The following is a 72,089-nucleotide window of genomic DNA, read 5'->3' as shown; positions in this document are numbered from 1 at the left end:
AAAAAAAAGGTAAAGAAGGAGTAAATGGGCTGAGGAAGCCCAACGAATGAAGTAGTAAGCCCATGGGAATAATAAGAGGTAAAGAGGAAGTGAATGGGCTGAGAAAGCCAGGAAAATGAATTAGTAAACTTATTGGGTTGGCTTAAAGGCCAATAAGCCCGAAAAGTAATAAGAGGTAAAGATGTAGTAATTGGGCCAAGGAAGCCCAAAGAATTTAGCAAAAAGCCCATAGGAGTAAAAGAGGTAAAGAAAAAGTAAATGGGTCGAGGAATCTCAAGAAATGAAGTAGTGAAATGGGTTGGCATAGCAGGAATGTTGGGCAACAAAGCCCAAAAGAGGTAAAGATGTGGAAAGTGGGCCAAGGAAGCCCTGAGCAAAAGATTGATGAAGAAGTGGGTTGGCACGGCAAGAGTATCAACCCACAAGCCTATGGGGTAACAAGAAATAAAAAGAGAGTTAAAGTTATAGCAGGCACGATGAAGTGATATGGTAGGATCAATAGCCAAAAGGCCTACGATCATAGAAAAGGAAATGATGAGCTTGGCAGGAAGATGAAGGCTTTTGTCCAAGCAACACCAAGTCCAAGAAGGGGTAAAAGGCAGAGAATACATGCCCAAAAGCCCACATATCCTTCACGCCACAAAATATAAACACCGACTAGCACGTACGGCAAAATCAAACAAACACGGAGGTAGTATAAATGGTGTGAAGACAAAAAAGAAACAAATTCAGATAGAGTGGAGCATGCACAAAGGGCCAGGGTACCACCTACTTGTACCTAGCCAATACATAGGAGGTGGGCCACGAGTCAAGGCTTTCAAAGGGTGTGGTTGGGCGGTAGGGAGAAAAAGGGGTCTACTCTAGAGTTCTCACTTAAGCTTCTTTGGGAGAGATATCCTGTTGGGATGATATCTCACCCAAAAGAGATAAGTATGGGCTGGGACCACTTGATGCATGTCATAAAGGTAGGTAATGAGGAGGCTTAATCCTTATCCGGATGAGTGAAGTGAAAAACGGAGAGAGGTAAGAAACAAGACAAGCAATTTTGTCTAGGAATGGAGAGTGGTGCAACCAACACATTCTGAGCAGAGGTAGTGGTTGGGCAGCCGACAAGCTAATGGGCAGTCTTGGAAGAACACCCATAAGGAGCCAAAAGTAGTTAAAGGGCAAAAAATGGTAAATCCCACAATGGTAGATGGTATAAAAAGGGGTAGCTATGAATAGTGAAGGAGGACGAAAGAACAAAGAGAAGGAAGGAGAGGTAGAACGAAAGAAAAGAAAGAATAGAGAAAAAGAAAGAACGTACAAAAAAACTAATGGGATAGAAGTGGGAGGAATAGAAGCATGCATCAATAGACCACTTTTTCTCTCCCTCTTAACAAACCCACTCTCTAAGGGATTGAGAATCGAAACTTAAACCATTTAGATCATTTTTCCAAAGTCCGTAACTATTATGGCAGAAGCCTTCCTTTAGGTTACTCATGTTGGTAGTATTTTGATTGAAAATACAAGTGGTAGTATTTTCAATCAAAATTATGTTTGATGGTGATCTTTTATAAAATAAAATTCAATTTTTCCATTTTCATTGTGAAATTATTAAAAAAATTTTATTTTAAATACAAATTATCAAATTTTATACTAAAGTAAGTAAAAAATCTTTCAATTCAACTAATGAAATTCTCAAAAACATAAATGATCCAAAACTTGGAGGAATAACTTAGGCTCTAAACATATTTGAAACTATCTTGCTTTAATCCATTATGTGGCAACTAAAGACACATTTCATGTGTAGTTTTAGTGACAAGATTTTTTTAATGAGTCAATGACTTGTTAATCGCCACATAACGGGTTGAAAAAGTTAGATTTGAACATGTTTGATACCAAACTTTATCACATATTTAACAGATATAAGAACACATTTTACAATAAAAATTAGAATTGCAAAAAATAAAGTTATATCTCTATAATTGTTAAACCAATTTTTTTTTTTTTTAAAACATCATTGGACTTATTTTTGTAGACTAAATTTTGAAAACATTAAAATAATTATATATATATATATATATATATAAATTCAATTTTTTGGGGGGGGGGGGGGGGAGGGGCCATGGTACATACCTCCGCCCCTGGCAATTATTGCATACAAGGATATGTGGCAACAAAAAGAAAGGGATACGTGTTCAAGGGTCATGTGCAATGCATATGATTACAATATACATGACTAGTTAGACCTTAGACACTTATCCTTTTCTTTTTGCGTACATATACCCTTGTATGCAGCAATTGTTGCATACAAGTATGCAGCAAAAGCTTTTCGAATTCTTTTACATGTGGGAAAGTTATCATCAATTCTTTGTACTCAAAAGTCAAAACTATACTTAATTCCTAAAAAAAGGGTCAAATTTAGTGACTGAGGTAAAAATGATCTTATACTCTTGCAACATGGATAACCACGTGTGTGTGATGCTTGTTGGCAAAATTGAAGTTTTGAATTTTTGTTTGGAAGGATCAACTTATTGATATAATAGTTAAAAGAAATCCAAAACACACGCACTCAAGTGCACATATGAGCACACACATGCATGTACGCACACACATAAGGATGAACCAAAATTTTAGCTTTGGGGCCAAAGTTTGAACCCAATTTGTTTTTGAAATTTAAGAATAAAGAATACACTTAGATTAAAAATTAATATATGGAAATGCTTGTTCTAATAGTTACAATGGCAGTTTTGAAAGAGTAAACACAAAGTATAACTATTCTATGAGTTGGTAGGCAATTGAACTTCTATTACTTATCAACCAATTGGTACAATTTTTTTTAAAAGATAAGTAAAAACATATACATGCATTGGATCTACTACCATCCCATCAAATTTTGAGAAAAAACTAACTTGAAGTATATTGATAGAAAAAAGAAAGAAAAAAGAAGTAAGCAAATATGCACATTAAATAAAATAAAAAAGAAAAAGAAAAAAAAGGGAGCTATCTCAGAATATAAATAAAAGACTACAATTGCTTAAAGGTCCTTAGTCTCTTATTTCTTAATTTTCCTTTAATTTATCTTGATTAGGAAAAGCTTTTTTTTTTTTTTTTTTGGTTCACAAGAGGATTTTTTTTTAATATTTTTTTTATTTAGGGATTTTACTAGAGGATTTTGGTTGCTAAAAACACGAAAAAATATCTTATGTTAAAATTCTATCTGCACTAAAAAAAAATGTTGAAATTCTATCCTATCTTTTTGGAGGAGGGCCACACATTATGAATCAATCAACCACTTTTATTTTAACCTCTTTGGGCCAATTGAATTCTTGGAGATAGGTAAATATTTTTTGACATCACTTCGGCGCCACTCTCCTGATCTATCAATACCCTCTTCACTATGAAGCCATTTATCTTGGCCGTCACCACCAAAGCATCATCGTGTGGTTGAGTAGTGCCTTCAAGATCATTGTCATCAAAAGCAATGGGTTCCCGAGTATACTTCAACTTCTTCTGGGAGTGTTGCTCGCCTGTGCTACTCCCTCCCAATGATATGATTAGTACAACCCTCATTGAATCTTGGGTGCCTCTCGATGCTGCATGGATGACTTCTATCACTCCCAATGGGGGCGGGAGAGGGTTCCCTCGCGGTCGTGCACCCTGCTCAGCCTCTTGGTTCTTGGGATCTGTAATAAATTCCTTCAAGTACTCTGCTTTTGCCAACTGTTCAAGATGATTTTTTAATACCCTACACTACTCGGTAGTATGCCCCCTATCCCTATGGTAAGTACAATACAAGTTTTGGTTTCTCTTGGATGGGTCTTCTCCCATATTGTTCGGCCATCGAAAAAATGGTTCATTCTTGATTCGATCTACAATCTTGTGTATCGGTTCCTTTAAGGCCACGTTCACCTCTCCCATCTGTGGCCCTGGCTCTTGAATTCTCAAATCCTTTTGGGGCCTAGCTTGGAAGCCGATATGCCGAGGATGATTTATGATCGGGGCCTTTCTCTTATTTCTGTAATCGATTATCTTCCAACCGTTTATATTCCTCGATACGCCTCATTAACTGCCTTATATCCTCGGGAGGCCTCCTCGTCAATGATTCCCGTAGTCCGGAATCCTTGAGCAACCCCATTCGAAAAGTACTCGCCGCGATCTTTTCATTACCTCCGCCAATTTCGTTTTATAATTCCTAGTATCGACTAGCGTAGTTGCGAAGGGTTTCCCCAACCCCCATTTTCATTGAGAGTAGTGCGTCCACAGGCTGTGGAACCCGGCTGCAGGTCACAAACCGTACACTGAACTCTTGAATCAATTCGAAAAAATTGTGAATCGAGCTTTTCCTTAACCTATTAAACCATCTCAAAGCAGTGGGGCCAAGGTTCGAGGGAAACACTTTACACATCAGGGCGTCGTTATGAGTGTGCAACGACATCATTTGAATGTAATGACTTACGTGTTCTACTGGGTCTATCTTTCTATCGTAAGAATTAAACAGCGGCCGTGTAAATCTGCTCGGCATTTGTGCCTCCTCAATGTCCCTCGAGAATGATGATCGGCCAGCTCGGCGTAGTGCACGGCTCATAGCGTCCATGGTCGCGTTTCGAGGTCTCCTCTCCTTTGGGGAAATCGAGTCCCGGTTTGCATATTCCCGTGAGCGGTCCCGGTGCCGATGAGATCCGGATTGATGGGACCCTATTCCATGGTGATCCCCGACACTAGCCGACCTTTCCCTTCGCTCCTCGTGATCCCTTTTCTAACGCCTACCTCTTGCTTGCAACTCCAAATCCCTGACCAACCTTCGGAGGCGCTCTAGTTCCTCGTTCCTTTGCTCAAGCTCTTCATCCCTTCTATCAAAACAGTTATGCCCCAAAGTGCTGGCATTGTCCGGTATGTTTGAAATGACCCCTCTCTGAGGCCGGACTGCCCTTCCTCTTCACGCTCTCTATCTTCGCGCCTCTTCTGCCGCCTTTCTCGCCACGTAGATCCCCGCGAAGACCTCTCCGAGCCACTTTCGGCATAACTCCCTGGTTGACCTAAGACATTTTCCTGTGCACGTTTTGATGGAACCACAGCTATGTAAGAGATCCCCACAGACGGCGCCAAATGTGTGTACCCAAAATGTATGGCTGTTGGGCCTAACTTTTATTTGGGCTCATAATCTATTTGTTTTGTGGGCTTTTGAGTTTCCTACTGCGGGTGGTTCTATACTTGGTAGACCAAAATATGCTCTTATCTCCCCAAGTATTCCTCACAGAGTTACTCCTTTACTATCTCTGAATGTTTCCTCTCTTTCTTAGTATTTTTCTCCAGAATTGCCAACCCCTTTCTTCTCATCCTTGTTTCTTATTTATAGCGTGAGATTAGTGGGAATACCATGATTATCTCTGTTTATAAGTGGAAATGATGGTCCAATTCCATCGTGTTTAAGTGGGTGTTTAGGTGGGCGAGGAGGTAGTGGCATTAGGACTGATTCCCACCTCCAAGAGCCTACTTCGCAGAGACATCACTTGTGGCAACATTGGGAAGCTGAGACGCTGCTTTGCCGAGCAATCTTACTCCCGACCAAGGCTTATTGGGCTCATACCAGGTCTTGAGAAGTGCTTGGATCAAGGTCATGATTCTGATGATGAGAGGGCCAGGTGTTACATCCCAAGGGTAGGGCCTAAGCCCAAAGGGCCTGGGTCCCTGTCTCGTATAGTGTTTCGGGGCTAGAGTCCGAGGCCTAATGACCCCGGGGCATCCTCGTACAGCTTTCTTCTATTAATTTTTGGCATGCTCGTTTCCGTCATATAAATAGTAGATATGTGGGAATCATGAGTAGTTTAGGATTAATTCTAAGATTGTCAAAAGATTTTGAAAAATGTGAAACTTGTAGTCAAGCTAAGATTACAAAAAGGCCTCATAAAAGTGTTGTAAGAAATACCGAATTGCTTGAGTTAATTCACTCCAATTTATGTGAATTTGAGGGAATTTTAACTTGTGGGGGAAATAAATATATTATCACTTTTATTGATGATTTCTCAAAATATACAACTATTTATTTTTTGAAAAATAAAAGTGATGCTTTTGAAAAATTTCAAGATTTTTTAAAAGAAGTTGAAAATCAATTCGGTAGAAAAATAAAAAGAATAAGAAGTGATAGAAGCTGTGAGTATGAATCAAGTGCATTCAACTCATTTGTTCAGTTTTTGGGAATTATCCTTGAAACTACTGCACCATATTCACCTATTTCTAATGGTGTGGCTGAAAGAAAAAATAGAACTTTAATTGAGTTAACAAATGCCATGTTAATTGAATTTGGTGCACCTTTACATTTTTGGGGTGAAACTATTTTAACTGCATGTCATGTTTTGAATAAGGTGCCACATAAAAAGTCACACACCACATCTTTTGAGATGTGGAAAGGACATAAGCCAAATTTGGGATATTTGAGATTATGAGGTTGTCTTGCTTATTACTGACCCTAAAATACCTAAATTAGGTATAAGAGCTACTACCTGTACTTTTCTTGATTATGCGATTAATAGTACAGCCTATAGATTTTTTAATCTTGAAAACAAAATAATTTTTTAATCTGGTGATGCAAATTTTAATGAAGAAAATTTTCCTTTTAAATTGAAAAATAGTGGGGGTGAAGAAAATATTTTGTCACAACCTAGTTCTTCAACTTCACATTTACAAAATCAAGAAAATTTTGAAATGGAACCTAGAAGGAGTAAAAGAGCTAGAGTTGAAAAGGATTTTGGTCCTGATTATTATGTTTTTAACATTAAGGAAAATCCCCAAAATTTTAAAAAGGTTTTAACATAACCTGATGCTATATTTTGGAAAGAGTCTGTAAATGATGAGATGGAATCTCTAATTTCTAATAGAACTTGGAAATTAGTAGATCTTCCACCAGGTTGTAAGAGTAAGACCATAGGTTGTAAATGGGTCCTTAGAAAAAAGTTGAAACCGGATGGATTAATAGATAAGTTTAAAGCTAGACTTCTTGTAAAAGGCTTTAAGCAAAAAGCTGATCTTGATTTCTTTGATATTGTTTCTTCGGTAACAAGAATTACATCTATTAGATTGTTAATTGCTATTGTTGCAACTTTTGATTTGAAAATTCATCAAATGGATGTAACAACTACTTTTCTAAATGGGGACCTAGAGGAAAAGATTTATATGGATCAACCCAAAGGCTTTGTAGAGCCTGGACAAGAAAGCAAGGTATGTAAGCTAACTAAATCCCTATATAGCTTAAAACAAACACCTAAGCAGTGGCATGAAAAGTTTGATTCCTGCATGATTGAGAATGGTTATAAATCAAATGAATGTGATAAATGTATTTATTCTAAATCATGGAATAATTTACATGTTATTATTAGCCTCTATGTGGATGATATGTTGATTTTTGGCTCAAATATGCATGTTATAAATGAGACGAAAAATCTGCTTAAAAGCCATTTTGATATGAAAGATCTTGGTGAGACTAATTTTATTTTAGGAATGAAAATTACAAAAACATGTGATGGAATATTTCTTGATCAATCACATTATGTTGAGAAAATATTGAGGAGATATAATTTTCATGATCACAAAAGTGTTGTAGTGACCCAAAAGGGGGGTCTTGCATTCCATGGAATCCCACATTGCCTAGGGAAGCACATGAGAATGTGTTTATAAGAAATGACCTCTCTTTAATGTTTAGAGGTCTTTTCCCCCACTACTGTGTGCTTTGAGGGAGAACAAAACCGTGAAAGGTATGAGACCCCAAAGTGGACAATATCTACACAGGTAGGGTGGGGTCGTTACAGATGGTATCATAGTCATGCCCTAACCGGAAGTGTGGGCCCTACATGCAAGGATGCATGTGCCCGTAAGGGGGGTGCATTGTAGTGACCCAAAAGGGGGGTCTTGCATTCCATGGAATCTCACGTCGCCTAGGGAAGCACATGAGAATGTGTTTATAAGGAATAACCTCCCTTTAATGTGTAGAGGTTTTTTCCCCCACTACTGTGTGCTTTGAGGGAGAACAAAACCGTGAGGGGTATGAGATCCCAAAGCGGACAATATCTACACAGGTGGGGTGGGGTCGTTACAAGTGTAGTTACTTCTTTTGATTCTAGTGTTCATTTGTTTCCTGTGAATAATGATGATGAGATTTTTAATCAAAAGGATTATGCTAGCATCATTGGTAGTTTGCGTTATGTTACTGATTGTACTGGACCTGACATTACATATGCAGTAGAAGTGCTAAGCAGATTCACTAGCAAGCCTAGTAAAGATCATTGGCTAGCTATTAAGTGAGTCATGAGATATTTAATTGGTACCAAAAGTTATGGCTAATTTTATAAAAAATATCTTGCTGTGATTGAAGCTTTTAGTGATGCCGATTGGAATACTTTGTCAAGTGATTCTCTCTCTACCATTGGTTATATTTTTACCTTAGGTAGTGGTGCTATTTGTTGGAAATCTAAAAAGCAAACAATAATTGCTAATTCAACAATGGAAACTGAATTAATAGCATTAGCTTTAGCTAGTGAAGAGACAAATTGGCTTAAAGATTTGTTATATGAAATTCCACTTTGGGAAAAGCCAATTCCACCTATATTAATTCATTGTGATAGTATTGTCGCAATTGGTAGAGTTAAAAATCGTTATTACAATGATAAATCCAGACCTATAAGAAGAAAGCACAATATTGTGCGTTCTTATTTGAGTAGTGGCATCATAACTGTGAATTGTATTAAATCTAATGATAATCTTACAGATCCATTTACCAAGGCCTTGGCAAAAGATAGGGTCTGGAATACATTGAGGGGGATGGGACTAAAGTCCCTAGAATCATGAGCCATGTATAAGGATACCCAACCCAAGTACCAAAGATCCTGAGAATTGGGTTCAATGGGAAAAACGAATCATATGATGATCGTAAGAAATGCACTATTTATTTTGTAAATAATTTTTTTATTGTTCATACCTATGATGTAAATGCATTTATCTTGTAATGTGGAGAGGTTGAGTTAAAAACTCTTAATGAAATTTGTAGCTTGTATAAGTGGGGTGTCAGAATTACAAAAGCACCGTTGACAAAATTTCACCTATGTGAGTGTGGGGGTCAGGCTGCTCTCTATGAGATTTGGACTTAATCTCAAATGCACTCATGAAACTAGGATCAGCACAAGGCCATAAAGTGCTAGCTATAAAAGCTCATGTCAACACTTGGGTTGTTATGTGTAATGTGGAGAGGTTGAGTTAAAAACTCTTAATGAAATTTGTAGCTTGTATAAGTGGGGTGTCAGAATTACAAGAGCACCGTTGACAAAATTTCACCTATGTGAGTGTGGGGGTCAGGCTGCTCCCTATGAGATTTGGACTTAATCTCAAATGCACTCATGAAACTGGGATCAGCACACGGCCATAAAGTGCTAGCTATAAAAGCTCATGTCAACACTTGGGTTGTTATGTGTAAGCAATGATGCTTAATTTTCCTAAAGCAGTCATAATTCAAGTCGAAGACCACTACGACTTTGGAGTTGAGATCGTTGTTTTACTAAGTGAAGGTTCAATGCAGAGCACACCTTCATGATGCATAGTGACCCATCTTTGCTTGGTAATCTCTCTTTAACTATAAAATTTAATATTAAAATGAGTGGGGGATTGTTGGAGCATTTTAATATTAAATAATTAAAATGAATAAATGTTACAATATAAATGTAAAGATGTGAGAGTGAGTATGGAAAATGAGGAGTTAGTGAAAATATTTAATCCCACATTGAAAAGGTGAGAGACTATTTTGTTCTTTTTAATTGTAGTGATTAATGGACTAACATGAATTGTCTCAGATATTGGGGTAGATACATGCGCAATGGGGAGGTGAAGGGTGGAGATATAAAAAATGGAAATACACTAAAAAAATAGAGATGTTCTTGGCGAGGAAGAGTGTTCTTTTTGGTGGAGTTTTGGGCTTGAACACTTTGTGCAGAGGTTGTTCTAACCATATGACACTTATTGGGCTATTGTATCCTGGGGGAGACAAGTCGGAGAAGGTTTGCACCGGTTACAAAGTTTAGCCAACCAAGGGCTTAAATCTCCTTAAGGAGAGTGAGTGTCGCGCCTCAATCCAAATAGTGTTGTGTAATTTTTCTCTTTAAATTAATAAAATTCAAAAGTATTATACAGTTTCTTTTTATGTTATTTCCATTATCATTGTGTTTGCACTAACACAAGCATTGCATACACAAGAACTTAAAAATGGGCATATCAAAAAAAAAAAAAACCTTAAAAATGGGCATTTTCAGCTGCTTCCAAAAAGTAGGTGCTACATGCTTTTTGGAGGAATCTCTCTACAATTATTCTGCATTTTTATTAGGAGCAAGTAATTGTATCATGATGTAAAATGTCACTCTAATAAGAAAATGAAAAGTTTGATTAGTAGTCAAACTTTTTGTGAGGGCACGACAACGCACCATATAAGATATATTAAGATGCTTGGTTTGTAGATGGGGACCTGCATTTTCCTCCTGCCCATAGAATCGTAGAAGATGGTTTAAGCACATAGATTTCATTCTCTATTATTATGTATGTACCTGAATTAAGTGGGCAGGCATCTGAGGATTTTACGGCTCAGACTCTAACATGTACCCTCTACCAAAATTGAATGCCTTTTCATTAATTGCATGCCTGACAGTTTCAGGAATCCAATTCGAGGTGCTATTGCCATTGATGGTTCATGGTTCGAATCAGACACGGCAGACGGCACCTTCAGTTTCTTAGTGAAAGAAACCAAATAAACAAAATGTTTTGACCCCATGAATAGGCAAAATTTGTCCATTACCGCTATTTTAAAAAAAAAATTAGCAAGGAAATATGTATGGATCTACCAATCACTTGAAACTCGAGTTTCAAAAACTCAATTTTGTCAAACTCAAGTAACCAAAAAAGTGGTAAACCCCTAAGTATTTTCGAAACAGTAGTAGATTACAACATAGTTTGCGAAAATGTGTTATTTGGCTATTTTCGCCCCCATGAATAAGCACTCCAACTAAACACATGCATGGAACTTGATTATTGGAACAACTTTCTTTTTCTCCGGAAATAGTCTATTTCTTAGGTGAATGTATATTTCTAGAGAACATCATTATCATATTCGCATGAGATTTTTGACCATCATTATTGTAAATTTGATTTTTATCGACTAACTGTATACATCCTCTTTGACCACCATTATTGTAAATTTGGGAATTCCAACTTGAACATTTTTGTTAGAATAGCTGGAAGTACTAGTTTTAAGCTAAGGGTCATTGGCAATAACTTGTACACTAAAACATATTAAACTTTGTTTTTTCCTAGAATATGAATTAGGTCTATGTTCATAGCTTTAGGGACAATCCATATTTTAACCTCTATTAGCTTAATTTGGGGTGTATTATGAGAGAAGTTGTCTTCATGAAAGGAGTCAAGCTTATCTAAGCAACAGAAACAGAGGCAGCTCAAACAAGAATTTGATTGATTGTCCACAAATCCAATTTGGGTCCTGCAGAAACTCAGTGGTACCCCATTTGCATTTTATCATTACAAAGCGATTGTTACAGAGATAAACATGTTTCCCTGTCTCAACCACTGCCAATAATGGAAAAAATCAATATTTTAACTTAATAATTGAAGCCTAGGGCACAATGTTCAATTTGTCCTTTCTAGTGGAGTGAGTTTTTCCTTTTTTAAAACTTAAAATAATTGAAGCTCAAGCAACAATGTTCAATTTGTCCTTTCTAGTTGATTAACCCCCACCACGCCGCCCCCCCCCCCCCCCAAAAAAAAAAATGTGGAGTGGGAGGTTGACCCTTAACTAGTGCAGTTTAATATTGCAAAACCCAGATATGTTATTGATTTTATTGGACACATTCATCTCCAAAAAAAGAAAAAGATTTTATTGGTCACAATAAAATAAGCGAGCCAAGTTGAAAAATATCTTTGGCATCAAGAAAACCAGGGTGTTCAATTTTGTACTTTTCAACCTAATAATTCTACTTTCCTCCAATAGCACTTCAAAGTCATTGGACATGCAGACTAAAATTGGCTATTTAAATTTATAAAAAAATATGAAGTTATACCTTTTCTAATTCATTTATGCAACTTCAAGTCATTAAAAGAATCGATCATTCATTAAGAAAAATTAAAGTAAAATTAACAAGGAAAAAAAAAAAAAAAAAAAAAAAAACCTCAGCTTCGAGTACCCAAGTTCAAAATTTTTTGAAGGACATGCAAAAATTCAACATAAAGGGTTCTTCTTCTTCTTCTTTTTAATTAAAAAAAATGAAAAGAAAAGAAAAGTAGAGAGAGAATACATGGTGGGTGTTCTAGGAATGTTTTTCATTTCTGGGATACGAAAAGTAGAAGGTTTTTTCTTCCATAAAAGTTAATAAAGTTAAGATTTTTCCCTTGAAAATTGTTGTCCTTCTAGCTAGAAAAAAGAACAGTAAAACATACTAATATCAATCACTTGGAATAACTAGAAAAACCAAGAAGAGAAGCCCCCGCTTGAAACATATCCCCTGTACAAGACAAGTTGAAACTTTATTATTCCAACCATAGGATAGGCCTCCCTTAATTACTTCTTTTCTTTTCCAATTAGTACAATGAGAAAGTTGATGCATCGCTCACTTGTGAAGTGCTTGCTGATTTTGAATACTTCTTATTAGAAGAAGATGGTGATGGTGATGATGATGATAAATCACCTGACCTTCTTCTTAGCATCTGCCTCATCCCATCGGCTACTCGAACTGCAGGGTTTGATTTGAATTTACGACAAAATGACATGTGAGCCTTCACAGCTTCTTCCATATCAAATGACTTTTTGCCTCGGCTAACTTCATCACTTACTGCTTCTGAGCACAACCCACATAGCCATTTGTTATCAAACTTGGCCTTGACTTCATTTATATAGTCTTGTGTACAATCTTCTTTGAGTCCACAACACTCACACTTGACTGATTCAATCTCCATTTTTCTTTGTTTTTAGAGTTGGGAAAGATAGGAAGTGTTTTAGTTTATTGTGTGTGAATGGATTTGAGAAAAGTGATTGGTAAAGAAGTTCTAATTATGGCTGCTTTTCTTGTTGGATTTGATTGTAATGATGGTATAGAAAGTGGGGTTTCTTTTTTTTCACTTTCTTTTTGGTTGTGGCTCCTCACTTGGCATGATGGTTTTGTTGCTTCAAGAACTAGGAAGTATTCGGGGGTGGTTTGAGAGCTTTTATGGTTGGGAATTTGGGTGAGAGAGAGAGAAGATTGAATCTGCCATAATTTCCTCCATGTTCTAAGGGACATGGGGCAGTGGAAATTGAGACAAGGGTGGTTTGATGGGCCCTTCAAAGCCTTTAAAACTTAATTCATTCCACCTCTCTCTCTCTCTCTCTCTCTCTCTCCCAACCAAAATAATTACAATTGCAATAAGAGAACAAAAATTTTTAACTAGGGAGTCAGTGAATTGGGTTATTTTGTCTTGTTTGTTTTTGTACTGCATGTTGTTTCTTTTCTTTATGGTAGTTTTTTTTTTTTTTTTACCCTTCTTTTAGTTGATTGGCAGTTACTTTCGGTTAACACAGTTGAATTGACTTGTTTTTTGGCTTCACTTCACTTGGCTATATAAACTGGCTCAAACTTTGGCTGAGCTTGGGTTAAGGCTTTTTTTTTTTTTTTTTGAAACTGGTTAAGGCTTTTTTGTTACATTATATCTTGGTTACATGAATCTGTTGACCAATTGACTTCCATAGTATGCATCAAGCTTATATAATTAAAGGATCACCATCACAGTCATGCTTTGTTGACCAAGTGGCCTTGAGTGGTTCAACAGGCAATGATTTTTTTCTTTTTCTTTTTTTGTTCCTAATAAGCGAAAGAAATAAATAGATGAAACTGATAAGTATAAATCTTAAGCACAACTACAAAATAATATTCTAATCTTTGATTAATATGTTTTAAGAATTTATAAGTTTACATTTTTATTGGCTCTTCAATAATGTAAGATTTGCACACAGGAGTCGGAGGTTTCTTTTTATGCTAAGCGGCTAAAAGAAATCAATGGATTAAGCATATAATATAAATGTAAGCCCTAGGCTCATCTCTTAACTCCGAAGAAAGAATTCACTGGACAATGAATGATCAAAACAGATTTAGATTACCACCGCACCTTTAGGCGGTTGGTACCTCCCTATTAAGTGTTTAGGGGGTTTTAAGGACAATGTCATAGGTTCGAGCTACCGAGGCAACAATGTTAGTAAATAGCATTTCTAATCACGTATTCAATAGTTATAGAAGTGAGATTCATCTTATGCATGTATTAATCTAAGAAGTGTGAAACCATGTATTCAATAGTTAATTAAGGAGGCGATATTCACAAATAAATTTTTTTTTAAAAATATTTCGGATATCTGCAATAATTCTAGATGAATTAGTCTTGCATATAATTTTATGCATATGCCTCCAATATTGACTTGTAGATTATAATAAGGGAAATTCTTGAAGTCTAAGTCAAAGGAGATGGACTTGTTGTATCTGACAACCTTGCTAATGAACTTGTAAATGACTCCACAAAGCCGATGGTCCATCTCAAGGCTGACGAGTGCGCCTCAAGATCATCTATGCATGGACGAGACAACCAGAAGGCGTAGACGGAATGATAAGTTGACAGGATGAAGCTGACGGGGGTAAAAGGAATTCTTGACAGGTCCAGCATGTCTTTTGCTTAGGCTTCACGTGTGAATTTATGTTGCGCCCCACGATAAACCCTAATCAAGAAGACTCCTATAAGGAAAGGATTCCGTAAGATATGCAAATTAAAAAAGATCTCTCCCACAAGGAAAGATCTTCTAGGCCAAGGAACGGATGTCAACCCTACGCTACTATAAAAACCCCAAAACCCTCACAAACTACAGTACGCATAATTCCCCCAACTCTGGCACTCTAAAGTTGTGAAAAGTTCTCTAACTTAACCTTCGGAGGGTCTTTGGCCGGTACCACACCAGTATTCTCCTAGGGTTTTATTTGTTTTTGTTTTACAGGTATTGTCTCGGGCACGTGAGTATTGTGTGACTTATTGACGATTCTCGGCATCATCAGATTATATATATATATATATATATATATTTCTTAAGAAAGAGCCTCAATATTTGATCCCCTCACTCTATATTAGGACTTTTGTGCAAGAGTTGTATTGTTTGTCTAGCCAAAGGTAAAAGAATCTCAAAAAAAAAAAAAAAAAAAACTATCCAAAAAAATTTAACTAGCAAAACCTCAAAATTTCATATTTATTGTTAGGTCCAATAGGTTTATTATTCGTAAACCATGACAAATTGTAAGTTTTGTTGGGTCTTAAAAAAAAAAACCCAAGATTAGCTAAAGAAAAGTGCAATTTTTGGAATATCGAAACATTTTTCAGTCAATCAAAAATTGCACACCCTAATTCTAAAAAGTCCTAACAAGTCGTTTGTTTCAACCCTAATTTGTGCCCTACTAAGAACTCATTAATGATAACCAAAATAAATTAGGCTTGAAACAAATTAAATTTCAAACCTTTTTTTTCTCCATTTCACCATCATACTAGACCTCAAGAAGTAGATCTAAAGATGGCATTCTTGAAGATTGGTTATCAAGGCTAAAAATTAATAAAGCCAAAGGTTATTGTCATTACATTTGCAGTTTTTAACTCCTGCAATTGTCAAGGATATGGAGAAAAAAAATATATTAATAAACTCCCGTAATATAGAGATGTGAGAACCCACGTTTTCTACGTTCATTTGAAAATCTAGTTCGTTTGACTTCCTAATATAGGATCGTATGAAAATAATAGATACAGCTTGTGATCTTAGAAAGTTGAGTATGGGACAAACATGAAAATTGACAACTTGACCACTAAATTTGATTATTACATAGTACTCTTGCAATAATGCAAACAAACTTTTTGGCACATCAAACATATTTTTTCAACAGAGAAGGTGTGTTCATGTGATTCTAGTCTACGGAGTTGTTTACCAGAGCAAATGAGAAAAAGACATGGACATAAAATAAAGTTCGATATATGATGGGTGTTGCTTTGTCCAATCCTGTCCTCCCAAGCTTGTCTTTACATGCAAAGTTTATGAGCTCGATCTAATTAAGTGCATATTTGGAATTGTTAATAGAAACTATAATATATTAACTGTAAAGATTTTGTAATAAAAGGTTTATCTAAAAACCTCTTTAACATATTTAGAGCTTGTGATAAATTATAATGGAGTAGAATTTTAGGATAAAAGAAATTTAATTGAAAACTCTTTAGAGTTGGGAGCATTTTGCAACTCGTTTGGTGACAGAAACTGAGCATTTCATCTTCTTTAATATTTAGAGCATTTTATAATGTTCCTTCATAGTAACCTGCAGATTCATTATCAAAAACAAAACAAAACAAAAACCCATTTTATCTTCTTTAATTTCCATAATTCATTTTTTGTTATTTTTGCTAATTTAATTTCTTCATGACGTTATATTGACAGTGTGAGCATCATTGAAAGGGAAGCAATCATTTTCATTTTCCGTATTTGATTTTGTGGTTGGTTAAATTAAACCTGCTTTCCCCTCATGTATTACTACAAGGTCCTTTCCCTTTTTTTGATAATCAATTTAAGGACTTTTCTTTCACCTGCACAGTAGTATTTTTGTCATGTTGACTCAAGTATTGGAAACACTATGATGGATTACAATCGGTCAGTTTCATTGGCATAAATTGACAATTCGAACAGTGTTTACAAGAAGAACAATCGATCTTGTTGGAAAAAGAAAATGTTTTACAATTATTTTGATGTGATTGATATATCATAATAAACGTGGTATTAAAGATAGATTTATAAAAATATATGTGTGCATATCAATAATGATGTGATTGATATATCATAATAAACGTGGTATTAAAGATAGATTTATACAAATATATGTGTGCATATCAATAAACACTTATATTTTTCCCCTTAACTAATGAAAAAAAAATTATGGAAAAAATTATATCCTAACATTACTTACTAGAAATTGAAGGTAATTAAGATAGGATTTTTGTCATTGAAGACTGCCTAGTAAATAATATGAGACTAACGCGTACCCTTAGTGCAGTGGTCACTTCACAAGTATAAATTTTTGTAGAGTGTTGGGAGCAAGGGTCAGGATTCAAGTCTCCAGGAGGGAGGTTCACACACATATACACTTAGATTAGGCTAAAGTAGAAATTTTATCTAATATAAAATAATAATAATAATACGAGAAAATTGCATTGACCTATGAGGTTTTCCGTTGTTACGCTTAAACTTTATCTAGTGTAAAACTATTTACACTAATCTTTAAGGGCATTGGTTTAGGACCTACTTTTAGAAACCTCTTATGGGTAAATGATAAAATAACTAATTTTTTTTTTTTACGATTTTTTTTTATACTTTTCATAAAAGTGATGTCAAAATTTTTTTAATATAATTTATTAACAATTGCCTTAGATCACTCATTAACACGACTTTTTTAATAATTTGTATCATTGTATGAGAAATGTTAACTAATACCCTTAGGTTTAGGAATTATTTTTAGAAACATTTTATGGGAAAATGATAAAGCAATTAATTTTATTGACAGTTTTTTATATTTCTTATGAAAGTAGTATTAGAACTTTCATAATATAGTTTACTAGTCGGAAACCCGTGCAACGCACGGGAACTTACTTATTTATAATAGACTAAAATAATTTTATAAAATTTTAAATTGATTATGAAACTATACTATTGGGTGAATTGCTCCTATCTTTTTGAGTTACAATTTGATGAATAAGCCAAATTTAGATATTGAAAAAAAATAACTAAAAAGTTCTGATGTTAAAACGTTCGAAAGGGGAAAAAAAATCAGAAAATTTACTGACACTGCCTAAAAATTATTGAAACAAAACAAAATATATATGACTACCAAATAGAGAAATATAAGAGAAAGATAGGTTACCTTCAAGAGAATAATCCATAGTTATAATAGTTGAAATTTGCTAAACTGTTTCAAATATTGCAAAAAATTGTACCCAAAAATTTAGATGGTCAAACTTTCAAAAGACAATAAAATTAAAAATCAAAACATTCAGAACCTACAAATTATAAAAACAAAACAAAAAAAAAAAGTCATTATTGCGAGACAATTTTAGTAAGGATAGAAAGCTTTTCTAAGTTTTTTTTATCAAATTCTTCCTAATTGATGAAAAATTTGGTTCAAACATTGTCGAACACTTTGAAGGTGCAAATAATATAGGCTTCCAACATAATCTTTAATTAATAAACAAAGAAACATGACACTATAAGAGAAAACATAAGATAACATATAGTGCATATACTTTACTCCACAGCTGTGAGAAAATATCCACACAAAAGGAATTGAAAACTTGTATATACGTCTCCATAAGGTAAAGCTTAAGGTTATAAAATCTAAAATAATATAAAATATAGCAACTTTGAACCACACAAAAAGTTAGCAAACTTACTACAATACTTGTCTATATATATATTATATATTGTAAAGTACTACTCCATACAAAACAAAAGCAAAAAAAAACTAATTCACAAAAAAGAGAAAAAGCAATAGCAAGCGTACCAAAGAAATTGAAACTTAGGGTTTTCTCTCTTAGTGGAGACGGACAGAGGAGATTGCTTTAGGGTTTTCAAAGATTTTGTCTCTTATATATATATATATATATATATATATATATAAAAGAGACTCCTGTTAGGACTCTCTCACTATTTACTTTTAAAAATTAAAATTTTTTTAACTTAAAATGATGATGTGGAAAATTGTGAGAGTTTCAAAAGTTTCGGTTTTATATATATATATATATATATATATATATATAGAATATATATAGATTAACAATAGCATTAAAAGATACATATTAACATGACCTAATTTAAAATAAAACACGTGTTTTATTTCAAAATAGAAGGTAAATGTAATAACGATAAATAAAGTAGGTGCAATTTTCCAAATAATATATATATCATTATATATATATATTATATTACGCATTGTAGGCAAGCTGATGACTATCAAGTCGAGGTTACTTTTGGGCTGAAAATTCAATTTCGGCAGTTTGTCGCTTTGTACATTACCATTAAAACTTCCTTAAACCAAAGTCCTAATCAAAAACTGTATTATAGAACACTAATTACACGACCAACTACTGGACTTTTTGCTCTATAAAAGTAAAACTCACAAAGAAACGAAATCTATAAGTCTCAATTTTTTGTCCAACGCGAAGAAATTAAAGCATGTCTGAAAATTATGTTTAAACCCCTAATCGGCTGATGAATTTTCAACTTTAATGAATTGATTCATAACTAATCCATATAGTTAATTAGTCAAGATTCAAATCACAATGTTTATATTCATAAACACACATTCAAAAGAATAGTGCACATCAACCACAAACACACTCATAGAGACCGTATATGTTCATAGAATGAAAACCCTAAACCGTAAAAACACTCTATGGACAACCCTGAACAACAAATTCACTACAGAAAGTTGTTGTGGCATGTACGATATTCACAAGACTTTCCATTCATGCAGTCAAACTATGTATCCAAACTGTCCAAGCTCCTGTTAGCAACTACATACTCTTGTGTTGTGCCTTCTATTTTTTTTTAGAAGATTGTGTCTCTAAGTTATCTGTTGTGTAAGACAATACGTGGCTTGCAAGCCAATCTCTTGACTACTAGACTCCTTAAAGATTTGATGTAGTCTCTGTGATTTCAGCAACAACGTCCAACACACATATGGTGATTTTGAAAGTGCTGTCATCTTCCTCTCTAGTGATTAGGGTTAATTTTTGGCTTATAGAGGTGTAAGATTTAAGGTTGAGAATGTCACCCAAAAAAAAAAAAAAAACTGTCGTGTGAAAGCAGGTTGGTGCTTTCCACAATAAGGTTCACTCAAGTGAGCCTCTGATGAAAGTTTCTGTCCAAATCCCAGCTTTGCTCAACTAATCAAGACTCTTGTTCAAGCAAGGTCTTCATACTTGCACTTTGAACATAATCATCAAACTTCAACGCTTATGACACCCATATACGTAATTCAAGATACATTGTCCAAAATTACAAATAAATTTATTATGAAATTAGCCAGTACTTAAAATCCTAACCCCATCATAGCATTAAAGAGTAATACTTACAAAATCTTCTCAAGGGTGCATGTAGAAATATTCTTGTGTGATGGCTATGGAATCAATTTACCAATCTGAGCATTATTAAGCGAGTTCAATTATTTTAATTTATTATAAGTATACATAATTGGAAGAAGTCCGTAACATACTTTTTTAAATAACAAACTAACCCGAACATAATTACCTTCTCAAGAGTCAACTTTTAGTCATAGTTTGACCTAATCTATTTTTACTGATTATCTATAATTTATTTATACTTCCACTAAAAAATGTCATTTAACTTAAATAATTAGTAATTTATCATGGTATCAAAGTAGATGGTCTTGAGTTTAATATTTATCTCTACTTTATCTCTTATTAATTTAAATAGTTAAAAATCTCATGTGTTGGGTTGGATCCTACTTATTAAGGGAGGATTTGAGCCTACACATAAATGAGAGGGTTAGAATAATAATGGTTAAAGGAATAAATTTATAATTTTCTAATTAACAGTTTAAACTTTTGGATAATTGGTAATTTATCAAAAAAATGTTAATGTCATTATTTAATAATTAATTAAAATACAAAATAAGGTATTAAATAACTTTGAAATGTATTTCCACAAATTTTATGAGGTTAATAGAAAATAACAAAGTACAAGCAAGCAAAATTAAATATTGCATTCTTTATCTTTCAAGTAGAAACCATTTTAATAATATTGCATAAATTGTCCACTACTTTTCTAAGCTAAAAAAACCCCATTTTGCACCACCCAATAATACCGGACGGTTGGGTCCAAATTTTAAAACCATTACATATTTACACTCAAGAAGTGTGTTAATAAAACAAACACACATGCAAGAGTGCGCTCAAACACACACCTCATCACAAATTCACAATTTAATCATGAATGATATTGATATGCAGCTCAATCAATCAATCACAATTTAATCATGAATATATTGATATGCAACTCAAGAAATATTGGAGGAGGGACATTTGCCACGCAACTATGATGGTAAGTTATTTGGTCTTCCACTCGGTTAAACTCACTTTCTTTTCTTTCTTTCTTTTTTCTTTTTTTTTTATTATTTTTTTATACAAGATAGAATTTCTGTTTTAGCCTAATCTAAGTATATATGTGTGTGAAACTCCTTCCTGGAGACTTGAACTCCGGCTCTTATCTCTCACACCCCACAAGGACTTATACTTATAGAATGACCAACGCACTAAGAATGCATGGCGGTTGGTTAAACTCACTTAAAATGCCATGTTTATGAAGGAAATTTATTTCACAATAACAGCAACACCTTTTGCTATTTAAAAAAAAAAATTCTACTGTGATAATAAACTTATGAGTTATGAGAGAGAGAGAGAGAGAGAGAGAGAGAGAGAGAGAGAGAGAGAAGGCTATATGATATTGTATGTGCTGCCCACATGTCTTCATGAAATATGAATGTGAAATAAATGTTATCCACGTCCATGTTACTATAATTAATATTGTTGGCATGTAATAATAATATAATATTAGTGCAGATATATGTAAAATCAGTACCTAATTTTAATATAATTTATATCTATTTTTGAATTTTTGTCAGCTCTCTGAAATCACAGATTAAATATCATACAACAAAGATATTTAGAAAGAACTATGAAAGAGGGAAAATATTGTAAATTGAATTGAAGGATGACTGACATGGGTTTACTTTAAACGCAACAAGAGGTACAAACAAAACTACCAATTGCATCCAACTAAGGAGTAAGTGTACATTTGGATTGAAATGAAAAATTAAAATTATTTCACTATTCAATTTATTTTTATTATTATTCATAAGTCTTACTGTACTATTTCAACTAACTTTTACTTTATCTATAGTACTTTCAATAATAATTTTTCAATTTCAGCAAAATAAACAGTATCCAAACACAAGTGTGCATTTGGATTGAAATGAAAAATTAAAATTATTTCACTATTCAGCTTATTTTTGCTACTATTCATGAGTCTCACTGCATTTTTTAGTACTATTCATGGGCTCTATTGTACTATTTCAACTAATTTTATACCTTTATCTATAGTACTTTCAGTAATAATTTTTCAGTTACAGCAAAATAAGCGATATCCAAACAGACCCTAAATGACTTTTTACAAACATATCTTCGCAAAGGTATAGCTCTCTGCATGGGCATATTCTGTTTACATAAATTTATAAAAAAAATATATAAAAATAAAATAAAAAAAAACCTCATTGGTGTATTAAGCCAACAATAGAAAGCAATTAATATTAAGCAAACATCATAGATTTCAATTCCATTGTCTATTGATTTTTTTTTTTTTTAAATCCCTACCATGAAAATGTTTTAGCCATTAAATGTGCTGTTATTTACTGTATTATGCTCCAATTTTACATTCCAAAAACGTCACAATTATCATTCCTTCTCCCTCTTTTCTCACATTCTGCCCTTATACAAGCCATAGGCTAATTTCATTTAGGGTTTTGATTGTTTTACCGATCTAACAAAATTTAAATTCTTTTACATTATCTGTAAAGTGTGGACATCTTTGAAATATGTAGATGCTTAACTTTGAAAAATGTGGATATTGTGTAAACTAGTTTGAATAAGGGAGTACAAAATAATAAGGACAATATTTTCTTTTTTGACTTATAAGGACAATATTTTCTTAATTCTAAACTAGTTTGGAGCAATTCCCTCCAACTCACTACATAACGATTTATAAAGTCATCTGTGTGTATTATTTTAAAATGTTACACGACTAAATAGATCATATGACAAACAATACATATGTATAGGTTTATAAATTGTCACATGTTGAGTTTTAGGAAATTTCCTTTAAATTGGTTTGAAGGTAAACTTTTTCCAAACATATCTATTGCCTCCCTCACCCTTCAAAACCAATCACACCACTTTGGTGAATTATGGTACAGGTCTATTCACAAGCTTGCTTCAATAATTTTCCTAGGCAATATTTATGGTTGATTAGACTCGACTTAAATTATTGACCAAATTCTTCTCAATTTGATACATAATAATAACATTTTGACTATGCTTTACATGATCATTAGCATCTTGATAATACAATTAGGGCCTATAAAAAACTATTTAATCAATCGTACTTATCGCATTAACAGGTACATTAAATTCAGACAAGTTTTCATGTTAATTTGGGCTAATCTGATTTAAGTCACAAAGATCATGCTCTCTTTGAACTTAAAACAAACACATTATGAGTGGGCCATATTATAGAAAAGATACAAACCCTATCTTCTGTTAGCTTAAGGCATGAACAATTACCTACACTTTGTCTTCTCCCATGTGATGAATTAGAGGAATTTAGTAGTCAAGCTTATACATGCATTGTCCTCCATAGATAATGGACTGTGCTAAAGTATGATATATAGTCCAGAGACAAGTCATGGCCAAGCATGTGGGGTTCCTCAGCTTGAAGAGCTTGATCACCACGTAAAAAAGTCCTGTCGTTGTCATGGTTTCCCGACATGTGAATGCTTGCCTGGTAGATGTTCAGCAATTCCAGTGGCCACAATGGTGCTCCCTATTGCTGTCTGAAAGGTGACAAGCTGGTCCAAACACTAATATCCTATAATTATTGTGTTAAATACTCTTGCTACCATTTAATTTTTATGGATTAGACCTACTTTTCCTAGCCTAGCTATTATAGCATCAGCATGCATGTATGACTTCATTCTAACTATTTAGGTTTATTTTTCTTTTGCTAAGATTCTTGTACCGACAAATATGCTCTCTTTTATTAGGAGAACTGAGGTTGAATTAATCCTCATTTTTTATTGTTATAACTGTCGAAATATTTTTCAAAAAAATGTTTTTTGTTTCCCTTTTCAAGTGATTTTTATAGATACTATAAATTTACTACTTAAACTTTACAAATTTTTGTATCAATTTTTAAATACAAAAAATAATTAAAAAATTTATTTATTTTACTATTCATGTATTACAAACCACACTCATTGTCATTGTTAGTACAATATAAACTAAGAATTTTCCTTAATATTTTCTATTTTTGGACATTAATTTTTCATTTAGTAAAAAAGTCAATTTTCTCTTGGCTGCTATATAGTGCAAGTTACAAATGCCAAGATTTAAAATTAGGCTTCCATCTGGTGCTCCCATGCACAAAATGGTATATTGGATAAATTGTCATTTTAATTAAGACATATGTCATGCACAATGTCAAAGCTACTATAGCATTGAGTGTGCTAAAACACCAAAAGTTCTATTTTAGCACACCAAGTATCAAAAATGACCTCCATCTGGTGTGCTATTTGCCAAAATTTTTAGCATTTACTACAATGATTTGCTACTAGTAGCTAGTAGCAAATCATTGTAGCAATGCTACTCTCTCTCTCTCTCCAACGATGATGATGGCTTTGAGGACGATGACAACTTTATTGGTGATAGTGGTGGTTGGATTTTGGTAACAGTGGTGGTTGGGATGTGTTCATGATAGTGGTTATTGGGTTGGTTTTTTTCTTTAATACACGTTAATTGAGTTATTTTAATATTTTGTATGGTAAAAGTAGAATAGAAGATTAGGGTCTAGTATTAAATGAGGTGTTAAAATAACAAAAATAGGTTCTTGGTATGCTCAAATAGCAATTTTTTACTCACCAAATGCTTAAACACTAAGAAAAAAAGATTATAGAATTCAATAAGACCGATGAGTCCAATCCCATAAAAAGCTTATCACAGTTTCAAGTCTGGCTTCTCAGCTCACTGAGTTGGCTTAGGAATTCATAATATGCATGTATTGGATGTAAACTGAGGAGCAACCAAATTCACCTTGTTTTAACCTTTGACTAGTTCTATCACAAAAAAATAAAAAATAATAATAATTGTCTAGTAAATCGATTTACTAGACAATTATTTTTTTTTTTTATATATAATATTGTATATTATTATTCTAATAACAATAGTAATAATTAGTTTCAACCTCTGCAGCATTTTTTCCTGCAATATTGCTTTAACCTAAATATCCAGAGTTCAGAGGGTCAACGACTTCTCACATGGTATTTTGTTCGGTTCCTCCATTATAAAATATGAAGTATGTTCAAGTATAGTGGAGTTTGTTCAAAATTGAATGGTCTTCACATGGCATCCCACATGCACTCTCTTTGCGCATGCACTTTTCTTATCCAAACTTGGATTCTTCTCTCCCACTCAACCAATCTCATCTCCCAATCAATCATTTGACACTTGTATATATAGCACCTCAACTTTTAATAGCCGAATTCATATATATATATTTTCTTCTCTTCTCGTGTACTCTTATAAGATACAAAGTATATTTCAATAATAGTCTGTGCCATTTGGTAGATTACAACTTTATATCACTCTCACTTCTAACCAATCATTATAATTATCTACTATGTGTGTTTTGAACTTTTGATGACAGAAATCATAAAAGAAATCTTATAAATTTCAAATTCTATCGTATCAATTCAAAAAAATAAGAACAATACAAATTGATGAAACCAAGAAGGCAATTAAATTGGATTTTATTTTTACCAGCACATATGGCAAAGGATTAACTGCAAAAACGAACCTTTGAAGAAGCTAGCATACCCTATAAAGTTAAATGCCTCACCTAGAATCAGTAGTAGTTCCAATCACAAATGAATTAATTTATAAATTTGAAAGCTATGTGTATATATATATATATATATATATATATAATTATATATGGGTTTTAACCCCAAAAAAAAAAAATTATATATGGTGAATTTATCGGTTTCTGCGAAGTATTGCTAGATTTTGTTATGTGGGGTGGGTCGTCAATTATTATATTTAGCTACTTTTGAACTTTTTTTTATTAAATTAGCTTCAATCATATATATGAGACTCGACAACATAGTTAGCCCCAACTCCTTCCCACATCACATGAAAGCTTTTAGGATGTCGCCCATGGTATCTACACTATAAATAAATAAATAAATAAATAAAATGACATACGACGTGTGAATCTGCATATAAATACATAAATAATTAAATATATGAAAAGATTGCTCATGGAACCTGGCTTGGGCCCACTTAATTTTGCTCACAACTATAGTATTCCATGTAGTAAAATGTTATCTACAATAAACTTTTGAAATGTGAGCAATTAAGTTTGAAACTGATTAAAAAGAAACATTCTATCTAATTTTCTGATTTGTTATCTACATAAAATAATACAATGATGACCAAGATTTTTTTTTTTTTTTTTTTTTTGTTTTGTAATTAAAAAAGGATTTTGTTACAAATGTCTTAAGGGCATTTGTTTAGGAAATATTATTACAACTTATAAGTATTTAGTATTGAACTACAAAACTACTCATTGATTGAGACATAGCTTTATCTACATATTTTTATTTCTATGGACCTTAATAATTTTGTATCCTATTCACGTTTGCAATATTAACGGTGCAAGTTTTTTTTTTTTTTTTTAACATAATTTTAACTTATAGCGTCCGCTCCTGATAATAGTTTGTTGAGGTCTAAAAAGGGTCATAGTGAAATAAGCCCAAAAAAAGAAGAACAAGTCAAGCCCAAAAGGAAAAATTCAGGCTAAGCCCAAAGTAATAGATACGGAAGACCCATGAGGGAATGAAAGAAAGGCCCAGAGGATCCTGAAGCCCAGAAAAGAAAGAAGCATCCAAAAAAAAAAAAGACCACGGCAAAGTATAAAGAAGCAAGGATCCTCAGGAACCATCAATAAGCACGGATCCCTTCAGACACAAAGAAAAAGGAAGACTGGGACAGATCGATAGAAAGAAGACAAAAGAAGAAAACAAGAAATAAAAGCAAAAAACGCAAACGACCTCTCATGGCACAGACAGAAAAGGCCTCGGGGAACCAGGACAGAGAAGAAGAACGATAACAAACGACTTTCAAAAATGGCAGAACAGGATTCCGCCCAAATAGGAAAGAAAAGGGAAAAGAGGAAGACGCCAGAAATGGGGATGCCGAGAAGGGCATACCTCAGCACGTCCCGAAGAGGAAGGCCAACCAGAAGCTTTCAAAAGAATCAGAACCGAGAGAAGGAAAGAATGAGAGAAAACAGAAAAGGGACTTACCGAAACGATGGGGACAGGACATGCTCTGTTTGCAAAAGAACAAAACAGGGGAACCAACGGTTCCCCGGGAAGCCCAGAAAACTCCATTATAAAAGGAGGGGATGGGTTGTGAAGAAGGCAGCAAGAAAAAAAAGAAACAAACACAAGAAAGAAGAGATTTTCTAGGAAAAACTATCAGAAAAATCTGTGCAGAAAGAAAAATAAAAAGGGAAAAACAAATATTGCTTCCCGATATCCTGTAAAGGCCACTATTGCACATACTCGGATTCAACGAGAATCAAACTTTACAAGTTTTGAAGACTGAAATAGCCATTCAAGGCTGCAATTTTTGAGCTTGATTGAACCTTATATCACGTCCTAGTGAGCTTTCTGTAATCAAACAGATAATGTATTAATGAAACACTGCTTCATAATTCCCAGGATCCCCACAGCATTTTTTTTTTATATCGTCTTGCTAATCCTGTTTCTTTTCCTTCTGAACATACGTTGTTAATTTTTGGCACTCTTCGATATCCTTATTTGTCATCTTTCTTTATATTGTCAGGAGTATTCTCTGCATTCACTTGATTCTTAAACAGCTCGTTAGCTGCAATGAGTCAAGGCCCGGTCCACCAAATCCTTCCTTTTCATTCAGGCCCGGGATCCTTGGGCCTGAGTGTCACGAAAAAGGCACTCTCACATAGTTCTTTATCAGCAGACTAAGACACTAATTGGTTTTTAGTGTAGGTAGAGATTGGAACCCCAGATCTCTTGTTCAACCATCAGAGATTCTAATAGTTGAACTAACTGAAACCCACATTAACGGTGCAAGTTGAGCATATCAGAATAGCCAGATTTTAAATTCATTATCAATTTATATATAATTTTTAAAATCCTATATTTATATAATAAAAATAAACCATATAAAATGCAAGATGCATGACCTGATATTTGTCTTTCCTTTTATAGTGATAGGATTTTTGTCTTAATATTACAGTATTGCATAAGGATAAGGTTATGATTGCACCATTAATTGGAGCACGAATTATTCAGAAAAAATAAATAAGTCAAAAGAGCATGAATTCTTCCTTAGACCAGGATAACCAATAAATCTACCAATATGCTTCATTTCACAACTTAGAGAAGAGAGGACACCTTTTGGCCACCGTTGTTTATATGAACTAATAATTTTTTATTGATATCTCAAAATTATACAAATCAACAAATTGTAAAATTAAGTCTGAAAATGGGTGTATCTTGGTAGTATTGTTGGTGGAAAAAAATTGCCACGTAGGCAAATCTAAAGAGAAATGCTAAGAATGTTAATTTTGACATAATTTTTTGTCACAACTCGCCCCATGGCGAGTTGTGATTGGTAAGAGTGTATTAGTAGGCCATGTGGAAATACGTCTTTACCAATTACAACTCATCATGTGGCAAATTTTGACACAAAATTACGTCAAAATTGGTGTAACTAGGATTCCTCAGACCTAAAACAATCAACCGCATGTGTGGTGAGGTGGCCTAGCGGCTAAATGTTGGAAGTGGGATTGTCTTTATGGAAAAATAGTTTTTTTCTTTTTTTCATTCTCGAAAGAAATTATAAAAGAGAAGACGTGAGTCACATGACACAACACAACATTGGACGATATAGCTTTGTAGGACCCACCCACGTGGACTGCACAATCAGCTTGTCCAATGACTATCAGTCTTCCTTGCTTTCTCATGTGTTGGCTAGGCTGCTAGCCGGCTAGGCCTTTTTTTCTTTTTAAAGATAGATTAAGACATATATTAATTGAATGATAACAAATTATCTGAACAAGGTTGAATCCTAATCCTAAAATCGGATTACCAACAATGATCTGAACAAGGAAGTAAAATAATAGTTGAATCCTAATCCTAAATCTTCCTCTTGTCTAGCAATAGCATTGTAGTTAAAAAGTTTAGGTAAGATATTTACCAAAATGATCTAACCACCACTTTTAGTTTATTGTAATCTTTGTGTCATTAAACGGATTGAAATGGGGTCATTATTTCACCTAAAGCAATTAATTTGCTTTTAAAAAATATATATATATATATACTTTTTTTTAATATTATTTAATTTAATAGTTGAAATTGAAACTTACTTTTTTTTCAACTTTTAATCTCAAACATTAGTTATAATTGCATCGGTGCAACCCAATCTCAATCCTCATTAAACAACACTATTCCCTTCCAATTCTTCCATTCTAGAAAGCAATGATCACCATTTGCGTCGAATTCTATCCAATGCCCCTATCATGATATTTTGCTCTATTCTCACAATGTGGAATCATATGAAAAGTCATTCACTCAGACTTTTGAGTCTTCCATCCTATATCAGGATGGATCCCAATTTCCAAGTTGCGAAAATCATGCTAAAGACCAAAACTTGACAATAACTTTTGACTGAGCAAGGTTTCGGATAAGAGTTGATTTATTTGGAAAAGGGAACTTTTTTTTTGAGAAACTGGAAAAGGGAACTAATCATCAAAAATATATTAAGTGGATGGAGGGAGTTTGTATTATTAACAACCAAAGATCGAGGAGAGGAACTTTAAACTAAAGATGGCAAAAAATCTCCTTTTTACGTGGATTTTATCCATTCCAAATAAGGGATGGGATGAGATGGGTCTTACCTGTCCATTTTCAAGTGTATAAATATATACTGACAAAGTTTGGGTACACGCATGTCAAATTTCGTGCTAATCGGATAATATTTATTATTTAATTTATAAACTTATTTTTTATGCATAATTTTAGATTACAAAAACTTGAAATTTAAACATTTAATTGATAATATAACTATTAATATTTGATCTTCTGAAAATTTTGCAAACATTGAGAATATAAAAGAGAAAATGTTATCCTGGATTTTCACAATTCACATCTAATAAAAAGATAATCTAATAAAAAGATAATTAGATAAATGAGAAGTTTGAATTTAAAGAAAAACCTTGTCTTTTTTTTTTTTTTTTTTTTAAATAATGTGTGTGTGTGAACTACCTAAAACCATCTCCATCTAAATCCTCATTAACAAGACTTAAAAGATTAAAGATGGGCACATAACCAAGCAGGTTACAGGGACAGACCAATTGGGTCAGGTTTTGTTCCACTATGTTATACTCCCAATGTATATAGTATATACATTCCCATATTCAATTTTTCTAGCATCAAAACAATGTCTTCATACTAACTTGTAGAGCCTCACAATTACCACGGAGATTAAATCCCCCAACACTGGGAAACAGCAAACAGGCCTGAGAAGCATTGTTCATAGGACATTAGCATTTAACAATTAACAATATGGCACATGCCTCGAGTGTGGGTGAGGATTTTAGCATGGGGTCAGCGTGTGGAGTTCATGGCTGAAATGAAAAAGAAAGCCACCAACTTTTGGTGTTAACACCTTGTCCCGATGTTGGAGGCCAAAACTCGAAAATGTTCGTCTACGTACACTGTTGTTTTAATGAATTGTGACACTCACATCTGACCACCCCAGAAAAAATTTAATTAAATTGAGCCATTGGGGTTGAGCCATTGACATCTGCTTTAAACAAACAGGAGAAGATTGGACCAGTAGGACCAAGACATTAAGGATGAGTCTGGCTTTAGCTTTAAGTTTTTAGCAATTATATACAGCTTTTTAAAACCTCAATTTTTACATCTTTTCTTATTTTTTTCAAAAATTTTCAAGATACAAGTATATTTTAACACACTTTCAGCCAAAAACTCGATAAGTTGTTCTCAAATGAACCCATTTAAACTCCTTACTAAAGCCTTAAGTTTTTAGCAATTATGTACAGCTTTTTAAAACCTCAATTTTTACATCTATTCTTATTTTTTAAAAAAAATTTCAAGATACAAGTATATTTTAATACACTTTCAGCCAAAAACTCGATAAGTTGTTCTCAAACGAACCCATTTAAACTCCTTACTGATGCAACATACTCTCTCTCTCTCTCTCTCTCTCTCTCTCTCTGTGTGAAAAAGGTGGTCCTAACATAGACAGTAATCACAGGACTAGAAACAATCCTAGATCACAAAATAAGAAACCTTGATTGCATTCGACAATATAATAAACTCCCTACAAGATTAGTCCTCACCTCAACTCAGATTAGTGAAACAGAGGTATGAAAACAAGAAAAATTAATCGATCAGTGATAGTCGAACTACATATAGCAAGCAAGTTAGCTAAACCAATTAGCGAGTATGATGACGCAGAAGAGCACCTAACCTCGATATGCGAGCTCAGCTAGCACACAAGACGTGCCCAAGTAAGCTACACAAGAACATCAAGCAAAAGATACGCTCATATTTGCTAAAATAATTCCCTAGAACTCTTTTTGAGTTTACAAAAAAAAATAGAGGCACCCCCTTTAACTACATTATCGAAGAGCTCGTGCAGGCACCAGACAAATGCCCCCTGATCAACTCTAACTTGTTTTACAGGTATTCGCAATCCAGATCAATTGTGCAATTACTGTACGTCAACATCTCTCAAGGTCTGCACCAAAAAAAGAAAAAAAAAACATTTCTCAAGGTCATGGCAACAGCAGCTATCAACTTGAGAATATCATTTCAAACACAAAATAAACCGCAGAAATATCATTTCAAAATCAAAAAAGGGGACATACAATCATCGTAATATTTACAAACTCTCTCTCATTTATAAGCTATAGAAGAGCAAAAGGCTAAACATTTTGCTAAGGGCTTGAAAATTATTATTGGAGGGTGATGCACCTAGCCTAGGATAAGGAGGATGCAAACATCCAAAAATCAATTACATTTCATTTCAATATCTTCACTTTCCTTGTTAGTGTCAGGAATATCCCTTGGAAGGAGGCCAAGGAGAGGCAAAGGCAACAATGAGCTGAGATTGCAGAGGATTATCAATGTGGCTAAGTTGTCAAAACTGTCTTTGGTAATCCCAAAGAGCTGGGTCAGACCAGCACCTATTAGCCCCCCAACAACGCTTCCTCCATTTGATATAGACATTAGTGTTGCAAAAAGTGTGGCTTCCATTCCCTCTGGACATAATCTTGCTGCTAACACAAGAACAGGCATGAAAGAAGCCTGCAATAAATTTACAATTAGTTTCATACTAGAATCAGCAGGATCAATCTGCAGAACAACGGATAAAACAGATCTTTTTTTTTTGCTAATAATTTGAAGGGAAAAAAGAAAGGAAAAAAAAGGGCGTGGAAAAGATCCATTAGAAGTAATAAAACGGTTGAGCAGAAAACAATGGTACTAAGAAAGAACATATATCATCTCATGCATGTGGCTACATTAGATTCATCATATCAACGTAGAACCCATGTTACAGTCCATTCCTTAAAGGAACCGTGTATGCCTTTGGATAGAACTTTCTAACTTCCCTGGGATTCTATTTATTTAAGGTAAAATGTACTGACAACTTTGAACTTTTATGATTTTATCTAGTTATACCAACCCCCCTGAACTAATTTTTTTAGCCAATATAAGTCTTCAAATATCAAGAAGTAGTAACTAGCTCCTACCAAGCTACCATTGGTTCCCAAGGCCTAATGAGATCCATAATGTCCTAAGTTCAAAACTACTAATTAGCATCTTAAGACCACCCCCCAAAGAATTTCTTGTTAAAATTATCTGGTGTGTGTGGGACGGGACACTACACACACCTGGTGGAATAGTACAGTACTCGAAAATTGCAGGAAACCCACATTAGCCAAAAAAAATAAACCAGACAAAACTAGCTCATTTACAGCAACACTCCATCCAAATTGATAATAATGATTTACCATGTGCTAGTCTGATAAGGCATGTGAGAAAATATAAAGAAAAAAATGGAGGGGAAAAAAGAGTTGTCAACAAGAAAAAGGAAGTGATCAAGAGCGTATTCAAAGCCACTCTCTCTCAAAACCTAGTTGCCCCATTAGAGGATCGAAAATGGATTCAAACCCTAGCAAGATCCATGTGAACTGTGAGATTCCAGATCTGGGTACAACTGCTTCATACCCGTTACCCATGAATTTAATGTTCTTGAAAGACAGTGCAGAGAAACTTGGCATCAATGCCAGGAACAACAATAAAAGGCCTCAGAGCTTGTCATTGCTCAGATCAATAGCTATAAGCTTGTTTGGGTGCCCAGAGAAAGTGGGACTTGTATGGACGAGAACTAGTTGAATGAGAGACTTGTATGGATGAGAACTAGTTGATTGAGAGCATGAGTTGCTGCAGAGATGGAAGGTCGAAAAGAAGGGCTGGTATGGAGCCATTAAGTCAGTTGTGACTCAAATTGATTGCTTGCAAACAAACCCATAATTCGGAAACTCTCAGGGATTGTTGTTCCTTCTAAGCTGTTATTGCAATTTGAGCCAAGGAAGGCAGGAAAGTCAACAAGATTCTAGTGCAACTAAATAAAATTTCAAGAGTTGTTAGTGCATTTTACTCTTTATTTAATTATCAATCTTTCTAATTAGGTCCAAAACTATCTCCAACAAGATTTAAACCAAACAACCCAAATATGCATTGAACATTTTGTCAAGGAAACTAAAAGACCTTCCTAGTAAGCAGTGACCGGAGCCAGGCAAGTCTCCAACCACTATGCTATGGAAACTACTGCCTTCCAAATTAAGGACAGTCACATGCATACTTTAGTACAGTCACAGCAAGAGTTAACACAAAAAATGGTTTTCACCAAATGTGCAGAGAAGTAAAACGGCACAAATAGAAACATGTACATCACCTGACCAAGAACTGTTAAAATCAAAGAATCCCCAATAGCAAACCACTCATCACTTATACCAAACTTCCGATTCAATCCAGTTACAAGAAAAACCTGACCAAAAACCAACAATAGAAAAACAACAATTAAAAAAAGGACAAAAAAAATCATTGGGCATACTCAAACAAAAATGTAAATCATCTCAAATAACCTTAGAAGTAAACCTGAGTCATCCCAAGAGCTGAACCAAAAATGGTTGTTACAAGAAAAATCTTATGCAGTGGAACATTCTTTAGGAATCCATTATAAAGTCCAACACCAAGCAGTGATGCCACTGAAGTAACAAGCTTCACACGGCCTAAAAATTCCGGGGTGAAACCAAGCTTATTTGTGCTGTGACAAATTTAAAATGTCAATAAATGAATAAGATTATTGCAGATCAACGTAAATGCTAAAGCTGAAAGGTTACAAATAGTAATGAAAGACATTCACAAATTGGACATACGTAAAGTAGAACATGGCAGAGTCTGACTGCGGTGTTGCCTGCCACAGAAATATAAACAAAGTAGGAAGAAGTACACTGGGCTGCCTGACAGCATCCCACAACTGAATTATGCTCTGCTTCGAACCTTCAATAAAGCTAAGACTGGCCAAAGGAAGATTTGTTCCTCTTGTTGGACCACGCACAGGCTGTTCTCTTACAAGAACAGCAACTGCAGAAGTAATCAGTGGTAGCAAAGCCGTGATTCCAAAAACAAACCTGAGAAATTAAAATTGTAACCAAATGATTGCTTTGGATCATTATCAGTCATAGGAAATTATCTCCATACACAAACCACCTTAGTTACCTTACACCATAAGCATCCACTAGGGAGCCACTAAAATAGGCACTCACAATTCCACCAAAAGCTGAGGATCCCCAACATAAAGACTGGAGTGATCCTGACATGCTTTGTGACTCACCACGAGCCCTTTCTACAACCATGGAATCTACAACCTACAATTTACTTCAGTTTTTGACATAATTTGTAAAGTATGCCACAAAAATGAATAGCTGAGACACCCAAAATCAAGCAAACAAAATTTCCTTCCTTATCTTTGGCATTAGATGGGAGTCAAACATCCAATAGAGATGGACCTCCTAAGGGATTAGAATACTTTTGTCACATGTAGTATTTAGAAATCAATGCAAGCCTTCACATACAAGGTAAAAGTCCTGGGCTTGCTGCTTTCCTGTGACCTATTCTGTTATGGTAAGATCTTCAGCAAAATGCTCCCAAGACTATCGCAATAGGGATAGGGTTTTGGAAATTATGGATTGGTAGGATTGTGGTAATAATTTATCCAGAAATACAGGAATTTGCGTCTTGTTGGTTGTTAGAGTGGTCATAGCTTGTAGGCAGTTACTTTCCAACTTCATAAGTTATTACAGATGATCTCAGGCCAGGCCTTGCCTTTGTTCTCTGAGGATTTGGGATAGCATATCATTAATAGCAAGTGCAGGTGCTAGGTTCACACGTAGAGGGAAATGTTTTAAGGTACTGTAGATGCAAAGACATCTCCTTCTAAGAAATTTCTATATGTAAAGCCTTGGCTCCCAACAATGAAAAACTGAAAAATATGTGAACCCTACATTATGGTAGCAAATATTTGTAAAACTTGATATGCAATTCATATGAATATATAGCTTGCATAACACTCAATCATTCATTAACAATAACTAACGACGCAGCGTTTTATAAGGGATACTTACAACATCGGAGAAGGCAACAGAAAGTGATCCTAGAAGTATGCAGAAAGCAGCATCATACTTGCTGTCAACAAAGCTGGCCATCAAACTCCATGAGAGTGCACCAAGAAGTCCTGATAAAATCAGGTATGACCTTCTTCGGTAACCGAAAAGTGGAACAGAATCGCTGCAGTAACCAATCAATTCTTCAAATGAAATACAGACAAAAATACATACACTTCCTAGATAACCGGAAAGAAAATTGGGGAGAGATATAAGATAGACTTGGTCGCACCTAATAAACCCATATAGAGGTTTGATAAGCCATGGTAATGCAGAAAAACCAGATATGACAGCTGTCTAGTCAACCACATATACTTTGTCAGTGCTCTTGATAAAAAATAAAAATAAATTAACTAATTAGCTTAAAGAAAAGATAAAGTTTCCTCGCATACATTTCTAACCTTTAAAAGAATGCTATATAAGCAGAAAGTTTTTTTTTTTATAAGTATAAGCAGAAAGCCTCTGAGAACATTGGTCATAATATTACATCATTGGAAAGGGTCATGAGTTACTCTTTGCAGTCACAACATTAAAGGAAGGAACAATGCATAAGTTAGATATCTAATCTAAAATTCCCAAGATGATCAACAGAACTAATCACAATCACATACCTCTGCAGGATCTAGATGCAAATCATCCTTTAAGTAAAAATTGACAGCAAGCCTTGCAAGGCCTAATACACCTTGCACAAAATATACCATAGCAACTGCAACATTATCTGGGGACAAATCCACCCCAAAGCATTTTATAGCACTCATTCGATATTTGTTCTTGCGGGTAGTTTTACTAGAAGGGGATGTCTCTCCTTCCACATCTGTTGCTAACATATCCCCTTTTCCTGCACCTGCATAAAGCATGCATATAAAGAATTAGACAAACACAGGATAGGGGCCATGAACCAGGACACATCACCCAAATATATTTTTTTTAAGAAATAGAAAGTAAGAATGAAGGAGCAAGAAATAAGGGCAGAGGAGGAAGCATTGAAGCCAAAACTATATCCTCAGATAACACCTTGGCGTGTTTCTTGATATGGGGAAAAAGACTAAAATGCCACTCCTTGTCAAGATTAGTTTCTGAAAGCTAGAAAATAATCAAAAAGGTTCAACGAAGGAGCCCCTCAACCTCAATCAACTCAAGTATTTAATTCAACAAATATGCCACCCAGTCTCCAAGTTAAGTTCCAATAAGCTTAAAGATGCCCAAAAGTATTCAATCAAAGAATTCCCCAGCACAATTAGTACTCCAAATTAACACACTTGTCACACCTATTTTCGGGTTAAATTTCTCAAAGCTTGAAAATTTATAATGGTACATGAGCATCAGCTATCTTAGCTAGTAAATTTTTCTGCCCTCCAAAAATAGAAGTGTTAATAATGTCTATAGGGTTCAAAAGATGGGAGAGAATTGCCTCCCACTGTTTAGCCGGGATACCCAACCAACCTCAAACGTAAGAAAAAGATCAAATCAACAAAGTAATATGTGTTGAATAAAAGAGTCACTGGCCCCAGTCAACCTCATTTAAGTTACAAAGCTAAAATTATAGTTTCTAAAAATTACTTTTTCTTTTTAATATACACTTGTTTCCCATTGGTCTTCAACCCAATACCTCACCTATACCTGCAAAAATGCTACTGGAGTTAGAGCTCACTGGATAAGACTTTTAACTTGCTTGGAGACCTCCTAATTCCCCATTGTTTTTCAGCAACTCTGTGGTAGAGTGGTCAGTTGTTAACTGTCCGTCATAGGTTTGAATCCTACTTGGGGAGATTTGATTCATTTTGAATTCTTTTATTTGGGAGGGTTCTATATATCTCCTTATTTCCTATCAAAAAATATATCTCCTTATTTAGGAATTTAGTAGAAAGGAATGAATTGGCAAGGAGGGAATGCCAATTCAATTCCATTTCATTCATTTACATGCATTTTGTCTAACAAATCCATTATCACTATTACTTAAGGAATTAATAAGAAATTACATTGTTATCCTCATTTCCTTCAGCCTATTTAGGAGGGAAATGGGCAGAAAGAAATGGAATGGAAAGAATCTTTTAAGAATATTCCTTCAATTCCCTTGTTTGGGAGTTTAAGTAGGAGGGAACCGGAAGAACATTCCTTTGTTTAGAATTTTAAATAAGAGGGAATGGATAGTTAGGAAGAAACGCTCATTCCTTCCTTTTCCTAAATAGCCCATTTTTTCGTTCTCCCAAGATTGAAAGAAATTGGAGAGAATGAAATGGAGTTTAATGAAATTTTCTAAAATGTCCATAATTCCTGTTTATATTTCACAATTTTTTTGTAATACCCCTCTCTTACTATTTGCCTCACTCTACCTAACGATACATCTTATTTTTTTCCCTACCCCTTATTTTTGTAATCAGATCTTGTTGTCTTACACAAAATGAGCTATAATTTTCAGCCATCATCATGATCAATTTGCCTTTTGTATAGTCCCAAATTTTTGGAGTTGGCCATAGATCCTTAACCATTTTTCTTAGCTAACGTGGGTGTTTGGAGCTCATAGAGCACCTAACTAATCCCTTCGGTATGTCATGTGCATTGTCCCTTGTCCCACACACAATAGGTAATTATAGGAAGGAATCTTTTGGGGGGTAACCCCAAGATGCTGAATAGAAGTTTTGAACCTAAAAACTCATAAATCTCATGAGGCATTGGGAACCACTAGACCAGCCCTTTGGGGTTAGAATTCTTTTTTGCCACTCTATTTTATTCTATTTGAAGTAGTACTCTTTCTGACTTCCTTAACTGACAAGTCATTTTTACTACTTGTACTAGTACATTAATAGTTCTCCTCTGAATATGACCAAACAATCTCGAGTAACTATCCCTCTTTTTTCCTACTAATCATATAAAAGTAATAAAAATATTGTAACAAATGACAACATCTTACATTGTTTTATTATTATTAAAGGAGGGATATAATAGGTATGTTGTTATAAAATTATTCATTTTCATTCTCTCTAATGGTAATCCCAAAGAAGGTTACTTACACTCCATTTCTTCTAAAACATCCAAACAAAACAATTTAGTTCCATACCTTTTCCACCAAGAGCCTGTCGCTCAACTGACACCTCCTGGTGTTCCCAATGGACATATCATTCAAATCCCATTCCCCCAACTATCGAATTATTAAAAAAAAAGGTTCCATTTCTTTTCCTTCCTTAATAATGCACGCATTCCATTCCTTTATGAACTTTCAAACAAAGCCTAAAACAAAAACAAATATAATTACTAATCAACATACTCAAAGTTATATATTTGTCTTTTCCTTTCCTTCAAACACACTAGAACACACACACACACACACACACACACACATACACTCACTCCATCCTATTCCTTCATGAACTTCCAAGCAGTGTTAGAGTCACTGTAACATCAATTTCGTTATCAATTCAAAATCTTCATGCATTCACAACCTAAACCAATCAGCTCCAACTGCATCATCATCATCGTCATCAAAATTAAACGTAAAAAATAAATAAATAAATAAAATTCCTCTTTTCTATGCCTACACTCCCAACCACAATTTCCAAGAACCCAAATTTTTCTCAGCAACCAAACACAACCCAAATCGGGAAAAACAAAAAAAAAAAAAAAAACGTACCGGTTCTGGAATCCAAAAGTGGACCCTGGTCTTCATTGTCCCACCGGTGAGACGGCGCCGGCGGCATCGGAATGGCAACCGACATGTCCTTATCCGGCAGCTTCCGTCTCCTCCGTCGAGTCCGAGAGAGCAGAGGTGGTGAGACTGAGGAGAAAGAAATGAAGGACAAAATTGGGTTTTGGAATTGAAAGGGTACGATTGAGATTATTGAAGAAGAAGAAGAAGAAAAAGTCGACGGTTTTGCCATTTCTTTTATAAAGGATGAGCAAAAATACTAAAATAGTAACTGAATTTAATTTTTTTATTTTTTTATTCGGCCAAAAATTAAAATATTTATAATTTATATGTTTGGTAATGTGCTTTTAGTTTGTTTAATTTGGTTTTTACTTTTTAGATTTGATTTCTTTTCATTCAAAATAAAAAAGTTTATCTATAAATCTTTCTCTCCTCTCATTTTCGTTTGTGAGGATAAAGTTACACAAATTACCATTTTAAGCTAATTTTCAATGGAAATCCTTTTATGATTTTTTTTTTTTTTTGCGTTTTTTTTATATTTGGCAATATAAAAAAATTCAAAAGAAATTTATTTGGCGATATAAAAAAATCATATTTTGGAAACATATTACTTATTTTTTTTAAAATTGTTTTTGCCTAAAATATTTTGGAAAACAATTTTATCATATGACATGCTAAATAAAAGAAGTTAAATAAAAGAAGTTAAGAGCCAATATAAATACTATTGAAACCAATTCTATCTTATTTTGAGGCCATTATTAAATATTTTTTTAAAAAATGAGATAATTTTCCAAAAAGTATCTCATTTTCTAGATAACATTATAACCAAAACAACCGTAACTTAATTTTATTTTAATATTGGTTTAGAAACAATTTGATCAAATTTTTTATTGTCACGCACCTCATTTGAGTAATATTTATTCAAAACTCAAAAATTAATATTTACATTTTTTTGGCAAAAGGGAATATAATTAAACAAAACTATAAATTACAAAGTCTTGCAGTACGAAATACCTAAAGTATCCGAAAATGACAGGTACAAAATAGAGGAAGGAAGATATGAGTACAAAATAAAGCTATCACTACTAGGAGACCCTTCCTTTGCCAAAAGGTCCGCGCATTGGTTCCTTTCGTGGAAGATGTAGTGGATGTGGGTAAGAACGAAGCCATTATTAAACTATTTTTTTTTAAAGAAAAATATTATTATATATATGTGTGTATAAATTTTAGCAATTTTGTTTTATAAAATTAAATTTTGCTCCCTTAAACAATATTATAGATTTTTTTAAGAGCAATCCTATACTCAAAAACTTTTTTACAACATTTTTATAAACTGTTTTAGTAGCAAATTTTTATTGGTTTGAATATGGACCTATCACTTACATCATTTTTTTACTTACTGATAACCGCTTATTACATCAACAATTTATAATAATAAAAAAAATTGTAATTCTAGTATTTTCCTCATTTTAGTGACCATAAAAAAATTTATAAATCTAAAATTTAAAACAAAATATACAATCCAAAAAAAAAAAAAGGAATTAGATGTTGAAATTGTCACATACAGTGCTAACAGTAAAGCCACCTCCCTTAAGTTAAAGTTATGGCTCCGTCCCTAGATATTGTTTCCTCAAGAAACTGAAGAAGGGACCTGCAATCATATATCAAAACACTACAAGGGTGAGATGAATTAGTTAAGACATCGTGCTTTGTAAGGATTGTGACCATAACTTTTGTATCTTGTTCAACGATGAGTTTCCTGATATTTAGATTCTTTGCTAAATCCAAACCATCACAAAAGCTCTAAAGTTCAGCAATCATGGCAAGTCTTTTAAAATTAAAGAGTTAAAGATATGAGTGTCTCATCTTTTGATCTACCAAAAAATTGTAAAGGTTTCAATAGCTTATGTGGAGAAAAATGAAATTCATGCAAATTTTTGAGATGAAAATAATAATTTAACCTAAGATGTGTTAACTTAAGCATCCCATAACATTCAAACTACTACTCGTCATGCACAAAATGTATAATATATTTCCTAATAAAATTAAAAAATAATTGTAACATATCTAGTTATAATCAAAATTGGTTGGGAGAGTCAAATTCGAGCTTAATTAGGAATGACGATACTATGACAAAAGGAAATACACACTCATTAACATTTAGAACTATGGGTTAAGAAACCAAAAGAAAAAGGGAAAGGAAAACAGTAGAGTTTTTACGAACTTTTCCTATCAAACAAAAACGTTGCTATTGTCTAACCAAATCAATTGCGTATCAAACTTTGTTAGTGATCAAAGTATACAACCGTGGCACAATGTGAGAGGTGAGTCGAAGAACATAGAAATGTGGAATGGCATCGTCCCTTCAAAAATCAAACAGTGAAAACCTCGAACCATTTGGGCCGTAAACTCACTGGTACAAAGTTCTGATGAGCCCAAAGTGCCACGTCCATTACGTACCGACACCGCCATGTGTGGACAAATGAGCCCATGTCAACCGATGACCTTTCGAGAACACAGGATGCCTATTGACTATTGTAACAAAAAACAAACTTGATGGGCTGTAAACAGTACTAGACACTGCCATAATAAGCGAGACGTGGATCCTAAATATCCACTGCTCTACTTGCTTCTCCTCAAAAACTCTCTATATATATATCACTCCGAGACCAAACATAAATGCCACAACCACTTCATTATCTACTACCTAGTACCTTCTTGATCACTCATAGCCTATTAGTGAGTTCCATATACAAAAGCTCTTTGGTAATAATGGCAGCCTCATCTGCAATGCAATCCATCTTGGCAAGCCCTTTGACCCGTGTAGTTTCAAACAGGTCTACTAGGGTGAACCAGTTTCTAATTATTCCCACTAATTATGTGTCACCTGTGCCAAGAAATGCTAGCATGCGAGTGCGTTGCAATGCAAAGGTAATGAAATGCTATCTCATCGTGGGAAAAAAAAATCCTACCTCCTTCTTCGGGGTTTCGTGCTTTTCTTCCTCCTCCTCTTCTTCTTCTACTTTCTTTCTTTCTGGTTTCGGTCTACTACCTGTCTACCTCTTCTCTTTTATTTGTGTGTCCCTTAGCTGTCCTTCACTTTTGTTTAGAGTCTTTAGGCTTTAGATATTTTCTTTGTTTTGTGGTGTTTGTCAGCCCCACGTAATACTCATTCTTCCAGCCTCTTTTGTTTTGTCCACTTGAATTTCATTTAAAAAAAATTTTCTTTGTTTTGTTTTTGTGAACCTCACGTGATTCATAATAAAAACGAAACTTTCGGTCTTTTAATTCCAGTCACTAAAATTAGAAAAAGCATAGGAATATAAAATCTTTTACAACTTTTTTCACAATTATAACGTGATAGAGTATAATTGAAAAAGAAAAAAAAAATGATGAGTCTAGTTAATCACTTACAATTTATTACACATTTAAATTGTGATAAAAAAGTTATGAAATAATTATGGTCCTAAAACTATTCTTAAAATTAACATCTAGGCTTTTTCTTTTCTTTTCTTTTTTTCATATTATTATCCTCATTGTATTATATATAATTGAACTAATAGTTGTTGTTGATATTATTATTATTATTATTATTATTATTGAACTGATATCTGAGATTAAAGATAACCTATTAGTTGAAATATTTACTTATAACTTTAAAACCTTTAATAATTTATTATATGGATTTTTTTATCAATAATAAATATATGCATATATATTTATTTATAAAATAGTGATAAGTCCGAATCAATAGGCAATAGTACGTCAAAATAGGTTGGTCCCGAAATATTCCATTCTAATGAACAGACTGAAATGGGATCCGAAACAGGACCCGAAACGCTATTCATAACATTGACGAAATCTATGCATCATAATATTTTTATTCTTATTTTTGTGGAAAATTCAAAGTCTGATAGAAATAATTTAACATTTATATTATTATGATATGCTAATTGATTTATAAGAAAGTTCATAATCGTACAATTCTTTGTCTCTGCCCTTTGCATCTTTGCCCTTTGCAGAAAGAGCAACCAGAGTCTGTGACAACTTCAACACCTCGATCAACACCCAAGGTAACTACCCTTAACTCAAGAGATACTTCATCTTTTTTTTCTTTTTCTTTTTTTTTTTCTCCGCTCATTAACCCTAGATATACAATAACATTATTTCTTGAAGATCCATTTTTTTACAAATTAGTTTAAGCACACAAAATTATTCATTAATTTTTTTTTTTCACAACTTGCTGAGCAAATTATAATTAGAGTGAAAATTTATTATTGATCCAAATTAAATTATGCACAACTTAAAATATGTCACCTAGATTTTGTGAAAATTTCTGTTTTTAAGTTTATTCATTTTTTACTTTTTGAGTAATACTAAAAACACAACTATAACCAGTAATATTGCTTGTTCATATGGAAGTAATATAATTCTTACCTGGTTCTACTAAATGATCCTACTTTTATTAAGATCCAAACAAAGTAAGTCATGTTAACCTTTATGGAAAATGTTGTTAATGGTTATGTGAATAACATTAGTTAAGGAGTATTTTTTGACGGGTGCTTCACCATGATTGACAGGTCAGCACAAACTTCTTAGACTTGTTTGCATTCAGTGGGCCTGCACCAGAGAGGATCAACGGCAGGCTAGCAATGATAGGCTTTGTTGCTGCAATGGTAGTGGAGTTATCCAGTGGTGAGGATGTGTTTGCCCAGATATCAAATGGTGGAATCCCATGGTTCTTAGGAACTAGCATTGTGCTATCTCTTGCATCTTTGATTCCTTTGTTTAAGGGAATCAGTGTGGAGTCCAAGTCGGAGGGGGTGATGACCTCAGATGCTGAGATGTGGAATGGGAGGTTTGCCATGTTGGGTTTGGTTGCTCTAGCCCTCACCGAGTATGTCAAGGGTGGAACCCTTATTTAGGTCTATGATGTACTAACTTAGGCCAATTTGTGTAAAAGAATATTTAATTTCCATGTAATTTGGAAAGCAAATTATGTAATCTATTTTTCAGTAAATTAGATTTCAATTTTATAAAGGAATAAAAACTTATATGCAAATGAGTTTATCAAAACTAATGGTCCTCTCTAAAGATGTTTGTTTACTCTCATCGTTGCCATAACACTTAGAAAGATTGGAAAATTACAAGCTCTAAGGTTCACATTAATATTTCAATTCAGGGACGGACCTACAGTAGGGGGCCATTGCCCCCCCCCCCCAAGAAAAAAAAAAAAAAAAAAAAAAAAAAAAAAAAAAAAAAGCTAATATACTAAATTTTCGTCCTAATAGCCCCTCCCCCCCCCCCAAATTAAAAAAAAAAAATGGCATGAATAAATCTGAAAAAATCACCGGCAAAATTCTCATAAAAAAAATAAACAAATAACCGACAAAATAAAAAATAAATATGGAATGAAATCTGAAAACCTAAATTACATTCTCAAATTTTTACCCTAACCTCACTCTTCCTCCACTCAACAGTCTCAACCTCATCAAGTATCAACGCCTCCTCCAGGCTCCATCACTGCTGCTGAGTGCTGCTGCTGTTCTTTTCCTCAGATCAGATCCGGACTGTTGGTCTATTGCTGCTGCTGCTCCTCATCAGATGCTTGATCACAGTCACACACGGTAAATCTAAGAAATTTCTCTCCTCTCTCAAGTTTAGATTTTTGTTTTTTTGTCTTGCCGGGTTAGCCCTCTGCCCTCTACGTTTTTTGATGAACTGTGTTGACTGTATTTCAGTATTGGTGAATTGTGGTTTACTGGCTTTTATTGGACTGGTGTGTTTACTGTGTTGTGTCTTGTCATCATGTCTGTGTGGACCGTAGACTTAGTTGGTGACTTGGTGTTTGTGGGTTTGGATTAAGACTTGAGTATTGACTAGTGTGTAAGTGTAATTGTTTATTTGTTTGTTGCTTTTTGCTTTTTTGATTGTGTGGACGTAGGATCAATTTCAAACTTTGTTTGTAACTTTTATTTTTGGTTTTAACTATAAAGAAATAAAATGGGACCAAGATACAGTGGAATGTGAGTATGCGATAGTGAATATCTTATTTGTGAGACTAGTATTTGGTAGTATTTTTTTTTGTCACTTGTGAGTCTGTGAAGATTATTTTTTGGTAAGTCATAAGTGACTTTTTTATGAGACCATCACCAATTGATCAAGTCTTTGGTCAATTGTTTTGGTTTTATCAAAAATTATCTCTGAGAAGGAGATTGCTGCAAAATTTGGTATAGAATCAATTATAGACGACTTTCGAGACTTAAAAGAGCGTCGAGTTTCATTTTGATAAATGTGTTGAAATATTTAAAAAACACTTATTTTGTATATTATACTTTGTTGACATTTTTATAATATCAAATGTTTAAGAAACAATTATTTTATATGTAGTATTTTGTTGAATATGAAATAGGTGTTAGTTTTTTATTTTCATACAAAAAAAAATAGTGTTTTAAGCTTTGGCCCCCCCAGGTTCAAATCCTAGTTCCGTCCCTGATTTTAATTTATATTCCTCATGGCTTGTAGAGTGGATCTGCAATAGAACAAAGTAAATAAAATGTGTGTTTTATTAGATGATAACTAGTTAATTACAATCCTTTCATAGTAGATATTTTATATTTATAACTACCTCGAAGAACATGAAATATGTTGATTTTTAGTAGTGCAAGTACAACCCACGTAATGCAATAGGACTTAATATTTGCAAACTTGCATGCATAATGCAAATTACCATTTCAAGCTAATTCTCGATGGAAATTTTTTTGTGAAAATCGTTTTTCGTATTTTTTTTTTTTATATATTTATAAGTAGCATAAAAATAATAATTCAAAAGAAAATTATCTTTGATCAATGAAAAATCTTATTAAAAATATGATTTATTTTTTAGAGATTGTTTTCAACTAAATTTTGTTGGAAAACAACTTTATTTCACACCAATACTAAATAAGGAAAGTTAAAAAACAATATGGAAACTATTAAAAATAACTCTATCTCATTTTAAGGCCACTACCAAATATAAAAAAAATGAGGGAAAATTATTGAATACTCTCGGAGTACCATAAATGCGTACTCCCCCCTCTCACATGAATTGTGGGTCTCACCATAAATTTAATTAGTGGGACTCACAATTATGTGAGAGGGAGAGTACGCATTTATGGTACTTTGAGAGTGCCCAATAATTATCCCAAAATGAGATAATTTTTCAAAAAAAAAAAAAACTCACTTTTTAGATAACATTAATGTCAAAACAAACATAGCATAATTTCATTTTAATTTTGGTTAGAAAAAAATTTATCAAACTTGTTATTGTCACATGACTTCATTTGAGTAATAATTATTCAAAATTCAAAAATAAATATTTACTACTCTCATGACTAATTGATATTAGATATATGTCAAAGCTATGGCTACGTTAGATCACTTATGTAATTACTCACTCAAATTTGAGTGTTATCTATCTATCTAGGTGGTTCAACGTTTGTGTATTACAAATTTACATAGTAGTCAATTCTAAGTCTATTATAGTCAAAATGGCCAAAATATTTGTTTCATGCAATAAATTCAAACAGCTAATGCTTTTGTTAAATCTCGACTAAAATTTCAATTTATTTTGACCGAGACCCACTCTCAAACCTCTTTTTTTATTTTTTTTATTTTTTATACCTTTATTAGTTTCTATTTCTATCTTCTATTCTCTTATCTCTTTTTCTCTCATGTAAAATGAATTTTATTTTATTCACGTACAAATTAATCGAAAATAAAAATACTTTGAATTCAAAGAATGGCTGGTGCATGAAAAGTTGGACCCGTATTGGTTAGGGGAGCCCTAGCTGCTGAGCTTCAAAGGCTCTTAGCCCACAGCCCGACCATACCCTTTGGGCCGAGTGAATGAGTCTTCACTTGTAATGGCTATAGACCCAAAACAATGCTAATTTGGGCTCTTGTATGCAGTACAAAGTACTAACAGAGCTCAGGGCTAGTTTACCACTGCAAAGTACCAAGTACTAGCTAGCTAACAGAGCTCAATGTTAATAATCTACAGAAGGAAGATTTCTTCTGATTCTCACAAAAATTCTAGCTGGAACAGCAAGAAAGTGGTGCTAACTCATATATGGAATTTGGAAACAACAGATCACTACAACAAAAATACAATCCTAATGCATTGCATTGCATAGTATTACAGACACTGTCTTATTGTATCTAAACAATCCATACATATGGGTTTTACAGAATCTCAAACTTCATATATCTATATAAAATTCACGAGGATTCTATTTATATTGATGATATAGAGAAATTAATTGTAATTAACATGCAACATTAACCCTTTTTTTTTTTTTAATGTCCAAGTCAATTACCTTGTACTCACATTGTTAATTCCCTAGAGAATTTCTACCTTCTTATAGTTTTAGAAAACATTTCTTGAAATTCTTCATTTATTAATGCATGTGTGCTAATTTAATTTCAAATATTTTTTTTAAAAAAAAAAATTATTTTTTATCATCAGACAAGGCACTAGTCAGTTTCTAATGTTCGCGGAATAAACTGAGTCGCGGACAGAAACACCCTTTGCCTATGTTTATTTTCTTGCTCCGAGAGAGACCCTCGTATAATAAAAAAAATATCAAAGTCTAAAAAAAGCCAGAGGAAAATCTAAAAATTACGACTACATCCCCTATCTCTTGCTCTCTCTTCTGCCATTATTCCTCCGATGAGCCGGTGCCACTTATCGCCGGCAAGGGCGACTTGATAGGGTTTTTGGCCGGATCGTGAGAATTTAGGGTTCGCAGAATGGCTCCGGCGCGTAGACGCGGAGCGAGCAACAAGGCGAAGGCGAAGAAGAGGAAGTTGAGTGTGGGCGATCTTGTCCTTGCTAAGGTCAAGGGCTTCCCCGCTTGGCCTGCCAAGGTTTACCTCTTCTCTCTTTACTACTATTGCTACTGCTAGTTTTTATTTATTTATTAATTAGTATATGTGTTTCATTGTTTTTGGGGGACTAGGTTGTTGTAGTATCTGACTATGGTAGTTGTTCCTTTTTCTTTACCCCAATAATAATAATAATACTCCACTTATTGGTAATTTTAAAAAAAAATTAGGTTTTTGAGGCTCTTATATGATTTTATTGGCGCATCTCTTTGTCAGTAGCTTTTGTTGATTATGTGTTTACAGATTAGCAAACCTGAAGAATTTAAGCATCAGCCTGATCCCAAGAAATACTTCGTCGAATTCTTTGCTACAAAATATACGTAAGTTTTTCTTACACATTGTGATGTAATTTCATTAGCCTTTTTTTTTTTTTTTTTTTTTTTTTTTTTTTTTTTAATGTATGGTTCTTGAAATATTATCTCGGAAAGGCTAAATATTTGTTGTCGTGAACTTGAAAACACTATCAAAGGCTAAAATATTAAAAAACATGTTGACTATTGATTGTTCTAAGGAGACTGACGGATGGGGGCAAGCTATTTTTTCTCTTGATAAGTAATAAGATTTATTGATATCAAAAAATGGACGCTCTAGTACACAAGAAGTGCACAGGGGTCAAATAATCAAGTTAAAAAATTACATAAATTAAGAAAAGGAGAGAATGATTGGTTTTGCAAAGCTGACAACCAATCAAACATAACTTGAGGTCTGATATAGATCTCTTATTATCTGTCGGTTGGCAAGCTATAGTTTGCCTTGGTGATTGTAGTATAGACTTTAGCATGCATATGTTTATCATTTAATTTTTTGGCCTGATAATTCTTCTGATTGAGTTGAGGGACTTATAATTTTTGGAGATACTTTGTAACGACCCTAGGAAGAGCACTAGCGACATCTGCCTTATTATTCTTGTAATGACTTATGAACCCAATATTCATCTAGTAAACACCTTATGTGGGAGGGACTTAGCACATGCCCGCACAATACACTCCAACAATATCCAATCAATCAAATACACACAATTTGAGGTATCACATACTTGTTAACCAAAAGTAATGTTAGATTGAAGTTTTCCAAATTGGTATTATGTGCGCTACCCATTTGACCTCATGTATTTACATTGAGGTATTGCTGGTCCCTTATCGAGCATTCACATCTCCCATATCCTATAGCTCTGGTTCGCTTGGTTTTCATAGTGGAGAGAAAAAAGTATTGATGGGGAAAATATGTGGAAGCTAATTATGAATCATGATGTGAAGTTTTATGTAGAAATAACTTGGTTGTTTCAGAATTGTGGGGTAGTTTTATGGGTATTCTTTTAAAGTAAGAATTTATAGTTCTTATACAGTTCATTGTTGGAATCATGGTAAATTAACTTCAGCCTATCCCTAACTCCATAAATTTTATGGTGAGCAATGCTGTACCTGCAAAAGTAGCTTACTAAGAGTTTGCTCAAGGCTCTAGGTTGGGCACTTGATTAGCAGGAGCTAATGCTAATTTATTTGTTCCCAAATGTGGATTGAACAAGATCTTTTCAATAAACTTGCTGCTGAAAAGTGACATTAGATAAGAAGCCCATACATCACAATGTATGGAAAGGACATATGCAGCATGCACCGCATTGCCAATTCATAGGTAGGGTTGGGTGTCACACTTCTTGCCAGGAGAACTACCATGCCATTAAGGGCTAGTAAATAAGGGCTGCAGCTTTTTAAAAATATTTAAAGCTGAACTACTTTGAGAAGTAGCTCTTAATTTGCTTCTCAAAATCCCTAAAAAGCATTAATTGCCTCACAAAATTGGCGAAGAGCATACAAAAACCCTTGGCTGAGATCAAGTTTGCTTCTCATTTTTAAAAGCCAAAGCACCCCTGGAAAAGCTTAAGAAACTAGGTCTTAGTATGGAAATTTTGTAAGATTAATTTGTGTGGGCATTTTCATTAGGGGAGATCGAATTTTAATTTGATTATCATCTTTGAGGATTTTATAATTGAAGGAAATATTTGGAGGTTACTTGGGAGATACTTTGACGTACTAAACTTATTATGATAATGTGAGTTGACTTTATAAATTGTGTAGGTTTGTATGTAATAGTTGGTTTTATTTTAGTGTTGATTTTTAAGTTTTTATATATTGCAACACACACATTCACACATATATTACCTCTTTATCAATCTTTTTTATTTTCAAATAATTGTTTTTATTGTTCTTGCATTAAACCTTTACCTAAAAAAAATTGTTTTTATTATTGACCTGTGCTAATTACTGTGTGAATTTTGGTTAAAGCTGCCCCTTTCATTGGCTTAGAATGAAATGAGAGTAGTAGAAAAGAGATAAATAATGCTTTTGAATTGAGTGGAGGTTTATGATATATACTATTATATAAAGTGTGTGTTTGGATCTTGATTATAGGCCAACTTATTGCATTTTTCCCCCTACTATTTATGGGTCTCACGTGAGTCCCTTACTAATTTTATTTAGTTTTTACCTTTTATCTACAGTATTTTCAATAAAAAGCTAAATAAGTTGTTTCTAAATGGACACAAAGTGAGGCCTTTAGTTGGTGTCACATTTTGAACTCTATGACTTGTCAATACATATATGCGTATTAGTTATTGGTCAACTTATCTCATTCATTACTAGGCACAAAGCACTTGTTTGAAAGCCTTAACAGGCCATGATGTACTCTTAATAGGCCATGACATACTCTTCCTCTAACTCATCAAACCAGTTTAAATATAAAACCAATAATTCCATACGCATTAGAAGCACCAAAATTCACAGCATCAAAGTATCATTTGTTCATTGTTTACATATTATTGGTATGCATCCTTATTGATGGTTTTTTTTTTTTTCACTGTAATAATTTCAGTTTTCTTCACCATATATTGTATTACTTAATTTATGATATTTTTAAGAAATATTTGATTAAGTTGTTTTTGTTCATCATATAGTAGCTGGATGTGTTTGATTGAATTTAGTGAGGCTGCTTTAGTGTAATATATATTCTTAATCCTTTAAACACTGTTTTTTTTTTTCAATGGCAACCCCGAGGGGTAGCACAATTGGTTGCAGACCACGCCCCAGAATGTTCTCATTTCTAAAAATATTGTACTGTTCTAATACATTTAATATGCGTTTGGATTGCGTCTACAGTTAGCGTCTTGCGTCTGGCTTTTTTTTTTTTTTTTGGGAGAAGTCAGTTTTCACATGTTACTGCACTGTTCAGTGGGTTCCGTGCACTGTTCACGGGACCGACAAATCTCTTTTTTCAACAAAACTTTCATTAAAAATGGATCCCACGACACTATTCACACATTTAAAAATTATTTTGCTATAGTGTTTTCAGTTTTCAGCAAAATAAGCGGTATCCAGATGGACCCTTAGTGTTTGGGTAAGCAATATTTGTCTGATGTAGAGCCTCGCTATCATTTGCGTGTCTGCTGCCAGCTGAGATGACCAGCCCTGTGCAGAAACCCATTTGCATTATCTGTACACTCCAACATGTGATGTTTACTGTTTATTGACATTATCCTATCTGAGATCCACACATATTTTAAAGAAAACCCATTAAGTTTTCTTTCTCTTTGGTTTGTGTACGTGGTTATAATTTTAACTGAAAAATTTGTCCATTTTAGGTGTATAGCAATCTAAAAGATAGGTTGAAACATTCTAGGTCAATTTGTAGGTTAAGTTAATTTGGTAAGAAATCTATGATATACTTTGGTTGTATGAAAACTGGTTGAAATTCTGTGTTATCTCTCTTGTGCGATGGTTCTCCCATCCATTTCTGTTTGCATTGTGTTTCTTATTGTCTCATTGATTAAGTTGACAACCTCAGGAATTTAGCTTCTTACTTTTACCTTTGGTTACTTCTCCTCCATTCACAGAGGTTTTGTTGCCCCTGCGGATGTTCAGGCATTCACTAATGAGCTAAAGAGTAAATTGTCTGCCCGATGTCAGGGTAAAACAGTTAGGTTCTTTTCTCAAGCTGTGAATGAAATCTGTGTGGCATTTGATGAGCTACAAAATAAGAAATCAAGTGGTTTCAGAGATGGTGCCAATAAATCTGATGTTGGGCATGAGGCTCTATCTGTTAATGAGGTAGAGGTTGACTTAAAGGTTGAGACAAGTAAGGCGACATACAGTGGAGAAGCTTTGAACGAGTCTTTAAGTGATTCTGGCTCTAAGTTGGGGTGCTGCTCACAGAGACGAGGTGGAACTGACATTCAAGATGTAAAGCCTTCTATATCCTGTAGTGCAAATGATAGTTTGTCTCCAGGTATTTCCCCTGAGAAAAACAATAGTAAAAGCGGTGGAAACTGTAAGGAACATGTATTAATGACATCCAGTCCAGATAATTCCTCCTTTCCAAAGGAAGAAGCAAGTGATGATGAATTTGTAGAAGATGCTGCTTGCACTAAGCAACATGGTAAGGAACAGAAAGTATTAACAACTGGTAAAAAGTTGAAGAAGATGTACTGTGTCAAAGAAAAGACGTGAAGGTGCTATTGAAGTACACAAAACTGGTACCTCTGCTGTAATATCATTAAAGGATGGAAGTGATGGTTGTTCTGTTGATCGCCCTGAATCTGTTGAGCGATTGAAAGAAGGAATTAAGGGCAAGATTGCATCAAGCAGCGAGCATGAATTTTCTCTGAGCCCTCTTAAAGCAGATTCTGATATCAATGCTGGGAAAAAATAGAAATATCTGCTAAAAGCTAAAAAACATGTCATTGTTGCTGATAATATGCTGGACTCTGGTGTTGTTTCTGATAAACAGATCAAGGGAAAACTTTCTGGCAAGTAAAAGAGGACCCAAGATAGACAAGGAAAAGGAACTAGCGATGTGCTATCTCTTGCATCTCTGATTCCTTTGTTTAAGGGAATCAGTGTGGAGTCTAAGTTGGAGGGGTTGATGACCTCAAATGCTGAGCTGTGGAATGGGAGGTTTGCTATGTTGGGTTTGGTTGCTCTAGCCTTCACCGAGTATGTCAAGGGTGGAACCCTTATTTAGGTCTCTGATGTACTGACTCAGGCCAACTTGTGTAAATGAATATATAGTTTCTATGTAATTTGGAAAGCAAATCATGTAATCCATTCTTCAGAAAAATTAAATTTCAAGTTTATAAAGGAATAAAAACTTATGTGCAAATGAGTCTATCAAAATTAGTGGTCCTCTCTAAGGTTCACATTAATATTTTAATTTCTATTCCTCATGGCTTGTAGAATGGATCTTCAACAGAACAAAGTGAATAAAATGTGTGTTTTTTAGATGATAATTAGTTAATTACAAGCCTTTCATGGTAGATATTTTATATTTATAACTACCTCGAAGCGAAGCTATGACCTCATAACATGAAATATGTTGGTTTTTAGTAGTGCAAGTACAACCCACGCAATACAATAGGACTTACATAACAGTTGCAAACTTGCATACATGATACAAATTACAATTTCAAGCTAATTCTCGAAGGATTTTTTTTTTTTTTTTTTTTTTTTTGTGAAAATAGTTTTTCATTTTTTTTTTTTATATTTAGTAATTAGTAGCATAAAAATAATAAGTTAAAAGAAAATTATCTTTGGTCAATGAAAAATCTTAATAAAAATATGATTTATTTTTTAGAGACTGTTTTCAACTAAAATTTTTTGGAAAACAATTTTATCTCACACCAATCAATTAATATATATATATATATATATATATATATATATATATATAAGGAGAGACCACATGTAGGAAAACATGAGGTTCTGTCAAGTAGCGCATTCTATGCAAAGAGAATTGAAATATTCTCAAGTGCCACATCAAAGATAAGAACAAATTAAATATTGAATTTTTTTTTTCATTTGGTTCAATATTTCAAGACTTTTCTAATTAAAAAATAAACATTCTTCGTATCCTTTGGTTCAATGTTTCAAGACTTTTCATCTCTCATACATACACACATAACTCTTTGCATTTTAATTCATCATTTTCATCTCTTGCATTTCTACCCCTTTATATATACCCACCCATAGCCTTTTATGTCATCCCATATCAAATACACACTGAACAAAAATGATGTCATTTACCTTCAATCTTTTGATGACACCTACCAAGTTCTAACATTGTTGTTTCATCTTAACCCATATGAGTTGGTTACAACCAAGGAAGGGGGCTTGCATTTTATATTGAGTGACAATAACAATTACGATTTTGATGTTAAGCTCGAACGTTATAGATTTATGAGTTTTGTAAATAATGTGATTGACTGTGGGCGTTTAGGACTTGTATTTTGTTTTAGAATTAAGGAGAAAAAAGAAAACACATTCTATATCAACTTTTATTCTATAATATTCCACCAAAGTTTTTTTTTTTCATTACTTCAATTGAATAATTATAATGGATATATGTGGGCAATTTATAATTGTTGTTTTTTATGATGAACTAATTACTAATAAAGTTCTATAACAATTATGCTATAATACAAATACAACATTTTCTAAAACTATTTTACATAAAATATTACAACATTATCTGTGCATCGCATAAGTAACTTACTAGTACTAAATAAAGGAAGTTAAAAGACAAAATGGAAACTATTAAAAATAACTCTATCTCATTTTAGATTACTACCCAATATAACAAAATGAAATAGTTTTTCAAAAAATGCTTTTAAAAAAAAAAAAAAAAAAAAAACTCATTTTTTAGATAACATTAAGTCAAAACAAACATAGCATAATTTTATTTTAATTTTGGTTAGAAACAAATTGATCAAACTTTTTTTTATCACATGACTTCATTTGAGTAATAATTATTCAAAACTCAGAAATTAATATTTACCACTCTTATGACTAATTGATATTATATATGTCAAAGTTATTGCTACGTACGTTAGATCACTTATGTGATTACTCACTCAAATTTGAGTGTTATCTATCTATCTAGGTGGTTCAATGTTTATGTATTACATAGTTGTCAAGTCTAAGTCTTTTACAGTCAAAATGGCCAAAATATTTGTTTCCTGCAATAAATTGAAACAACTAATCCTTTTGTTAAATCTCGACTCAAATTTCAATTTATTTTGATCGAGACCCATTCTCAAACCTCTTTTTTCCTTCTATTTATACCGTTATTTATTAGTTTCTATTTCTATCTTCTATTCTCTTATCTCTTTTTCTCTTATGTAAAATGAATTTTATTCATGTACAAATAAATCGAAAATAAAAATACTCTGAATTCAAAGAATGGCTGGTGCATGAAAAGTTGGGCCCGAATTGGTTAGGGTAGTCCTAGTTGCTGAGCTTCAAAGGCGCTTAGCCCACAGCCCGACCATACCCTTTGGGTTGGCAGAATTGTGGGCTCTATGAGATGGGCTTTTATTAGCCAAGGAGATGGGACTTAGCAATCTAATTATTGAGATGGATGCTTTGAGTGTTGTTTTGTTGATGAATAATAATACTGTCAACTTGTTAATGAAACCATTACTAACTGATTGCAGGAACCTGCTGAGCGAGATCTCCAACAAGCAGATAGTTCACATATATAGGGAGGCCCACCAATGTGCTGATGCGTTGGCCAAGCTTGGTGCTAGCAGTGTAAACTCTTTTGTTATCTTTTTGTATCCTCCGTCTGTGGTGGAAAGTATAATAGCTTCTAACAAAGCTAGTCTAAGATGTAATAGACTTATTAATTTTTAAGTTTATTGAAAGTTCCATTGCTGACCAAAAAAAAAAAAAAAAAGACCATACCCTTTGGGCCAAGTAAATGAGTCTTCACTTATAATGGCTATAGACCCAAAACAATGCTAATTTGGGGATTGGAATCCAGTGCAATTGCTAAATGGAATTGCACTGTGCAATTCACCCAATCCCTTCACTACTTTTTTTTTTTTTTAAATTACTTTTTTACCTTTACTTTTTACTATTACTAATTATTTATATTTAATGGTTGAGATTTAAAAATGTTTTTTACAATTTTAAATCTCAATCATCCATACCAATTTTACTGATCTCAATCCCCTAATTTGGGCTCTTGTATGTAGTACAAAGTACAAACAGAGCTCAGGGCTAGTTTACCACTACTAAAGTGAGAGGAATTACTAAGTCACGAAGATTAATAATCTGCATAAGGAAGATTTCTTTTGATTCTCACAAAATTTTAGCTGGAATAGCAAGGTGGTGATAACCCATATATGGCATTTGGAAACAAAATACTACAAAAAAAAAAAAAAAAAAAAAAAAAATACTATCCTAATGCATATAGTGTCACAGACATTGTCTTATTGTATTTAAACAATCTATCTATCTATCTATCTATCTATATATATATATATATATATATATGAGTTTTAGTCTATGAAGCACGGGTGGGGATTCGGATTCGAATGCGGGTGCTAGTGCGGATGCGGAACTCGGTAATTTTTTAAAAAGTAGGGTGCAGGTGTGGCAATTAGAAAATTATTAAAAATATTTTTATTTATATTTTCTATATATTGCTAAGCATATATATATAATTACACATACAACAATTTAAGAGTAATGGTAAACATATATTAATAAATTTAAAAGCATATTTATATATATTATTATAATGTTTACACAACCCCAATTTTAGAACAATAACATATTTATAATATTAAATTATTTTCCTTCAAAAAAAAATTAATTAGATGATAAAATCAAAGTATTAAAGAATAATAAAAATTGATTGGTAAAGGTGATAAAATCAAAGAATAAAAACTTGTATTTTTACTACTTTCACAAGTTCCAACCTTTTCTATCTTTTTGACTTTTCAAGTCTTTATCTCTTATACCAACATACTTATTCAAAAATCTATCCACAACTTTCTATCCACAGTGTCGTCCTTATCTCTTCTTCTCACAAGGCCACATGAAGCAAAAGAATGGAGGCCAGCGACATGTTGGAGGCCTGTTTTGGCGTCCGTTTTGGCCGGAATTGGCGCGAATCCGAAAACAAAGAAAAAAAAATGAAGCGGCACGAACGCGCTGTCAACAACGTCACGCACTGCATGCCGCGTCGAGTGCAGGTGTGGCGGCCCTAGAGTTGCACCCATGCTTTCTAGGTTTTAGTTCTATAGGACTCGCATGGACTCCAAATAGGTCTCAAATAATAGAATCTCAAATTTCATATATCTAGAAAAAAAAATTGAGGATTATAATGATGATATAGGAATTAATTCTAACATGCAACATTAACCTTTTTTGAATGTCCAACTCAATTACCTTGTATTCACATTGTTAATTCCCTAGAGAATTTCTACCTTCATATAGTCTTAAAAAAGATTTCTTGAAATTCTTCAATTATTTAATACATATGTGCTAATTTAATTTCAAATCTAATAAGTGTATTTAACAAAGGACTCATCATGGTATCAAATGCTTAATTTTTTATTTATTATTTTTTTTTTTTTTGTGATAATTCAATTGTTATAACAAGTGAGAAGAATGATTCCTTATGTAAAAGTTGCATATTCCAATTCTTTGTTTTCCGTTAAAAATAAATTATAGAACTAGAGAGTTGAAGTGTCACAAGTGATTATTTTACTTACAAGAAGTTAGACTAAAATTAGTATTACACAAGGAAGAAAACAATCCAATGCTTTTGCGAATAACCAAAGGCTCTAATGATGTTATACAACATTGTTGATGTATCTTTTTTTTTTCTTGCATAATGCACATTTGGGAGTAAAATTAATAACAATCTCTAGGAGCGTATATTTGTAGGAGAAACATCATCTTATATTTCTTTTCTTTTCTTTTACTTATAGTCAATATGGTTATGTCATGGGCAAATGATATTCAGGTTGGAATTCCAACCGATTCATCCAACTTAGAAATTGGCCAAAATTTGGGTGAGAAACACAACAGTAGCCTAACATCCTAAAGTTTGTTGTTACAATCTCCTTAGTAGCATCTTTTTCTTTCTCCTACTTTTTAGAGTGGATTTGAACTTGATACATCATACACGGAAGCATCACCTCCACAACTACCGTTGAATTGAAATGGTATTTCATAGGCTAATAATCTCTCTTATGTCTTATAATCCATTCTTTGTTTGACAGTTGTGTCTCTTTCTTGCCTAGACATATATCATATATGTTGTAGGGGGCTCTATTGTCAACAACATATCCCGAAATATTTTGCAGATAATCCATCATCTTTTAGTTTTATCTTAAGGTAAAAAAAGGGAGACAATGACGGGAAAATTTTGTTGAGTATACACTTTGAGTGTGAGTGAATTTATCGCCATCAGTTTGACATTTTTATTCAAGAAAAGCATCTAATATACATATAGAGCAATCCATGATGGATACCGTACACAAGCTTTCAACATCTATCAAATGTCACTTACAAATGACCCTGGAGAAGGCTTACGAGTAAGAGTTTTGGGTGTGTGATAGCTTGCTGAATTCCCATGGCTTCTTCCTTATTATTTTACAGATCAAGATCCTCTCCATTGTACTAGTTTTGAAAGTTGCAAGTGACATTTGAAAGATATTGAAAGTGTACATTTGATAGTTATTGAAAGTTTCGATGGGATGTGTAGCTGAACGGTATATACATAATTTCACATGTAAAAAAAATATTATTAAATGTACACGTATGAGTATGATTGAGTTATTGTGTTCAATATTTATAAACTTAAACTTTCGATTAAGACATATGTCTAACATATCATATTAAAGTTTCACTCAAATAATTTTCTATATTTTTATCTTCCTAACAATTTTAAGGTGGCCAAATATTTGTACCTATGAAACCCAATAGTTCATAATCACAAGTTTACAAAATTACATCTAAAGCATATCCTAATACTGCGAGATTGTTGGTTATCTTACCAATGGATTTAACCAATACCAAATCAAATAACTAGGACCAACTCTAGCACATTAGACTACATACGAAATAGACAATTGCCTACGGCTTTCAAATAAAAGAATATCCTATAATTTTAGTCCCACAGTACCAATACCATACTTTTTTATCAACTTAAAGTAAATTATATCTTAACCCCATTGACTTAAGAAAAAAAGAGAGAGATACATATCTAACCGAAGAAACAATTTTTTTTCCCCTTTTCGCTCTCTAGCATCTCTTAAAAATCATTCACCATTAAACCATCTAAATTGAATTAGCTTGTTTTGTTTAATTTACTTAGTGGAATAATCATTGCATTTGGTAAAGAGAGAGAGAGAGAGAGAGAGAGAGAGAGAGAGAGAGAGAGAGAGAGAGAGAGAGAGAGAGAGAGAAAAGAGACTTAGTATGTGTTTACAAACGGACGGAGTTGCTTTTCTTCTTCTTTTTAGTTTAAGTCGTGTGCTACTACAAGTGGCATCTTATGTAGTATAAGAATATTTTTCTTTTGACCATTAGTCATGTTAATATTTTTTTATTCATCACTTAACCACAAAGACTATTTTACTCAATATCAAAAGGTTTTAGACTAAATTGACACATTTGAAATATTATAGACCAAATTGACACATACTGTAAACATTAAGGACCAAAACAATAATTTACCCAATATTTTTTTATTTGTTGGGCCTTTTGAAAGCTTCAAATCAGAAAACATACTCCAATTTTAGAATCTATGTAATAATAATAATAATAACTGAAAAAGTGACTAATTTGAGATAAATAATTCAATTAGGAAAAAAAAGAATTTGATCGGTAAACAGTCAACATGTGGAGAGAGAGAGAGAGAGAGAGGGAAAATGTTACCATTAGGAAATGTTATTTGTTTGAAATTTATTTGTATTAGTTTGTTTGCTATATGTTCCCAAAAAAAGTTTACATTCCAAAAAACGGTTTTGCTCTATGAAATTTTTGTTAACTTTGCAATTTTTACCTTATCATACATTAGAAAATAAAATAGAGTGGAGCTTACTTGCACCTTCCTGCCTTCATTAGATAAGTATTTAAAGGGCGAGAGTTAGGTATAGTACTTAGGTGTTGTTCGTTAAGTTTCTATCTTAAGATTTTGCCATGTGGTTTTTTTCTCATGGAATGAAAGTGTATTTTTTAGTTGAATCACCACATAAAAAATTTTAAGAAGAGAACTTAAGAAATAGCACATAAGATATTATACATAAGTTTTGTACATATTTGGAAAGTGGACTAAAAATCGCTTGAGTAACATTGGCTATATTAGGAGATAATAAAAGGCTTGGCAGTGGATAAGATTTATTAAATCCGCCGTTCATGTCAAAGAAAAAAGTATTAGTCTCAGTTGTTTTTTTTAATGCAAAGTGGAAAAGCAAATGAGTGGATGAGATTTATAAATGTAAGTTTTTTTTTTTTTTTTTAAGAAATAAAATAAAATAATAATTTGATAGTTGGGACTTAGGAGCGAGAGAATTTAAACTCTAAACATCTTCATTAGAAAGATAAAGAATTGTCAATTGAACTACAAGACTCTTGATATTTATAAATATAAGTTATAAACCCACTTAAAATAAGTACTTTACCGTGGAGTATTAAATCACATATGTGGGTTCCAGTTAGCTCAACTGATAAAGTCTTTAATGGTTGTATAAGAGATCTGGGATTCAATCCCTGCCTACGTCAAAAACTGATTGGTGTCTTAGTTTAATGATAAAGAGTTATATGGTTCCATAATAAATAAAGAAAAAAAAAGTTCTAAGGATAACACTTTACAATGAAATTTCATTACAATTCTTGTCAAATGATGAAATATTGTTCCCGAGTACTAAATCATTTGCTAAAATTATCATACCAAGATTGTGTTCGGATTTGAGGATTTAAAAGCAAGGGAGTTGAACTGTTGAAGAACATTTACTAGTATAAATTTAACAATATATGAGGATTTGATTTTTTTCTTAAACAAAAATATTTGTGATATTATAGATTTAAAGTGAAATATTTTCAAATAATAATTTCAACTTCCATCTATATTTATATATGAAGATAATATAAAATATAAGTCAATTATTGTTGACTTTTTGCAATTTTGCTCCTAAGTTTCAGAAAGCCTGCGCTATTCTAGATCATTCTTCTAAAATATATTTTTTAATTTGATTTTTAAAATCACATATCGTGTTAAACTATATTAATTTAAATTGAATGAGCAGTCAGAAATAAAATTAAATAAACAATTTTAAGCTTTTAATTAGAACTCATCTTCTTTTTTGTAACAAAATCTAATTAAATTAAGTAGTTTAGTTAAAAAAAAATTAATTAGTTTTGATGAAAATACATTTGAAATATTTTAGCTAAATCCAATTAAATTAAGTAGGTTCTTTTTGATAAACGACTAGGGACTAGGGAGATGCTTTTTGTTTAGTCCCACACTACCACTTACATCTTGATCTTTTAAAATATAAATACTTTTAGCATAGCAAATAGATGGAAAGATCATTATCTCTGTTTCAAACGAGCCAGACAATACTGTCCCTGTGTAAGACTGGGAACTTGGTTTCACATCTGCAGTTGTACTTTATATATATATTTGAAGTGTGTACTTTATATTTTTTGTTGAGATAAAAAAAGATATTCAAAATACACAGAATTATTCCCTCGAAATGGTCACTATACGGTCTATACCATTTCCTTGAAAGAGTCATTCTCAACTCCCTGTAGTATAAATTAATGGAACTCACTAGATTAATGTAATCTGCTCAAAGCTTGACAGAATGGGCATTGATTATTTTATTTTATTCATAAAAAAAGAGGGGTAGAGGCATTGATTATTGGAGATGTGTAGAGAATGAGGACATGAGAAAAGAAAAGCATCTAATAAACTTCAAATGAGGTCACTGGTCCCGTGTGCTTAATTATTAGATGATTAGTATAAGATAAACAAAAGTAATTTGTGCTTTAGTCATACATCATTATCATCATCATCATCATCATCATCATCATCATCACAAACTATGGAAAAGACAAAAAACTGCGGACAAACCCAACAGCGTCACCTATTTATCAATTCAACAAAATTAACTCTACAATATCTAAACCTTTCAAGCCCTCCTTTTAACAGGAGGAGTATTAAAAAGTAGAGGTAAAAGCAAACAAAGAGAAAAAATAATAAGTGAGAAAATACCAAAACAGGTTCACAATTTTCTAGGAAATTCAAGTACCATCCTTGTCTGTGATTTTGGAGTACCAATGATACAAAGATTTACCCTAGTGAAGTTTGGCATTTTCTTTTTATGCTTCTTTGAACACTAAGCAAAATTATTGGTGAATCAGGATTATGGTTCCAATTTATCCATTCCCTCCTCCTCCAAAAGCATGTGCTGGGAGCGACAATCGCTGCTACAGAAGGCTTTCTCACCTCTGAAATGAGAATAAGATCAATTAGATTCTCCAAAACTCGCTTGCTAGATTGTGTTTCTATCAATTCATAAAAGAAAAACACCAGCTAGCTCGCTTTCACTAGTATCTAACATGTGATAAAACAGATTAGAAATTTGAATGAACATAAACAAGGCTGCGATTAACAAATCCAAATCAAGATCAGTCGCATAGTAAAATTATGCCACTATCCTATCAGAATAAGAATAAATGTTCCAAAACATTCCCTTTAAGAAAAAAAAAAAGTTAGTAACTTTCACAAATGCACATGGATGAATAGAAAAGTATCTAATCCCAAATAAAAAGAAAAAAATCGGACCAACCTGTACATGTAGATGTCCTTTCCCTGACCAAGATTCTTCTTGCAAGAGTAACAGAAGCTGAGAAAACTATCAGAAGGATAGCTAGAAGACTGGCCAGTGAAAAACCCACTTTCTTTTCTTGGACCAGAGAACCCAACAACACCACAACAGCTCTCAACAATGCAATCCTCAAAAATATGAATGGTTTTTGGGTTAGGACCATGGGATATCACACAAGTATAGTCTTCTGAGAGCTCCATTTCACTAGCAGAGAGACAGCCAGTGAAAACCCGTAAAGAATTCGGAGTCTCCATGCCCGAATTCGCAGACCCGAATGCTGAATTCTTCACTGGTGACTGAGAAAAGCCAGAAGAGAAAGAACCCAGTTGAGAATTCCTAGTCTTGATTCCAAAATCAGCAGGGGATTTGGGAGATTCAGTTGGAGAATGAACACAGTTTGCCAGAGTAGGGATCTGAATCTTAAGCTGAGAACCAAAAAGAACCATTCGGCTGTCAGGTTTGGATGGTTTTGGATCAGATGTTTCTTCATTGAGAGAATCAACAATGGCCAAGCCAAGACCCTTGGGGTCTAAATTGTCCCAATGGCGTTTAGTTTCAGGTTCTGGGGTTCTGGGTGTGCTTGTTTCAGACCTAAAGGGGTTTCTGAAACCAGAGAATGGCTTGCTATCGAGTATGGAAGTTGGACTCATAACAACCTCGTATTCAGGCAAAGATTTTGGAGCGGAATTTGTGAAAAACCTCGGAGAAGTTAAGAGAGAGGTAGTGGGTTTCCTGTATTTGTCCGTTGGAGATTGGAGAGAGTTAGTGTCTGCCATTAGAGATTGATTACTACAACTACTACTTGTTGTTGCTCTTGATCTTTTTCTAAGCATAGCTCCAAATCTTATAGCCACACTGCAGTGAAAAAAAGACCCAAAATTAGAACTGAGAGAAAGAAAAAGGAATATTAATTAGAGAAAAGAGTTATAGTACTGTTGTGACTCACCTGAAGAAAGTTAAGATTTTTCCTATATATTAAAGAATATTGGAGTAAAGAGTGGTTTTAGTACAGTCAAATCCACCATTCTGAAGAAACCCAGAAACCAGAAAACCAAAAAGGGACTCCATGAATCGAAAAACCCAGTCTCTGCCTCTCTGTCTCTGCACTGCTAATAAACTTCTGTGACCTCCATTTTCTGAAGACTTGAGAAACCCAAGAAAAAGAAGGATTAATGGAAAAGGTGGTAACTTTTTCCCCGACTTTCTCGCTCTTTTACAATAACTTCCTCTCTTTCTATTTTGCTCAGCTTCTCTCTCTCTCACAACCGACATGCAAAGAAACTCTCACCAGTCATGATCAGATGTGCATGCACTAGTACTAGACACAGCATAACAAAGAAGAGGATTTGTAATTTTGTTCCTTTTAATGGCTCTTTTGCTTTTCTTTCTGTCCCTCTTTTTTTTTTTCCCTTTTGTATTTTGTGACTACTACAGAAAATTTTAGTTTCTATATCAGAAAATCAAAATATACAAGGTCCTTAATAAAAAAAAAAACCAAAATTTTCACAGGGTGTAAAACCAGTTTAAAGAGTGAAAATTAAACCAACCAAACCTTAAAAATAAAAACCCAGCATGAAAAGCCAAAGAAGGATAAAAAAAATTTGAAGGGTGACTATTCCCCCTCTCCCTCTCTTTTTTTCCTTAGTGGGCTGTCCTTTTACTGTGCTTTATTTGCCACTAACTCAGTTTTCCATCATCCAGTCCTGAAAAATCGCCATGGTTTTGCAGAGAGGAAAGAGACACTGAGTGAGAGAGAGTCAGAGAGAGAAAGAGAGAGGTGGGTTTCTCTGTGAGAGAGAGAGAGAGAGAGGGGTAGTTGTGAGTGATTTTAAAGACGCGTGTGCATGGGAATCAGTGGGTTTGATAAAACCACCCGATCCTGTCCAGTAATGGGCCTAATGGCAGTTTCTTCACGTCGTTTTTTTAGCCAAGAATTACTCTCTCCTCTCTCACTAGAGAGAGAGAGTGGAAGTATATATTTGATGGATCAGCTATCTCCATCTCTCAGCATCAATGGACGTGCGAATATTTCTTAAAAAAAAAAAAAAATGAAAAGCGCACAGTCGAAGGCTGACGAGTCTGGCGTACCGTACAGAGCTTAATCAATCTCTACTCTTTTACCAATGGGTTAGCTTAGCTTAGCTTAGTTCTTTTATTTTTGGCTCAGCTTCATAGCTTGGAGCATTTTATTTTATTTTTAAAAAAAATTTAGCTATGTCAATGTTTACTTCTTTTTTTTATTTTAGAGATTATCTAGGATGGGGTATAAATGATTACGTGGAGAGAAACAACAAGGTACCTATACAAAAACAGTCCAAAATAAATTAGAGGCATATTTGGTTATGTTGTTTAAACAACAGTTTTCGTTGTTTAAATTTATACGTATTTTCACAATACTTAAATAACGTTACTAAAATAACATTATCAAACAGGTCCTAAATCACACAGATGACAGATGTTTGGCCTTAATTTCTCTAATAGTAAAATTAGTCATTTTTACTATTAGAGAAATTTCTCTCTTTCCTATTTATGATTAGCAGAGATACGATTTTAATTTAACTTTCATAATTCTTGTCATTTTTGGCATTAGGGCTTATGGTCATGATTGCCCACTCAAAGTGAATCAAACTACTTAGGAGTTATAGGTGTGATATCGACTTAAGTTTCTCTAACACTTAAGTAAGTCGCATTTCTCATATTGATAGGTAAAAGCAATAGATAGGGTAATTTTATCTCCTATCTGTGACGGGCGGAAATAAGATGTTAATATAACTTTTAGAATACTTCCATTTCTTCATAAATCTTGCCGTTTCTAGCATCATGGGAGTTATAGCCATGACTGGAGGTTGGTGGCGTGATTTACGGATCTCAAGTCTCTTTTGGACGCGAATCAAGGAACATATCTCGTAATCCTATGATCTGGTTAGTCATTTAAGGAAGGACAATTTTCAACGCCATCAATATAAAAAAAGGCCCAGAATTTATATTTCAAAGTAGGCTTTAGGTTTTTAATTTTGTCAATTTAAATCTCAAACTTATGAAATCTTTTCAATTTAACGTTTATGTCCATCTATGTTATTAATTTTTCTAAGCATTGAAAAATTCATAGTTGAAAATCATTGATCAAACTTCGCATTCCAATTACAGCTTGTTCATAAATCAATTTAGCAACCACTAAACAAAGAAGGTAAAGAGACAAAGTTTTGTTTATGAAAAAAGGTAGTTTTACTTAGAATGAGAAAGTAAAACAATAAATTTTCAATGTCAAAAAATCAAAAGTGGTTACCTAAAAGAATCACAAATTATTATCAACAATTTATCATGTTTCTATATTTCATTCCATCTAGAGTAACGGAGATGGCTTAAGGCTTCATATTGAATTGATATAATTAAAAATTTAAGACCTAATCTAAAACAAGGTATAAACTTTAAACTTTTTTATCTTTTTATTTTTAGCCATAAGCTCATCATTTAACTCATTCATTCCAATAATTAATATTAATATCTCGAATATGTATAAGAAAAAACAAATGATACCTCGAGTGTGTACTGGCCGGGCGTGGAGGCCACCTACCCGTATAACATCTCAACAACAGAAAACCCAATTGAAGAATCTTGTTCTTTAAAGAAGATATGCTTTAGGTAGATCTGGGGTTATATATACTGAATATTTATTTGACAGTGAGAATCTTTAGAAACGTAGAGAAATGACATATATTGTTCAATCATGTATAAGTGCTATATATAGTTTATGTTTTCCAATGCATTATTTAGAAGTTAGAGATTGGTGGTGGTTCGAATTGGGGGTTTTGGCATGAATTATCTAACAACCAATTTCTCTTTGTATTCAATTTAATATATTTGAAGTCATTCTCTTCAATGAATATTTCTATATACCGATAGGAATGCTTGTGTAAGTAGTGAAGAGAATTGGTTGCAAATCTACCATTTCCAATTAGTGATTATAGAATAACTTAAAAACTTGTGTCTTTCTATTAGTTCTTTACTATATTTGTATAGAACATCTCAAACTCCAATTCAACCTCTTTTTTTATTCCTTCATTAGTGTGGCAGTTGATGTTTTTATATTACAAAAATATTATAACCAACCCTTAGTCCGTTACGTACTATTATTATACTCTTACAAAATGATTGTTTCTAGATGCTCTTGTGAATGATTGTATAACTTATAAGTAAGGAGGATTGGTTAGAAATGTACCATTTAAATTAGTAATTAACTAATTATACAACATATTGACAAGTTATGTTTCTATATTTATTTATTTGTATATAATATGGTGGAAATATACAAAAAGATAAAATTTAAATAAGGAAATTTTCCTAAAGATAGGAATAGTCTCTGTTAATGAAAATATGAGAAAGTCATTTGAGATAGTTTGGTTATATTCAAAGAAGAGCAATTGATGCACCAATGAAAAAAAAGTTGAATCAAATTAAGGGAGCGAAAACATGTAAAGGAAGACAGAAATTAATATTAGTAGTAGTGAAAAAAAAAAATGTCAATGAAGGAGGTAAAAAATAATATGATTTCAAGTAGAATATAAGGGCTAAAAAAGAATACATGTGATTGATCTTGACTAATGTATTGAGCCATAGCTAAGCTAACTCTAACAAATTTGAAGTTTGGGTGTTATTATTTTGTTAAACATCGAATTCCCTTCAAATAACTCCTGATTCCTTCATAATTTAGTTTGGAAGTTGATACTTCTATATCATTATGATCGACCATTCTTATAATAACAAAATGACATATTTATGAGTTAGTTAATTAGAAAGACAATTAGGTTAATGGATTTTGGAATTTGGTTAGATCATAGATTTTTACTCCTATTGGTATAGTCTGACCAATTGTGATACTGTACAATTATTTTATATTTTCATGAAGGAACAGGGGTTGGCTATATAAGTTTAACATTTTAATTATTGTCATGTTCTATCAAGAAAAAAGTGTCATGTTTATTCTCTCACTTGTGTTTATGTAGCATTTCTCTTCAAATAATTTTTGCTTCATTCTTATTGAATGCCATGTCTTAGGGATGTATTAATTAAATGAATAATATTACAAATTAGACCAAATCAATAATTTTTTTTTTCTTTCATGTTCTAATATATATAGATATAGATATATATATATATATATAAATTACAGTTTAATTTATTTTTAATATATTTTCTATCATCTAATGAATTAGGGATCTTTTCTAATGAACTAGGGATCTTTTCATTATCTCTCTCTCTCTCTCTCTCTCTCTCTCTCTCTCTCTCTCTCTCTCTCTCTCTCTCTCTCTCTCTCTCTCTCTCTCTCTCTCTCTCATGCATTTGGTACAATAAGTTTGCTAATGGCCTATGGACCAAATTGCATGCTGTAACACATGCTGGTCTATATATCTTAAAGGACTTGTGCACTGGACCCAATCAGATGGTGATACGTATTTAAAAGGGATACATATCATCATCTCAATAGGTTTAGTACTATTGGACACTGGACCTAAGTTTGACTGTATCTTAAAAGATCATTTGGAATGTCACTATTAATATACTATGTGCTTTGTTATGAAGTTATAGATGATTTAGATTGGCAATAATAGTATACAATGTAATATGAAATTGGGTTGTAATACTTAATTTGTCTTCTACTAAAGAATAAGTTAAAGTTGAAGCTATTTCAAGAAGTGCAACCTGAGCACGCTCGAGCAAATCATTTTCTCAATCAAGCAAACGGTATTACTGGTGACATTAGATTCCACGTATGTACATAATCTCGTCAATCTTGAATGGTCGAATTTCATGCAATACCATTCAACATTCTTCACATTTTATTATGTTTCCAATCTTGAGATCCTAAAATCTTCTTTTTTAATCATTTGCGAATTGATTCAATCTTTCTTTTTTCTTTTCTTTTTTTTGCCTTGCATTTATGAAATTAGTCAAAAGCCTAGAGTCATTTAGAATTGGAATCTTCTTTCCTAGCTCTATGACTATGATAGCTACTCACATTTTAAGAACTAAACTTACCATGGGCGTGTACTTTTTAGTCTATGGTCTTACTAGTTTCATAGAAATTAATAATGTAACCTTCCAAGCACTACCTGTAACCTGCATGAGGAGTGTCTCCACCAGAGTTATTCGATCTATTTTCTTTTAGTGCCACCCTCCCCCCACAAAATACACATACAAAATCCACGTCAAAATGGATGAAACCACCCTTTGGGTTGGTTCAAGGTTACTTCACGCAAATGAAGAGCTTTTAATCCAAAACCTATGGATAGTGGGTGGAGGAGGGCTTATCCTAGATGACGAAGGCACTTAGATATGGCAATTTTCACGTTTTATGACTTTATCGGTATGGCAATGAGTTTTAACTATTTTATGGCTGAGAGACAAACTAACGATTGCTAAAGAACTTGAAATTGAAATAGTTATTATGAAATTGTGACGCAAGCAGAAAGCCACAAGAAGCCAAACACATTTACTTCAAGATAATAACCATTAAATCCATATGCAAGGCAAGGGGTTGCTTGAATCAATAAGGAGAACTTCCAAAATCCACTAGAAAAAATAATAGAGAAAACTCTTTGAAATTTTATTAAGTCAAAATTTAATTGTCTTGGAGGTTACAATATTCTTAAATAGGAAAAGAAACCCTAAGGCTACCAACTTCATTCCAAAGGCAACTAGGAGACACTAAAATCCCTAATTTGTGTTAGGCACAAAATTAGGCTTGAAAATCACCAAAATATGCATAATTGAAAAAATTGCAAAATCAAATCCTAAAAGTCTTTAGGAGACATCCCAGATATTATTCAGACTTTATTTAAAGGGCAAAACTTAGGTACAGTATTTAGGTATTGTTCCTTAAATTTCCTCTTAAGATTTTGCCATGTGGATTTTTTCTCATGGGATGGAAGTGTATTTTTTAATTAAGTAGCCACATTGCTAAATTCTAAGATGGGAACTTAAGGAATAGAACCTAAGGTACTGTATCTAAGTTTTGTTCTTATTTAAATTAAAATTTATAATGAGAAGAAAATTATTATAAATAGCAAAAACGATTAATTTAGGGCGTAAACGAAGGAATTTGCTCAAAAAGTGGCATATGTCATGGCCAAAGGCACAAGTTTTGAACCTTGCATTTACTTCAAGTCACCAATTTTCATACGATTCTATCATTGGCTCATATGATTTCTATTACTTCTTGAATTTCTTACGTGCAAACTTCAAACAGCCTCTCTACTCAAGAAAAGTTTGTACTATTTGTTCAACATCAAATTGGAAGTTTAAGAAGTAGTGATTAACATTATGCTGATAGTACTAGTAATATTAACAAACTAACTTAGATTTTTGTAATAGACTGCAAGTTTATGCTCTAAGCTTTTCAAGATTACAGGCTAGAGCACAGTTTCAAAGAAGCAAACAAAGCAACTCACAATCTAAGTAACAAGGAGAGGATGTAACCAAACAAAACATTTTATAGTTCATTTTGTTTCACTTTTGAAAGTTGCTTTTTTATAGTCTTTGATAATTCGGATGTATAAAAAAGTTTACCAGTCAGGATTCATAAAATTGTTAAAGTATATCTTTTGTTAGATAACTCAGTTAACGACTCATTTAGCTTATTTAAATAATACACGTGTATGAGTTTATGAATTATCATATAATATTTTTAAATTCATCTAATGGGTTAAGAATAAACTTTGTCCGTTGGCATGAAAAAACTATAAAATTATCTTCTTTGGCTTTTAAAAGGAAAATAAAATACAACTAGTTGAAACTTGTAAGCCAAGCCGAGAGACCCATTAATCCAACCAACACAACTTAACTAGGGTAACTTTTGGTAGCCATGTACAACAAGCCGAATAAGCACCAATAATAAACGACCCAAGTCACCAAAGCCATATAGTAACATTGAGTTTTTATTTTATTTTAATTAAAGGTATCGTTGGGTTAGTGGCCTAGTCGGGGCCCACTCGTTTCTTACTAAAATGGGAGAGTTATTAGAACTGAGAAAGTTCACGGACCATTTCTGTATAGCTCAGCTCATCTGTACCATCATCATCTTCTTCTTTTTTTTTTTTAGGTGAAGTACCATCATGGCATCATCAACTTCATCAACAGTATAAAGTGTATATACACATCCAAAAAATAAAAAATTTAAAATCAAAATTTACACTTTTACCCGAATTTATTTTAATTTTCTAATTTTATTTTAATTCTTTAAGTTTTATATTTATTTAATTAAAGTATTTTCATTAATTTTCATTATATATCATGGCTGATTGTCTCTTTTTTTTCTTCAAAAATTTTAAATTAAATAACAATCCAATTAATGATTGAACAGTATTTTTTATTTTATTTTAAAAAAAAACTAACATGAATTAACTAAAAGTCTTCAATTAAATAAACTTAAAATTTAGAACGTTGAAAAGAACTAGACTAAAATGAATTATAATGAAACTTAAAGATAAGTTTTATATTTTAACAAAAAATTATAAATCATAACAATTTTTTATAACAGTTAAATTGACAAATTTTCACTCATTTTTAGCTAAACTTACTATTAATATTATTTTATAACCTGCCATTCACTCTACCATATTTTGTCAAATTTTTGTTTTGTTTTTATAAACTCTACTATCAATATGATCATCAAGATTATAGAACCCGGACTCTACGGCCACGTAAACCTAAGTCCTAAGTTATGGATGGACCCCACTGAACTAACAGTTAAAGAACCCGATCCCTGGTCCGACCCGGACCACCACATCATGTACCTATCTTAGGGTTGGGCCCACTATAACAGGTTATGTCATCATCTCATCATTTTGTTAATTTTTTTCCCCTAAAGTATTTGAAAACTGTGAATTTATGATGCTACCTACCTAATGAAATTACCTTTACACCCTTGTGAAAGGTTAATTATGTTCTGTGGAGGTGGGGACTGATATGGAAATTCGATGAACAAGGAGAATCTGGGGGGCCCATTTGGAATGATGACTAGCAGTATTAATAATGGTCTATGATCACAGGGGTACCAGTCTACCAGACCTGACCAA

The 72,089-nt window shown here is 33.2% G+C and overlaps 5 protein-coding genes across 8 annotated transcripts; 2 read left to right on the top strand and 3 right to left on the bottom strand.

The window, feature by feature from the left end:
• Nucleotides 1-12,515: 12,515 nt before the first annotated feature.
• Nucleotides 12,516-13,071, bottom strand: LOC115950695. Its single transcript, XM_031067923.1, has one exon. It carries the CDS (start codon nucleotides 12,976-12,978, stop codon nucleotides 12,604-12,606), a length of 375 nt encoding a protein of 124 aa, XP_030923783.1. The 5' UTR covers nucleotides 12,979-13,071; the 3' UTR covers nucleotides 12,516-12,603.
• An 18,339-nt stretch (nucleotides 13,072-31,410) lies between these two features.
• Nucleotides 31,411-39,705, bottom strand: LOC115994759 (folate-biopterin transporter 1, chloroplastic). Of its 4 annotated transcripts, none has more exons than XM_031119002.1 (10): nucleotides 39,396-39,666; nucleotides 36,379-36,611; nucleotides 36,000-36,064; nucleotides 35,729-35,891; nucleotides 34,824-34,972; nucleotides 34,481-34,735; nucleotides 34,200-34,368; nucleotides 33,997-34,089; nucleotides 32,079-32,342; nucleotides 31,411-31,773 (listed from the first exon to the last, which is right to left on the bottom strand). In XM_031119002.1, exons 1-10 carry the CDS (start codon nucleotides 39,640-39,642, stop codon nucleotides 31,747-31,749), a joined length of 1,665 nt encoding a protein of 554 aa, XP_030974862.1. In that variant the 5' UTR covers nucleotides 39,643-39,666; the 3' UTR covers nucleotides 31,411-31,746. The 4 variants fall into 4 exon arrangements, with proteins under 4 accessions (XP_030974862.1, XP_030974861.1, XP_030974863.1 ...); XM_031119003.1 differs by lacking the exon at nucleotides 31,411-31,773 and adding an exon at nucleotides 39,116-39,226 and having other exon boundaries at nucleotides 31,846-32,342; nucleotides 39,396-39,485; XM_031119001.1 differs by having other exon boundaries at nucleotides 31,411-32,342; nucleotides 39,396-39,705.
• A 2,374-nt stretch (nucleotides 39,706-42,079) lies between these two features.
• LOC115993711 (early light-induced protein, chloroplastic-like) lies at nucleotides 42,080-44,490 on the top strand. Its single transcript, XM_031117667.1, has 3 exons — nucleotides 42,080-42,341; nucleotides 43,433-43,483; nucleotides 43,991-44,490. Exons 1-3 carry the CDS (start codon nucleotides 42,090-42,092, stop codon nucleotides 44,333-44,335), a joined length of 648 nt encoding a protein of 215 aa, XP_030973527.1. The 5' UTR covers nucleotides 42,080-42,089; the 3' UTR covers nucleotides 44,336-44,490.
• A 3,484-nt stretch (nucleotides 44,491-47,974) lies between these two features.
• Nucleotides 47,975-53,481, top strand: LOC115995071 (ENHANCER OF AG-4 protein 2-like). The gene is made up of 3 exons (XM_031119489.1): nucleotides 47,975-48,317; nucleotides 48,579-48,655; nucleotides 52,222-53,481. Exons 1-3 carry the CDS (start codon nucleotides 48,201-48,203, stop codon nucleotides 52,832-52,834), a joined length of 807 nt encoding a protein of 268 aa, XP_030975349.1. The 5' UTR covers nucleotides 47,975-48,200; the 3' UTR covers nucleotides 52,835-53,481.
• Nucleotides 53,482-62,236: 8,755 nt separating this feature from the next.
• On the bottom strand, nucleotides 62,237-64,942 carry LOC115995412 (FCS-Like Zinc finger 8). The gene is made up of 3 exons (XM_031119965.1): nucleotides 63,962-64,942; nucleotides 62,977-63,870; nucleotides 62,237-62,635 (listed from the first exon to the last, which is right to left on the bottom strand). Exons 2-3 carry the CDS (start codon nucleotides 63,846-63,848, stop codon nucleotides 62,551-62,553), a joined length of 957 nt encoding a protein of 318 aa, XP_030975825.1. The 5' UTR covers nucleotides 63,849-63,870; nucleotides 63,962-64,942; the 3' UTR covers nucleotides 62,237-62,550.
• Nucleotides 64,943-72,089: the final 7,147 nt, after the last annotated feature.

Source organism: Quercus lobata, chromosome 6, assembly GCF_001633185.2.
Source record: "Quercus lobata isolate SW786 chromosome 6, ValleyOak3.0 Primary Assembly, whole genome shotgun sequence".
Lineage (NCBI taxonomy): Eukaryota > Viridiplantae > Streptophyta > Magnoliopsida > Fagales > Fagaceae > Quercus > Quercus lobata.
Note: the sequence above shows the minus strand (reverse complement) of the source record. Positions and strands in the feature narration are given on the sequence as shown.

Excerpts from the sequence above, each read along its gene's own strand:
- LOC115950695 (XM_031067923.1), bottom strand. The coding sequence starts at position 12,978 with ATGGAGATTGAATCAGTCAAGTGTGAGTGTTGTGGACTCAAAGAAGAT.
- LOC115994759 (XM_031119001.1), bottom strand. The coding sequence starts at position 39,642 with ATGGCAAAACCGTCGACTTTTTCTTCTTCTTCTTCTTCAATAATCTCA. Across the intron at positions 36,065-36,378 it reads TGCATCTAGATCCTGCAGAG|ACAGCTGTCATATCTGGTTT; the intron begins GTATGTGATTGT and ends GTGGTTGACTAG. Across the intron at positions 34,973-35,728 it reads CTGTTGCCTTCTCCGATGTT|GTTGTAGATTCCATGGTTGT; the intron begins GTAAGTATCCCT and ends AGTAAATTGTAG.
- LOC115993711 (XM_031117667.1), top strand. The coding sequence starts at position 42,090 with ATGCCACAACCACTTCATTATCTACTACCTAGTACCTTCTTGATCACT. Across the intron at positions 42,342-43,432 it reads GAGTGCGTTGCAATGCAAAG|AAAGAGCAACCAGAGTCTGT; the intron begins GTAATGAAATGC and ends TGCCCTTTGCAG. Across the intron at positions 43,484-43,990 it reads CACCTCGATCAACACCCAAG|GTCAGCACAAACTTCTTAGA; the intron begins GTAACTACCCTT and ends CATGATTGACAG.
- LOC115995071 (XM_031119489.1), top strand. The coding sequence starts at position 48,201 with ATGGCTCCGGCGCGTAGACGCGGAGCGAGCAACAAGGCGAAGGCGAAG. Across the intron at positions 48,318-48,578 it reads TCCCCGCTTGGCCTGCCAAG|ATTAGCAAACCTGAAGAATT; the intron begins GTTTACCTCTTC and ends ATGTGTTTACAG. Across the intron at positions 48,656-52,221 it reads TTCTTTGCTACAAAATATAC|AGGTTTTGTTGCCCCTGCGG; the intron begins GTAAGTTTTTCT and ends CTCCATTCACAG.
- LOC115995412 (XM_031119965.1), bottom strand. The coding sequence starts at position 63,848 with ATGCTTAGAAAAAGATCAAGAGCAACAACAAGTAGTAGTTGTAGTAAT. Across the intron at positions 62,636-62,976 it reads AAGGACATCTACATGTACAG|AGGTGAGAAAGCCTTCTGTA; the intron begins GTTGGTCCGATT and ends TTCTCATTTCAG.